The sequence below is a fragment of the Mirounga angustirostris genome, unplaced genomic scaffold, assembly GCF_029215605.1.
Source record: "Mirounga angustirostris isolate CCGP_5_RB_7025 unplaced genomic scaffold, mMirAng1.0.hap1 SCAF_17, whole genome shotgun sequence".
Lineage (NCBI taxonomy): Eukaryota > Metazoa > Chordata > Mammalia > Carnivora > Phocidae > Mirounga > Mirounga angustirostris.
The window spans coordinates 6,733,468-6,786,153 of record NW_026991725.1 but is presented as its reverse complement, the minus strand read 5'-3'; the positions used below and the strand labels follow the sequence as shown (position 1 = coordinate 6,786,153).

At 52.5% G+C, this 52,686-nt stretch overlaps 1 protein-coding gene across 3 annotated transcripts; it reads right to left on the bottom strand.

Annotated features, from left to right (window-relative positions):
* Positions 1-1,729: 1,729 nt before the first annotated feature.
* On the bottom strand, positions 1,730-50,887 carry RHBDL3 (rhomboid like 3). 3 transcript variants are annotated; one of them, XM_045889415.3, is made up of 9 exons: positions 50,628-50,887; positions 49,086-49,109; positions 34,152-34,310; positions 29,653-29,877; positions 25,386-25,534; positions 21,929-22,041; positions 16,445-16,545; positions 8,552-8,612; positions 1,730-5,473 (listed from the first exon to the last, which is right to left on the bottom strand). In XM_045889415.3, exons 1-9 carry the CDS (start codon positions 50,736-50,738, stop codon positions 5,202-5,204), a joined length of 1,215 nt encoding a protein of 404 aa, XP_045745371.1. In that variant the 5' UTR covers positions 50,739-50,887; the 3' UTR covers positions 1,730-5,201. The 3 variants fall into 3 exon arrangements, with proteins under 3 accessions (XP_045745371.1, XP_064438235.1, XP_064438236.1); XM_064582165.1 differs by lacking the exon at positions 49,086-49,109; XM_064582166.1 differs by lacking the exons at positions 34,152-34,310; positions 49,086-49,109 and having other exon boundaries at positions 1,731-5,473.
* Between the last annotated feature and the right edge of the window lie 1,799 nt (positions 50,888-52,686).

Below are 52,686 nucleotides of genomic sequence, written 5' to 3'. Positions count from 1 at the left end.
ATTCATTATTAACCGTGACAGAATGCCTGTCCTTTACCAGAGGTGCACTATACCGGATGCTAGGAAAGCCTGCTGGCATCTGGGAAGTAAGATGAGGACCACATTTTCCCAGCCATGTGTCTTCTCAGTCATGGAGATTCCCACCCCCCCTCCCCCCCCAAAGCCCGGCATCGATGAAGTCTTTCCATTTGGAGGGCTAAGAGAGCTGGAGAGCTCTGCAACTGCTAAACTTCCTGAATGTGTCACAGACTTCAAATCATTCTGAGCTTGCATAAATGCTAGATTCCGGAAGTTGGCGGTGATAGGGAGTGACAATGAATTCATAGCTGTGGATTTTCTTGTAAACTATTTGAGGATGGCTGATAAAGCAGAAATCCTATCAAGTGAGCACGGAATGAATATTCCAAGGTCCATTACTGTGACTAATGCAGTGAGACTGGATCTTGAAACGAACGCCCTGGCCCTTCCACGGGTTTCGTGCTCTTAAAGTCCCACACAAACAGCCGAGGAGTGACAGCATGAACTCGGGAACCACAGTGGGAATCCATCTATGCCATAAGGTACCCGGGAGTCACCACACTTCCCTAAGCCTGCCCCTCATATAAATATGAGCATATTGATACCCACTTCACACCGAGTAGCTGTGCACTAAATGAGGATAATCTGTGGAAAATGGCTCGTGCAGTGCCCAGCACATACTAAGTCATCAGTAAACTGTCTTCATAGTTACTTATCACCGGTAGATGTCTCACAAAGTTATTGGAAGAATGAGACTCTGGTAGGAGGGAGGAACCAGAAAAGTCAAGGGAGAAGTGATAGGAGGCCAAAGCTAAACAGCTTCTGGCTGTCCAGGGGGCTTGCCAGTAAGCGCCCCGGCTATGGAGCCTGGAACTGACTGGGGGGTACACTGGGGTTCAGACAGTGTCCTGATTTTCCCTCCAGGGGAGTTATTTATCCACACAGGAAACAGAAATGAGTTCTTTGACCTTGAGTCTGAGCTCTACTCTCAAGTTTGTTCTGGGATGCCTTCTGCAGCTTTTAGAAATGTTTTTCAATGACCTACAGGAAACTGATGTGACAGAACATTATGGGAAACAGCTCCCATGCTGAATTTAACAGGGTCGTTTAATCCCCCAACAAAATTTAACAGTTATGAATGGCAAATCTGTGTATACTGCCATCTGTTTAGAAAAGCTGGAGAAAACACTTCACTGAATTCTCAGACTGCATCCATTCAAAGCCCATTTGATTATTAAACTTACCCAGCACTACACTTTACCATTTATGCCCCTCTCACTCTCCCCTTCTGTATGTGAACCATGTCCTCTCACCCTGAGAAAATTCCTATCCCTTCCTCAAGATCCAGGTGTTGACTGCCCCTAGAAAGACCTAAAGAATAGACTATTGGGGTAAAGAAGGAAGCGCCTAGATATTTCAAAGATCACTCCAATAGTAGTAGTCAAAATATTAATCTCCCGTCAGAGTATAGGGTAAGAGGAGGAGAGGAAGACGGGGTGCCAGGCAGGACAGCGGGCACAGAAGTTCTTGACCTGAAACCACGGACCAGTTTCCTTATTCACACACCACCTCCCCCCTCCACATTGTCTCTCCATGCATTTTCAGAGCAAGAGAAAACACAGCTTCCATCAACCACTCAAAAGAGTTCAGTAATTCAAGAACGGTTAAGAACCACCGAGCTGGAAGCACCAGCACCAAGCACCGACCCCCGGAGCTGTGTTGTATGTGCCGCCTCCCACCTCCCCGACCCAGACAGAGACAAAACAGGCTCCGGTGCTAGCCCTTCAGGTCACTTCCTGAGTCACCGATGGCTTTAAAAAAAAAAAAAATCTTTAATGGAATCTGTGTTCAAATAATATGTTACAACAAAAATATACAGAATGTACACAATACAAAAATATTTAGAAACAAACATTGCAGCTTGTGTTTCCTTTTGTTTCCCACTTACTCAAGTCCTTTGGGGGGGTGCGGAAATTCAGGGATGGGCACCGTTTTTTTAAGGCAGAGGAGTATTGGTGCTTTTTGGCCAGCCCTGGGAGCAACATGAAGGATGCCAGGAAAGGGCTTCCACTGCACCCAGGAATCTGCATTCTTTGAAAACGAAATTGGACCCTGGAGGAAGATCTGGGTTAGGTGAGCAATGACTCCCCTAATCCTCTGAGTAAGAAAGGTCCTGGTGGAAATGGAGAGTCCTATTAGCTGGCAAAAACACCTCATTAGGGAGCTTTTCCTAATTAAAAAAATGAATGACTAATGGTGTCATTAAAGCCAAATTTCTCCTTTGAAGACTTGTTTTCCCTTCCCTAGTTTCTGTGATTCCACTTCCGTTTAACGAGCGAGCAAATCTATGGCTGCTTTTTGGGGAATCCCCAGCTTTCAGTTTCCGTGTCCCGTGGATGGAAGGCCAGCCACCCTCCACAGTCCCAAGAGGCACACTGGGCCAGTGGCTGTACGAGCTCAGGAAGGAGGGATGATAGGGACGGGTTGCCAGCAGGGTGCTGGGGATGAGGGTGCGAGGACTGGCTGAGGAGAAAGTCAGACACCAAAACGGAAACCTTTCTTACCAGACAATGATCTTTGGTCCTGGTTTGGAGACCTGGGTTGTATGGAGTGACTGTGGACCCCACTGGGTGGCCCTGCTTGGAGCTGATGGTTGGGCGAGGGTGGGGAGGGGGGTGTGAAGCTGACCAAAGAACTTTGGGGTTCCTTTTGGACCCTGCTGACAGGGAACAGCTGGGGCCTGTGGCCTGAGGCTAGATGAGGCTCCCTTGGTGGTCTGAGACAGGATGGCAAATGGGATTTTCGCCTCAGGCAGTCCTTCTTGGTAGCAAGCTCCCATCTGCGGCCCTGAGGGAACTGGGTGCTTCTCTGAGGTCTTTCTAGAGGCTTCTTCTCACCCCTGCGAGAGGTAGACCCCTCTCCAGGCCGCACCAGACGAAGGCAGGGGGGACTCTCCACTCCCTCCGCCCACTACCCAGAATATGGGGGGGCCTGGAGGGACGCCCTGCCTCCCCGAGGGCACCGGCTGCCTCCGTTCCTCCAGGGAGGGACAGCACCACTCAGGTTTAGGGGGCTGCAGCCCATGGCCAGGGCCCCCCTCTCCATCCTTACCCAAGTCCTCTCAGCCCCAGTTCCAACTTACTCTCCTCTCCTAGGAAGCTGACTCTCCCAGCTACACCCTTCCCTCAGTGGGGCAGAGACAGGCTGGCAGGACACAGACAAGATGCCTCAGGGTGACGCGGCCCAGCCCCCGATCTGGGCCTGTGCCAACTGGGCCTGGCAGTCCTCAGTACTGTACCAGCACGAGGGCAGCATGACCTCAGGAGCCACACGTGGGGACCCAGACAATCTATTGAGCACTGGGCAAAGAGGGGGAAGGGCTTGGCATAGGCTGGGGCTGCATGGAGACCCTGTCCATTCACATGTGATCACTGAGGACAGGAAGCCACAGCGGCCCAAGACCCCCAACTGCCTGGCCCGGCTGACTCCAGACTAAGCTCCTGCCCTCGCCCCTGCATGGACCCAGTCCCTCTGCCTCCCGGACTGGAGTTCTTTGTCCTTCTGGGTTGTCAGTGGTTGGGAATTCCAAGAGCAGTATACAGGGAATCATATATTTTGTCAAAAGCCATCCTCCCCTCCCCCTCTCCTCAGGGCCCGTATCAGCTCCTGCTCGGGAGTCATTCCCTTAGCCTCATTTTCCCACTTGTGCCTTGGGGTGGGGATGGACCTGACAATAGCCAAGTTCCCTCCAAGCTCTGAGCATCTGTGCCTCTGGGCTACCCTCACCTCTGACCCTCATCCAAATACCCAACAATTGTCCAGAAGCAGTTTTCCCCTAAATTGGGATTTCTTGTACCGCAGCCTCCTGTCCCCCCTACTCAGTGGACACATGGCTTCAATATTCCTGCCCCAGCCTCTCTGACACCCCCAAAGTTCCTTCCCTCTTATGGAAAACAGAACAGAACCATCTCAGATGTGAAGGTCATTCCAGAGGGGAACAAGAAGGGAGCTTGGCAAAGGCCAACCGTGGCATCCTGAGCATCCCTAGGAGGGCCCAAGGTCTCCCTCCACTGAGGACAAGTCTCCCACTGGTCAATGGTTTTCAGGGAGACGCCTGGAAAGGATGAGGAATGGGAAAGAAGGGGCTAGCTTTGCCGAAAGCCAGATCCTCAGGGGTCACACTCTCCCACTTCTCAGTGCCTTTTTTCCTCTCATGCAGACCCTTCCACACACCCCCACGCCCCTCATGGGCTTCCTCTGCAGCCTCTGACTTCCCTCACGTTCTTCCCATGGCATCTCTTACCATCCGATGGATGTCCTCACCCACCGAACCACACACACACACACACACACATCCCCATGACCAAAGGGGAGGCACAATGTAGGGTCAGGGCAATGGAAGGGAAGGAAAAGGCTCTAAAAACAAGGCAGGGCATGGGATGCTGGGGCACCAATATGAGTTGTCAGCATTCTGGGAGACAGGGAGGGAGAAACCCAAAGCTGGTACTGGGCCTTGCCAAGGGTAGTGCTTGGGATGAAGTTTTTTCCCTCCTACTTGGGTTTCTCTTACTGGATACCCCCAGGGCAAGAGTGAGGCCTAGAGTTACAGTATCTCCCTCCTCTGCCTGCCCCAGTGTCCACCACCAGGAGCACACCCTGGGCTCTCCTACACCAAAAGCCAACATGTCCACCGCCAGGCCCTCCTCCACTCCAGAGCTCCAAACCCAACAGCTGTAGAGCGAACATTTCCTGGCCTGTAACTGTATCTCTGGGCTGGACAAGGGCCTGCCTGGCTACCCCACCCTCGGATCTTCCTGACATCTCGGGGTGGGGATGAGGGAGGAGGCTACTGCTCAGTCTGTGACGAGGGAAGCGTCGCCTGAACACATAGAACAAGCCCAGCCCGAGGGGAGGGCTGCTTTTACCCCACCCCAGGCCTTCGCCCTGGCTTGATGTCCTCAGAACAGTCTAGAAAAACAATGGTAGCAGCATCCAACTCATCCAGCAGGCGCCTTTCAGAAAAAGAGGCCCCATTGTCCAAACCTGAACACCAACATCACCGTGGCCCAGCATCTCGTCCTCTCCTCCCTGGCCTCTCAGAGCTGGTGCTGAGAACAAGAAAGTCCATGTTCCTTCCTGCTGCTGCTAGGCCCTCCCACCCCTGACCTAGGTCCCCCAGAGCCTTAAGGAGGGGGTGGCAGCTTTAAGTCCAGCAGGGTGTAGGCGAAGATGTTCCAGAAAACAGCAAACAGCACAAAGACCGTGTACATGGCCACAAAGATCCACCACAGCGACTGGTCCTGCAGCCTCTGCTCGTAGTTCCTCAAGACCACCACGCCCAAGGTGATGCCCACAGCCACGCCGCCCAAGTGTGCCACAAAGCTGGGGTGAGGGCACGGGGGGTAGGCCGATGGGTGGAACCGGAGCCACACGGCCCGCCCGAACTCCATGCTCACTGCAAGGGGAGGAAGCACAGAGAAGTCACAGGAGGGCCGCTGGGCAGGGGCGGAGGGAGAGGCCTTGCACGCCATCCGGCCACCCAGCCACCCACTCACCCATCCACCCGTGAGTTCACTCACTGCCCACTAGGCCGAGCACTGTTTGTTCTCTGCCCTGCAGATAGAGAAGTGAAAGACAGACGAACAAACCCCTGTTCTCCCAGGGCTTACAGATCTGGCAATCGACCAGGATCAATTACATACATCAGATAATTCCAGTAAGAAAAATTCTAGGGGGTAAAAAAAAAAAAAAAAAAAAAAAAAGGTAATTTTAAATCAATGCTGGGTCTAAGGAGGGGGGATTCGTTAGTTTGGGGAATCAGGCAAGATCTCCCTAGAGACGTGAAATGTGCACAGAGACGTGACTATCAAGAGGAGACCCTAAGAAGAGCAGTCCAGGCAGAGGGGAGAGCTTGTGCAGAAACCCAAAGAGGCTTGTGGCCCCACGTTCATGAGTCTGGGAGGCTCAGTTTCCCCATCTGCAGAGTTCCAGGCTACACTGCTGGAACATTAGTAATAACTTTAGTATGTGCTAGCACGTTATAGTTTAGAAAGTGTTTTCGTGTGCTATTTCAAAACCCTTAGAAACCTTTCCCTCAGAACTTTTGTGATTGGAAGGAAGGGATGGAGGGAGAAAAGGACAAAGAAAGAATGGGGATACACGGCCCCAATACAGTGCTGGAGTCTCCCTCCTAACAGATGCTCAAATGCCCCCATCCCATCCTCCAGTTGACTCTTCTTGCCTGAACTTGTTGGGTCGGCCAATCCCATGGGATGCACTCTCTCCAAAGGATAGGTGCTGGGAAATGGCCATTTCACGGCCCACCACCAAAGAGCACTAAGGGCAGGCATTCTTATCCCCATTTTGCAGATGAGGAAACCAAGGCAAATTTGACGAGTGAAAGAAAGTCCTTTGCGGGGAATTCTGTACTTATTTAGTTAACCAGTGTGCTTCTCTCCACCGTCGCCACTGCGGGGGCACCCAGGACCTCCAGGGATGTTCATTCCCCAGGGATCGCCTAATCTTCTGGCCTGGGCCCTGCAAGTCCAAGGATGGCCAATAGATGGCAGGAGAGGAGCAGCCAGGGACCGACACTGAGTCCTCCCCAAGCCCTCCCCAGGCCCTGGGGCATCCTTCTGCCTTTGCTTAGCAGGCCCTGGGTGCCACAAAGGAGGTCTGAAAGACATTGGTTTCCCCCCCTCACCTCCCCCTCCGCTCCAAAACAGCATTCTAGTTTTTATGAGTTGGATTTTTTTAAACATCAAGACGCAGGGCGCCTGGGTGGCTCAGTTGGTTAAGCGACTGCCTTCGGCTCAGGTCATGATCCCAGGGTCCTGGGATCGAGTCCCGCATCGGGCTCCCGGCTCAGCAGGAAGCCTGCTTCTCCCTCTCCCACTCCCCCTGCTTGTGTTCCTGCTCTCGCTGTCTCTGTCTCTGTCAAATAAATAAATAAAATCTTTATTAAAAAAAAAAAAAAAGACGCAGGCTTCTCCTCCCTTCCCTGCACACAAACTCAGAGTCTGAGCAGACAGGGAAGCTATGCTCACCCCGCCCCCACTCACTGCACCCCACTGCCCCCCACTGCCCTGGCTCAAAGAGTCTGTGGGCTTTAGAGCAAGGGATGTGGAAGTGGACGGAAGTGCAGTCCGCATAGGCCCATCCTCCTGCCCCTGTCTGTCCTGGTTCATCTTCCTCTTCCCCAGGTCACAGGTGGATCCAGGCAGACAGCTCAGGTGCTCCCACCCAGCCTGGCTAAAGTGCGGGCATTAGCGACGGCACAGGTCGGCTCCACATTCTGCCTCTATCACCTCCAGCTGGGTGGCCGTGGGCAAGGAACATGAGCTCCAGTGTCTACCTACAAACCTAGCCTTATAGAAAATACCCTCTTCTACAACCGTGTCCTGAAGACTGAATGAGAGACCGTGTGTCCCCTCGTCTCTCTTTCTGCCTGCATCACATCTTACCTCTTTCCACCTCAGAATGAGCCTCTTGTGAGGCCTCTGGTCTCACGAATAGTCTCGTGAACTCAAATCCGCCAGTAACTCTCCTGTTTACAGCCCTTCAGCGGCCTCCCAGTGCATCCAGGATGAAGTCCAACCTTTCTCTTTGCCTTTAAAGCCCTCGTGACCCGACTCCTATTATCTCTGATCACTAACACACGCAGTCCCAAAGCTGTCAGTCTCGTCAACTGCCCTGATGGCCGTGGCCCTTCCCCCACACCTGTGTCTACCTTCGCGCTGCATCTCTGCCGGAAACGTCCTCTTGTACCCTGCCTCCGCGGTGAACGCTGAGCTGTCTTTGACACTCAAAATGACCTCTGCAGGCAGAACTGACTTCCCCCGACTAGGGCCCCACCACACGCTGTACACAGGGCTTCGTGGATTAGTTACAGTCTGTTCACCTGCTAAACTGCAAGTGTGTGTGTGTGTGTACATGCGTGTGTATACTTGAGTTATCCTGGGGAAAGAGTCTCTAGCTTCTAATAGGAGATCTCAAAGGATCGACTCCATGACCCAAAAGGTTATGAAGAAGCTATTTTTCTTGAGACAAACCATAAGAGACTCTTAACTCTCAGAAACAAACTGAGGGTTGCTGGAGGGGAGGGGGGTGGCGGGATGGGGTCACTGGGTGATGGACATTAAGGAGAGCACTTGGGTGTCAAATAAGACTGAGGAATCACTGACCTCTACCTCTGAAACCAATAATACGCTGTATGTTAAATAATTGAATTTAAATAAAATGTTTTAAAAAGAAGTTATTTTTCTTGATCTGGGTACTGGTCACTGAGCTGGACACTCATCCTGTATTTTTCTGGGTGCATACTATACGTCAATACAAAGTTTAAGAAAGGCTAAGTGGCAGCAGAGTGGGCCAGACTTCTCTCATAACATCCCTACTTTGTCACACTCTGATGACATGTTTCCCTTTTTTTTTTTGACCACAAAGGCCTCCAGGGCAGGGACTGCGCCATCTTTATGTCCTCCAGGCCTGGGGCAGGGCTCCATCCCACCCAGCCTGCCCTGCCCACACTTACTACAGATCAAGGCCACAGCCATCCGCAGCAGCTTGAATTGACACTTCATGCCTGACCAGTTCTAGGGGAAAAGGAGAAAGTGCCATTAGTTCCAGATCTGACCACTCTTCTACGGATGTATCTCACTTCAGAAAACCTAACACTGGGGCGCCTGGGTGGCTCAGTCTGACTCTTGGCTTCAGGGTTCAGGTCATGACCTCAATGGTCTTGAGATCAAGCCCCCTGTCCTGGCTCCCAGCTCAGCGGGGAGTCTGATTAAAGATTCTCTCCCTCTGCCCCTCCCTCGGCTCGTGCTTGTGCTCTCTCTTTCTCTCGCTCTCTCAAATAAATAAATAAATCTTAAAAAAAATAGTCTCCATTAAGTCTTAAATGAGGCAGTCGTGAGCAGATCACACCAGCATGAGATTTCAGACAATGGTGAATTTATTACTGTCATAAAAGCGCTTGAGCTGGAGTAAAGTAGGAAGAGAATCCAGATCTAGGGAGATGAGGGCCCTGTCCCCTCTACTTGGGCAGACAACCCCTGAGAACTGCAGTGATTGCTGGATCCCACGTTTGCAGAAGGGGATGCAGGGCAGCAAACCAAGCAAAGTCAAAGCAGAACCGTCAGGATAATAAAACAAATCAAAATCCAGCCTATGAGAAATGGATGGAGAGAAGACCTGGGGGTCAAGTTCACTGTTGTCAAGTATCAAATGAGTCACGGTAAGAACAGGGCACATTCAGTGTAATCTGTAATCGGAAGACTCCATAGATTAAAACTTCAGGGATTTTTTTAAGCTCCAGATGTTTCCATTTCTAATAAGTCAGAACATTCCATCTTGGGGGATCGTGAGTTTCCCATCACTGAGAGGTTCAAACAGGGGCTTGACATCACTTGGAGGGGATGCTCTACAGAATCAGGCATTGGAAAAGGGGGCCTCCAAACAATTCCCTCTTTCCCCTGAGAATCTCAGAACACTCTGAACCTCCAAAGCAGATAAACAGAGTACAATTATTCACCTTACAAAAGGATTTTTCACTTTACAAAAGACTTCGCCATGGGGTTCCTTTGAGGGGCTCTCCCACGGCGCATTCAAAGCACCATTCCATTTATACAGATACACGCACACACAGAAACGAGTCTGGAATCTTCCTGGAACACAGCAGCCCTAGGGAAGGAGGCAACTGCGTACAGCCAGGGGCTTCTGTTGCCTCCCACCCACCCACTCTGCCTTTGCCGCCTGGCCCAGGCCCAGCTGAGGGCACATCTCGTACTCCTTTGATGTTGGGGGAACACATGTGTTGAACGTTACCAGGGGCCCTGAGCCCTGGCACATACAATAATGTTTATGAAGCTTCGGTGGAGTGAGCAAGATGCAGGGCAACTGCCAAAAAGAGGGTGAAATCCTGCAGAAGGCAGTCGGCGTCCCGCACACCGCCTCCCTTTCCCCTAGTATTCGCCACTGACAGGCAAGCCCTTGTCACAAAAGGTGAGATGGGCAACACATAGCCCCTCTTCAGGTGAGGAAGTCTCATCTTTGCTTGCTGACATGTTCTGTGCTAAGAAGCAGATGGTGGGCAACGTTGTCACCTGCTGGTGGCTGCCCACAGAGAAGCCCCACCAGAAGACAGGGAACAAAACGGGTTGGTGGCCTCCATTGGATCTGGCAACCCAATGGAACCCAGCTCGGCTGGCTGATGGTCTTCCGGGAGGAAACCTTGGGATGGGCAGGTGCTTAGGAGTCACCTGACAGACCATCTCCTCCCAAAGGGCAACACCTACTGCCCCCCTGCTGACAAAATGGCCCTCCCACCACTGGGACACCCCTGGGGCAGCCCTGTGAAGGGGCTCTAACCACTGAAAAATCCTTCCTGCTACCGTCTAGCCAGGCTTTGCCTCCCTGTGATGTCCACCCACGGATCCTAAGTCTCCCCTCAAAGTGACACCCATGTTCACAGCAGCATGATTCACAATAACCAAAAGAGGTGGAAGCAAACCAGTGTCCATGCACGGGTGAATGGAGCTACAAGGGAATATCATGCACTTTAAAAGGAAGGAAATTCTGACATGTTGTAACGAACGAACCTTGAAGATATTATGCTAAGTGAAATAAGCCAGTCCCCAAAGGACAAATACTGTCTGTATGAGCCCACTTCTATGAGACACCTAGAGTGGTCGAATTCATAGAGAAAATAAGTAGAACGGTGTTTGCCAGGGGCTGGGGGAGGGAGGAATGGGGAGTTGTTTAGTAGATACAGAGCTTCAGTTTTGCAAGATAAAGAATTCTAGAGATAGATGGTAGTGACGATTGCCCAACCAGCGAGAATGTACTTGACACTACTAAGCTGGATACTTAAAAATGGTTAAGACAGGGGGCGCCTGGGTGGCTCCGTGGTTAAGCGTCTGCCTTCGGCTCAGGTCATGATCCCAGAGTCCTGGGATCGAGCCCCACATCGGGCTCCCTGCTCCGCAGGAAACCTGCTTCTCCTTCTCCCACTCCCCCTGCTTGTGTTCCCTCTCTCGCTGTGTCTCTCTCTGTCAAATAAATAAATAAAATTTTAAAAAAATGGTTAAGACGGTAAATTTTATGCTATGGTATATTTTACCACCATTAAAAACAAACGTGATACAGAACACTTCCAATATTCCTTTCCCTCATAAAACCCCTCCAAATGAACATCTTACCTAAAGTCAGTCTCTTTCACTGTGTTCTGAGTGATAATATCAGGTAAGGTCAGTCTAGAATATATTGGCCACTCTGTCCTTCAGCTGAGGTCCATGCATGTCCCCTTCAGGCCCTATCTGGGGTCTGTCTTCAAAAGTACCCTCCATATCTTTGGTCTGGCAAAGCCATTGGTGAGGTGACTCAGAACTCCTTTTTGGCTGGTGTCTTCATTTGTAAATCTGGGGTACCATTAGTGCCTATCTCAATTACCTACCTCACTGGGTTGTGAAAGTAAAATCAATTCATATGTGTAAAGCACTAAGAACACTGCCTGGCATGTGGTAAGCATCATGTAAGTGTCTGATATGATCATCGAGACCTGAGGCAAAGACAGTGGGTTTGCCCTGCACAGCACCTTTAAAACTTCTGAATGACCTTGGTCTAGCCGGGCAGCTCTGGCCTTCCCAGCCTCCCCAGCTTCCCCAGGCCGGCTCCCTTTAGAATCACTGCCTGGCCCCTGACGGCACTGGAACTGGCCAGGTTGATCCAGTTACATCTCCAACCCTACACTTTGGGGAAGAAGAAACTGAGAATCAGTCCAGGAGGGCTGGTTCAAGGTCAGAGTAAGTTAACAATGAGTCCAGGGCTCTGTCTGCCCCACTTCGGAGACAGGGTCACATTCTGTCTGTCCCTGCTGGCCGCTCCAGTTACCCCCAAAGCTTAGAGAACATGGGTCAATGACTTGTCTCACAGCACTGAGGGGTTCAACTACAATCACCCCTTCCCACCAGCTGCTTCGTTTTCCCGACCCATTATTCTCTCCAATAAAATGCGCTGCAGTGAAACAATAAGAGAAAAGAGAATCTCCCTATAGCCAGCACTGCTGCTATAAATGTGGAAACACCTGCGGACCCCGGGAACACACATCTTTTGCAGGCCTTTTCGTGTTTTTCTCTCCCAGAGCCTTGCAGGGTGAGAAAGAACCCACCCTCAGCAAACAAGGTGGTGACCAGTACCCTAGGCATCTCATTCACCAGTTAAGAGCACAGAGGTTGAAACCCAGGTGGGAGCTTGATGGTTTTACATATCCTGGTAGAAACAACTTCCTGAAAACCCAGCACAAGGAAAGGGAGAGCATGACACAGATAAATTAGGGAGCGATTACTTGTCCTACAAGAGGATTTTTATTAATAAAATGAGCCTTACAACATAGAGATCTCGGGTGTCTTTTAGACAATAGTCTTTCTTTGTGCTTTGACAATATGGTCCTGTTGCAAAAACTGAGATCTCAAACATTTTTTAGGGAAATATCCATTGTACGGAGTGAAGTGTAAGAAAACATCTTGTATATTTAATAATGGAATGCTGGCCTGTGGGCCCCAGCAAAAAGCAATTTATAAATTATTCTTCTTTATACTTCTAGCATTTATTTTTTTTAAGATTTTATTTATTTAAGAGACAGCATGAGCACGGGTGGGAGTGGGGGGTCGTGGGCAGAGGGAGAGGGAGAAACAGACTCTCCGCTGAGCAGGGAGCCCAATGTGGGGCTCGATCTCAGGACCCTGGGATCATGCACTGAGCCGAAGGCAGACGCTTAACTTACTGAGCCACCCAGGTGCCCCTACTTCTAGGATTTAAATTAACAAGTTTTTTTTTCAAGATTTTTTTTTAATTTATGTATTTGTCAGAGAGAGCGAGTGAGCGAGAGAGAGCGAGAGAGAGCGAGCGCACAAGCAGGGGGAGGAGCAGAGGGAGAAGCAGGCTCCCCGCTGAGCAAGGAGCAGGATTCGATGCAGGACTCGATCCCAAGACCCTGGGATCACGCCCTGAGCCAAAGCAGACGCTTAACCTACTGAGCCACCCAGGCGTCCCTAATCTAACAAGTCTTGATTGCAGGTCTATGCCATCCAGTTTTTTTGTTGAAATATTTTCTGAACTTAATCCCTCGATATAAACTGCAAGCTTTTTGGAACTCTAAGTGGTTTGGGTTTTTTTTTTTAAGATTTTATTTTTAAGTAACCTCTATACCCAACGTGGGGCTCAAACTCACAAACCCGAGATCAAAGGTGGCATGCTCCACAGACTGAGCCAGCCAAGTATCCCTGGAACTCAGAATATTTTTATGAAAAATAAGACATGCTTTCATTTAAGGCAGAATCTCTCACTTAAATAGTCCTGAGAATAGAAGTGTTCAACACTTTTCTATTTTGTATCTGAAGTAAAAAGGATGCATTTTCCTCATTGTTCTCTGCAGATAACAGGCAAAATGGATAAATATAAAAATTACATGTATTCGAGGATATACAAACACATTCACACATATACACACATACACAAGTGTGCACACACTGGATCCCCCAGCTGTGTGGTGATTCGCCACATGGAAAGCATTTTTCCATCCATCCTTTTCCTGTATTTCTCACAACTACCTTGTGGAGAAGGGGTTGCTGATGAGGGAGCGGAGGCTTAAGGTAGTGACACCAGGACTCAAATCCAGATTTCTGACTGTCTTGCTCTTTTCGCCTATCCGTTCTGACAAGGCACTTTATTGTGCACACGCGTGCGCACACACACACAGAGCAAATCTTCATTTGGCAATTTAAAATACTAGCATATCTATCAGACGGAACCACATGAAACTGCCAATGTTTGCTTCTGGCCCGCCAAAATGGCCATCTTATAGGGTTTGTCCTAACACATCTCTGAAGTGCTGGGCTCTGAGCTACTGCGGGTAAAGGCGGCCTCTTGTTGAAAGGAAACCAATCTTTCTAATGAGAACATGAGGTATTTTTTTCCCCATCAAACAAGCACCACACAACTTTCTAGGGAAAGGCTACCACAGATGTCAAGCTCCGGGGACTGCAAAGCTCCCAGGGGGCCAGGGAAAGCCATGTCCTTCTAGAAGGGCAATGGGCTCTCCGGTGGGACTGCTCATCTCCACCGCCACAGGCCATGGGCTACTTGCCAGAAAGAAGCGTAAATTGGAACAAAACGGCGTTCACCCCTCCCTCCTCAACCGCCACCCCACACCCTAGGGTTCTTGGGGTGCTCTGGCCTCACCGCGGGAACTTGGGGGGGCCTCGGGGCTGTTTCCCATGCGGCAGGGAAGGGCGTGGAAACCGGGCATCCTATGAACTCGCGTCTGTTTCTCTCTGTTGTGCTGTTCGTACATACACACACACACACACACACAACACACACACACATGCATATCTTAGGGGGAAGGAGGGTTTGTTAGCAGCTCGGCCCCTACAGAAAGGAACTGGGGCAGGGGGAGGGGGGGTGGCGGAGATGGAATTCAGGGAAAGAGCTGTGTCTGGGGAAGGCTGTAGCACTGATACAGAATGACCCATTTAAAAGGGCCACGCGAGGCAGCCCCGTGCTGCCAGGTTCCTCAGCAGACGGGCCGCGTGTGTGCGCACGTGCGTGTGTAAGTGCACGTGTGCGTGCACACCCACACGAGCTTTCCCACACCTGCTGGCTCTCTCTCAGGTGCTCACACGAAGTTGCCAAAATTCAGACAAGTAGCAAGTGCTGTCAGTGTCTGTCTGTCCATCTCTCCCCTCCCCCCTTCTTTTCTTTCCCTCTGTCCCTCTCCTGCGCTCTCTCTCTCTCGCTCTCGCTCTCAATGTACAAAGGGGACTTTGATGAAAAGAAAAGGGATGGTGTGTTGAGCCGGCAGGTGACAGTGGCAATAATAAAGAAGAAACGAGAGAATTTAGGAACTCCAGACTGTTGTAACTGAGCATTCACACATCCGCCACGTGGGTGAAGACAGTGACGGAGGAGGGAGGTGAGAACAGGAGGACCCTGGAGGGAAGCTACGCCTTTTCTAGACACTGTTCATTTCTTCCTTCCTTCATTCAAAATTTAGTCGGCGGGTTGGGGGGAGGGGGCACCTGGCTGGTTCAGTCGGTGGAACATGTGACTCTTGATCTCGGGGTCATGAGTTCGAGCCCCATGCTGGTTGTAGAGATTGTTTAAAATAAAAAAATTTAGTCGGCACCAGCTGCCATTCGTCCAGCCCTTGTACCAGGCACTGGGGATGAGTAAAAGACCTGGACCCCGCCTAGAGGCCCCCTCCTTCCAACGGCCTCTAAAACAAGGACTTTGGCCTCCTCTGAGACTACTAAACTGATTCCAATTTCTTGCCTTGCAGACTCTCTCTCTATTCTGAGTCCACCCGGGCCTCTTCTGGGAGGTGTAGGGAGTTAACATTTATACAGAGTGGTTATATCTTCACTTTATCTCCTTTATCACATATCATCCCATTTCACCGATGTACAAACTGAGTAATTTGCCCAAGATCCCTCTTCAGGAAGCAGGTAGCCAGGATTCAGATCTAGGCTGACTGGCTCCAGAGCCTGTGCTCTCAACAATTACCCTAGAATGCCTTTCAGGAAAAGGCAAAGAAGAACATGGGAAAGGAAGGGCAGTGTCCCACCACTGTAAGAGGCTGGTGTAAGGAAATGACACTTGAATCATTGTCAGGAGCTGTGGGTTCAAGTCCCGATTTTGCCACTAGGGATCAAGGATTGTAACATTTTTGAAGTTTTTTTTTTTTTTAAGTAGGCTCCACGCCCAGCATGGAGCCCAATGTGGGACTTGAATTCATAACCCCGAGATCAAGATCTGAGCTGAGATCAAGTGTTGGACGCTTAGGGGTGCCTGGGTGGCTCAGTCAGTTGAGCATCTGCCTTCGGCTCAGGTCACGATCTCAGGGTCCTGGGATCTGGCCTCTGGGATCAAGCCCTGCATCAGGCTCCCTGCTCAGCGGGGAGTCTGCTTCTCCCTCTCCCTCTTGTCCCCGCTTGTGCTCTCTCTCTCAAATAAATAAAATCTTATAGAAAAAAAAAAAAGAGTTGCAGGCATCCCCATCTCCTTTTTTTTTTTTTTAAACTAACCTCTAGGCCCAAAGTGGGGCTTGAACTCATGACCCCAAGATCAAGAGTCATCTGTTCTTCCAACTGAGCCAGCCAGGAGACCCTATTGTAACATTTTCTAAAGTCAAGTGGGAAAAGGATAGAATTAGGGAAATGGGTAACTTCATAGCCAAGAAGAAAAAAACAAGAATCATATATGGAAGGGTCCCATTTGAAATGAGCCTACAGAAAGTGAGGAGCATCTGTGAACCCTCCTATCAGCCAGGTCTGCCTGGCATTTCTGGGTCTGAGCTGGGGAGTAGACAAGGACTGAGGCGCAGAGGGGACGCCAAGATAGGCATGTTGGGACAGGAGGTGCTCACCATCACGATGTTGGCCAGATGGGCAGAGACGAGTGCATACACCCCTCCAGAGGAGCCCACGACCGGTGCAGTCATGTCAGCCACAGACACCGCCAAAGACCCTGGTACAGAGAGAGATGGGGAATTCAAGGATGTTGGAGTGAGCTCCCCACCCCTGTCCCAGGCTCTAGTATCCAGCAGCCTTGGGGGTAAGACCCTGGAGCAAAAGGATTCATCTCCTCTTGCCTTCATCCCACGTTGTCCTGGAGCCCCCTAGAGGCCTAATTTATGGCTGAAAGAACCCTTTGATTCAAACTTCTTTTATAGGAGACCCAGTGGAGGGGAGGGATCACCTGCCTGTCAGGGCAGCCTCTGCCTCACCTGGTGTCACCTGGGGGTTTAGGGCAATAAGAAATAGTAGCAGAGGGGCGCCTGGATAGCTCAGATGGCTAAGCAACTGCTTCCGGCTCAGGTCATGATCCCGGGGTCCTGGGATCGAGCCCCACATCAGGCTCCCTGCTCAGCGGAGAGCCGCTTCTCCCTCTGCCTGCCACTCCCCCTGCTTGTGCGCTCTCTCTCTCAAATAAATAAATAAAATCTTTAAAAAAAGAGAAAGAAAAAGTAGCAGAAGCAGAAGTAGTGCATGGGCACCACGCATCAGACACTGGCCACGTGCTTTATGTACATGGTCCCCTTTAATCCTTTGAGGACGGCGACAGTGGCCATACCACAGAGGTGAGGAGACTGAGCCCAGAGTCACTCAGTAGGAAGGGCTGGAACCAGGATGTGAGTCCAGCTTTGTGGCACAAGGCCCGTGCTCTTGGCCTCGACAGCAGCCACTCCCCAAACTGGTACAGAGGTCAACGTCCATCCTCTACCATCGCTCGCTCTGCTCAACGGCATCTAGAAACCTGCTTGGCATCACCTCCAACCTCCCTCCAGCCGAGTGAAAGAGTGAAATTACCAAAGGCCAACAGGATCTCCGGAGCAGGGTGGGGGGTGTTCTCTGGAGGAAAAATGTCCTTGAAAAGTCCCAGGGAAGAGAGAGAGATGATGTCATACCCTCTGGGGGAAAAGAAGGGTATAGACTCTTGGTCTGGGGGATGACAAACTTTTGTGCTGGAAGGGAAGCCGGGCAGAGAGGAGAAGGGAAACGTATTGTTCTGGTCTCATTTAAGTGTGATCAATGCTTTGGCTTCCAGGGAAGGACACAGGAGACTAAAAATAACTGGGAGGTAGAGCCCAGGGCTCTGAGGCTGAGAGGTGGCCGGCCTGGGTGAGTGTGCAGAAACCACCACTGGAAAATGCCCCCAGGCTCGAGAGCCAATTAGCCGCTGCCTGGGTGGAGACAGGAGGAACCAGCCCAAGGCCAAACTCTGCAGGTTCTACAGAGGTGGGGGGTCTGCTACTTAGGCGGAGGCTGGGCCAAGGCCAGGAGCCAGAGCACCTGACACCCCTGAGCATGGAGAACCCCCATAATATCATCCACCTTCTCTCCCCTACCAGCCCCCTTGGACTTCTCTCAAGGCTTCGTGGCTCACTGAGATCCTTCAAGTAAGAGATCCCCACAGCAAATTCTGGGTCTCAAGGGGGATGTGATCTCCCAGGAAAAAGCACTGTCATGAACGGGGAGCTCCCAAGTCCTTCTCCCTTCCCAGGGTAACTATAAGTCTTTCTTCTCCCCTTTCATGCCTTCCCTCTGGCTTTAATTAGGTATTGATCTATTGTCAGATAACTTTTTTTTTTTTTAACTGCCTAGCCAAGGGGTCAGCCATATATAACAGGAAAAAAAACAAAAAAACAACAACCCAGGATGGCAAACAGGCCGGCGGTGGGATCTGCATGACAAAGGATTCCCACGCTCTCCCGGAGGCCCGCACAGCAAGGAAAGCTGCATTGCAGGGCTGCGGAGGGCTGGCTGCCCGAGCAGCTCATTAAGAGCAGCTCATTAATTACCGCGTGGACAGAGGAAGCCCCAGCCTCCTCGGGCTGGCCTCTTTCCTCTCGCAGGTCCCACCAAACCTGCCCAGCTTCTGCTCCCCCGGCCTCCCCGGTGCGATGGGATCCACGCACGGTCCAGGGTCCAGCCTCCCCACACTGACCCTTCTCTCGCCCTACCCATGGGTAGAAGTCCCTGACCCCAGGGTCAGGGGTCAGGTTGGGATTGTGGCAGGAGTCTGGAATGGGGGCGTGACTGGCTAGTCGTATGACCTTGGGCACAGCCCCTGAATTCTTTGGGCTGCAGCTTTCACATCTGTGAAATCAAGAGATCTAAGGCTTTTCAACTTCTAAGCAGCAAAACCCTCTTTTCAAAGGAAACTTTACCCACACTCCTAACCCATGGAGCAGAGCACAGGGAGCCTATGGCTAAAGGGGGGTGGGGCCTGGGGAGTCAAATTTGCCAGCCACCAGAGGGGACCTCGAGAGTTCCTTCCAGATCACAGATTCAATCACCTGAATCTTGGCCTGAGATCCAAGATCTGAGGTTTGGATCCTGGTTCTAGAATCCTGGAGGTAACAATCTGGATTCACCGGTCCTCCATGTGTGGTGGAAAGACTTTCCTCAAGAGGCTGCAGTTTAGCCCTGGACTAGAGGGAGTGGGAAAGGTCAAATACAAGCATGGGCATGTGTGCCCATAAAGAGAGTAATAAAGGCCACCCCTGGGGGCAAGAAGCCTGGGCCAGGCAGGATTCCTGACAAGCTGTTTGGAAGCTAACCTAACGGATGACAGCTCCATAAGGCCAGTATGAATTCCCCAGAGGTCATGGGGACAGAGGATGGGGATAGAATGGCAAGCTGGAGGGACACACACATCTCTGCACAGCAGCAGGCCCAAGGACTAGCTCTAGTCGGGGCTGTGAACTTTCTCAAAAAAATTCTGGGTCCACACCAGCACACAGATAAATTGGAGACTTTATCATCATGCACAGCTTTGATAATTTTAGCCTGAAATATTTAAAGCAGGTGTTTTCCAACGTCTCCCTTGGCCATTAAAGAAAAAAAAAAATCCCAATAAAAATCAGCAGAACATCTACCTTTAAGCAATATAACTTTATTTATGTATGTATTCTTCCATTTGTTCTACAAATATTTGTTGCTTAACATATGCCAAACCCTGCATTAGGCTCTGGGGAGGCACACGTGGCTTATAATCTACATAATCTATAAGAAGAGCTTGCCGAAGCGCTTAAAATACTGGCTTTTACAGTATCTAAAATTTCAGCCATGGATTTGTTAGCTAGAAGCAAGAGATGCATTGGCCTCAAGCACTGGGCAGAGGAAGGATTTCCACTCACTTCTAGTACTTCTTAGTCCTTCTGAGAAAATTGAGCAAGTCATTTCACCTCTCAGAACCTCTTATAAAATGGAGGTGACAGTGCCCACCTCGTAAGACTTGGTGAATTCAGGACACAATGTGCGAGAATCCCCTATGGCACCTGGCAGACATTAGCCGCCATTGCTACAGATTGTGACGGCCCTGCCTTTGGAGCATTTTCACTGGGCAGGAACTAAAGGGCAGGGCCTGATGTCTATTAAGACCTCCCTGGGTTTCTGACAATAAATTATCTGCACAAAGGAAAAGGCCTGCCTTTTGGTTCTCATTGCATATGGCAGTGGTTTGAAGCAAGCCTTTGGGTCAGGCGGCCTGGGTCTGGGGCCAGCTCCACCACGTACAACTGAGTCTCCCTGGGCAAGTCGCTGAGGCACGCTAAGGCTCGGGTTCTGTACCTGTGACAAGTGGAAAGTGTTAGTACCTGCCTTAGGAAGGCAGGCCCTTCCTAACTACTGGGTATCCAGTCAGGACCCGGCTGTCTGTGAATGGGGCCCCTTCTCGGACTTGGGATGCACACGGAGTAGAGAGGGAGGAAGGGGTACAGGAAGATCCATCAACTCGATCCTGGAGAGCAATGACATGATATACAGTGACCAGAGTGCCCTCTCTAAATCAATGCCTCCGACAGAATAGTACGCGTCATTTGCTTTATGATACAGCCCCACACCCTGCTGGTTAGTTGGCAAGCACCCCCCTTCCATCGGTGCACCATCCCCCTCTGCACTGGTGTTGCTGGGAAGTGTCACCAGTGCAGCCTCCCTGCTGGGTGTCATCTGGTTTGGGTGAGGCCTGAGTCATCTTGAATCTGATTTCTGTCTTCTGGGTTATTGGCACTCCCTTCCAATTGACTACTAACTGCAAGTGTTATGAGTGTCTTTCCTGTTCCTTGCTATTAACCATCTGGGTCTCTGGGTATCTAGGTAGAGAAAATGTGGCTATAAATCTCCAGATGTCAAGACTGGGGGGGCACGTGGGTGGCTGAGTAAGTCTGGCACAGAGCTCCTCATTAGATCTTTTGTTCAAGGATGCGGACGGTACTGGATGCCGGGGGAAGCTCGTGGGGGTGCTGTCCAAGGTGGCCAAGTTTTCAACGCTCAGCACACAGAGTAGTGAAGAAGCTGTGGGCCAGTCTCCCACGCCGAGGGCTCCTGACCTAGCAGACCAGCCTCTCGTGGGCGGGTGGGTGGGACCCCTCCCTCCCGGACTCTTGAAGCACATCAGTTACTCCCAGGGTCCCTGTGTGCCTGTTGTTTACAAGGTCAGTGGTGCCCTGCCCTCCTGATGACAATTTTAATGCCACTCAGAAAGGATTAAGATCTTACTTAAACATACACACAAAGCTCCCTTGGGCACAGCTGTCAAGGTGAAGAGCTGAGGCGGCAAACCTTGTAAAAAAAAAACCAACCCAGCTATTAAGTTGGAAACATCATGAGGGAGATCCCTCTGTTCAGAAACCTGGTTGGTGCAGACTTTTCCTGCAGAAATGCAGCCTGCTCTCCTCAGCTCACCCCAGCCCGCCTCACCTCCACTGGGGAGGGAGAGGGGGAGTCCCGCTGGCTATAGGGTACCCTCCCCATCCTCAAGGTCATGGTCCTCCGCCATGTGAGTGGAGTCAGCGGGGCCCCAGTCTCCTTCAGCTGGCATGGGTGCTCACCACGTCTCAGGCCGGACTGTTTCCTGTCAGCAGTGGGTCAATCAGGAGGGCAGGTGCTGGCCTGGCTGGGGAGGGACCTGGGCCCACCCACACCTTGGATGTCCCTGCAGCAATCTCACTGTGCCCAGCACGGTTTACACGGCCCTCTTATTCCACTTGTCACCTCCCTCTGCCCTCCTAACACCCTACAGGCAAATCTGATTAGTTCCTTCCTAAAACTTAATGGGGCCAAGAGAGGTTAAGGAATTTTCCCAAGCCCACACAGCTTCAACATGGCAGCATAAAGACGGAAAGTCTCCTCCCCTTGCCATCACATGCCTCTCCCTGTGGATGGTAGGCCCCTTTCCAGCCCCTCTGGGGTGGTGGGGAGATTGGCCTGGAGGACAACCCTAATAGTTAGGGGCCTTGGGGATGGAGTCCGGTGTCCCTGGAAGCCTGGGACTTGCCCAATCCCGTGGGGTCTCCTCGCCGCCTTGGGGAAGTTTACCTCTGTGGATTCGTGGCCCACCTGCCTACCTGCCACAACACCAGCCACGTAGACAAGCCCAATACGGGTTGCTCCATGCACCATCTCCAAGGGCACTCCCACAAGGAGCTGCAGCACCACGTTGAGTCCCAGGTGTTCTATCCTGTATAGAAAGACCACACTCCATCATTCATTCATTCATTCATTCCTTCAGCAAACACTGTAGGCCAAGATGCAGGGATCCAGCAGTGAATTATACCTGCTTTGAGGAGCTCATGGTCTGGGTTGGGGGTGGGGGCAGGAATTACAATGCAGACAGACCATCTTGGAAAGAGCATACCTTGCCTGCCACCTGGGACAGGAACGGTGCAGGGCCTGGGCAGTGTTTGCCAGTGTCTGCACCTGCCATAGTGAAGAGGGCAGCTAACCATGGTAGAGATTCAGCAAATCCATCGGCTGACACATGAGAAGCCAAGGCTTGGAGAGGGGCACTGCCTGGCTTAAAGTCACACAGCTCAGGTTCCTGATGTGCAGAATCTGCTCCACTCACCAGGCTACAAGGGTGCTCTGGGGCTCACTATTGTATGTGTAAGAGAAAAATGTTTTCAGGGTGCCTGGGTGGGTCAGTCGGTTAAGCGTCTGCCTTCGGCTCAGATCATGATCCCAGTGTCCTGGGATCAAGCCCAGCGTCGGGCTCTCTGCTCCGCGGGGAGCCTGCTTCTCCCTCTCCGTTTGCCCCTCCCCTTGCTTTGTGCTCCCTCGCTCTCTCTCTCTCAAATAAAGTCTTAAAAAAAAAGGAAAGATGTTTTCAAAACAAAAGCAAGCATTAGAGATATCTCTTAGAACTGAATAATTCCTTTGTTTTTTAAGATTTTATTTATTTGACAGAAAAGAGAGAAAGGGAGCAAGCACAAGCAGGGGGAGCAGGAGAGAGAGAAGCAGGCTCCCCGCTGAGCAGGGAGCCCGACGCTGGGCTCAATCCCAGGACCCTGTGATCATGACCTGAGTTGAAGGCAGACACTTAACTGACTGAGCCACCCAGGTGCCCCTAGAACTTAATAATTCAAATTTATCCCTTAAGATCTCATAGGGGAAGCTTCTCCCTCCTGGTGTGAGAAGGAACACTCTCTACTCCCAAACTCCCAGGGATGGCTTTTCTTACTCTGTGAATACTTCCCTTTTTATACTATCATACACCTGTGACCAGCTCTTGTTGCTAAATGGTGTCTAGCTGAGTGCACCTGTTACTAGAAAAAACTGTAACATTACTATCACTACAACAAATATGTGCTTTCAAATTTACAAAACACTTTAACATCCATTATCTCATTTAAACTGAGCCTACAGCATCTGCACAGCTTCCTGGGGATGGTTAAGTTATAGGGTAACAGAGCACATCATGGGGGGGCCCTGGCTGGGTCACAGCCCTGGCCCTGGTCGGCAGGGCCCTGCCTGGAGGCCAACTGCTGTGCCGCTCGGGTCCACGTGGGCACCTGCCTGCCCAGGAAAGCACCTGCAAGATAGCTCAGACAGATGGGGCTCTGTCCTAAACTCCCACCATGCCTGGAGTTTTCTAGCCCACACCAACTGTGCCAGCCAAAGGGTTAGAAGCGTCAGACAAATGCCCTGGAAAGGAGTCGGGCGGTAGCATCAGACTCAGTCCTTGGTTTACAGATGAGAGCCCGAGACTAGAAGATGCCAGGAGAGGGACCCAGGACTCTACCTCCCAAGCCGAGCTCCTTCCTCTCTACCACACTGATTTCTGGATTCACCAGTCCACAGTGGGCCTCTCGGTCATAGGTCACTTTGCTGGGCTCGCCCCACATGCTGGCCAACTATCCCTACCTCCTGTCCAAGAGCCCCTCCCTCAAAATCACATACCAGGAAGCTCCTCCCAGGATTTCCCCAGGCAGGCACTGCCCCATCAGAAGCACCAGCCAGAGAAAGGCCGGAGGCCACCCCTATGGTCCTCGGCTAAGAGCCTCTGTGCCCTGTCCACTTTGGCCTCAGGCTTTTAGTTCCCAGAGGCAGGGAGTGGACAAGGAGGCTTTGGAGGCTTTGTGCATGCTTGTTCCTCACCCCAGAGGCTCAGGGAAGGCCAGAGGGCAGTCCCAGAAACAAGACAAGACATGCATAAGTTCCATCCCATGTGCAGTCAGAGGCTGGGCAGCCTGGGCAGGGAAGCCTCCCTCCCCATCCCCAGTTCCTTGGTTCACAAGAAGACCAATGCATGATGCACCCCCCTCGTTCTGCTCCTTGGCCCTATGAGAGCAAAGCCTGAGACATGGCAGGCAAAGCGCCAGCCTGCGCGAACCATCCCCTCTTCTGGCTCAGAGTGGAGACAGCCATTGGTAACCACTGACATGCCTGGTCACCCCAAAACTCCTCTTCAGTATGTGTAACCAATTAGGGATTGGCACCTGTGCTGCTTTGGAGACTCCTCAGCAGGAGGGGAGGCTCACAGTGTGGCTCCCTCTTGGCCATTGTGGGTCTTTCTGCTAAGGAGTGGAAATAATGGAACCACAGGGACCAGAGTGATCCTCTTCCCATTTCCAACCCCAGGGACAAGCACCCCGACTTTTCCCAGGCGAACAGTGAGCCCTTTCGCTTCTCTCTGCAGAGGCCATAGAAGACACAACAAAGGTCTGGGTGTCTGGCTACTCAGCTTTCCCAACTCAGTGCTTTTACTGTGTAAAAATAGTCTCCAGTCCAGAGGGGACTGGGACGCGGGTGGTCACCTGGCCAGACAGTAGGTCCTTATCATGGGGTAGGAGGCACCCATGAGAACTGACTGTATTCCAGCCCCAAAAGAGGCCACATATCTGTCAACAGAAACTACCAGTATTGCTAGAATTCCTCAAAAAGACTCTCACCACCTATGGAGACCACCTTGGAAAAAAGGCACTTTCAAAAGAAATTTGTCCTTTGTGGGCACCTGGGTAGCTCAGTTGGTTAAGCGACTGCCTTCGGCTCAGGTCATGATCCTGGTGTCCCTGGATCAAGTCCCGCATCGGGCTCCCTGCTTGGCAGGGAGTCTGCTTCGCCCTCTGACCCTCCTGCCTCTCATGTGGCTTCTCTCTCTCTCAAATAAATAAATAAAATCTTTAAAAAAAAAAAAAAGAAAGAAATTTGTCCTTTGTTTCACTTAAGGAGACACACACACACACACACACACAGAGTTTGTGGACAATGAACTTGGTTGCTAACCACACTTCCCTTTTTGCCTTGGCCACTAGGAAGCTCAGAGCAAACTTATAACCTATATTTATACTGCTCTCACTGTGGGCTTAAATTGAGCATTTTCATCCATCCATTTCCCCCTTACCACACACTGTCAATAAGTAACTCATATATTTTGGTATTAGATAAGTTTCAAGGAGCCACCTCAAATGCTGTGTCCAGGCAGATAAAAATAAACTAAAACAACACGTATTTCAATCTAGGCTCTCTGGACCTCCTATTTTCCCACAGGGACTCTGGCCAGAGCGAAAGAAGGCAGGTACTCACCCCGCATGCATGAAGATGTACGTCAGGTAGCGCCACGCCTGCGCTCGGAGCTGCGGGTGGTAAACCAGGGAGTTCTTCAGGTACCGCGGATGGGTTACCTGCAGCACGAATTGGTCCAGCGATACTCCATTGTAGAGGAAAAAGGCAACCTGGATGAAAACACAGGATGGCGAGGGCCTGTTATGGACGCAAGACTGCCTGCAAGCCCTCTGGCACTGACTAACCCTCGGGATACCTACTGGAAGTTGTCCCCTTTCCTCCTCAGAGAATGAGGGACACCTGTATGGCCAGCGTCCAGCCTCGCTTTCAACCACCTCTCCCCGCACTTCTCTTTGATTTTTTTTTTTTAAGATTGTATTTATTTATTTATTTGACAGAGAGCACAAGCAGGGAGGCAGGGGAAGCAGCAGGCAGAGGGAGAGGCAGAGGGAGAAGCAGGCTTCCTGCTGAGCCCGATTCAGGGCTCAATCCCAGGACCCTGGGGTCATGACCTGAGCGGAAGAAGATGCTTAACTGACTGAGCCATCCAGGCATCCCTCTGGTTATTTTGTATTAAATGGTCACAGCATGGTCACAGGGGTTCTGCCCACACCTCCTCGGTGCTAGGCAGGAAGGGCTCAGAGGGTTTTAAACTAATTGCAGTGGGGTGCCTGGGTGACTCAGTCGGATGAGCGTCAGACTCTTGGTTTTGGCTCAGGTCATGGTCTCGTGGTCATGGGATCGAGCCCCACGTCGGGCTCTGTGCTCAGCGGGGAGTCTGCTTCAGATTCTCTCTCCCTCTCCCTCCCCGCGCTTGCTGTCTCTCTCTGCTCTCCTTTGCTCTCAAATAAATAAATAAAATCTTTAAAAAAAAAACCAACGAATTGCAGTAATAACTTACATACTCATTTGGGAGAAGAAGCAATGCCACATAAGTAGATTTTTTTAAATTGTGGCAAAATACACATAAAATAAAATTTCCTATTTGTATCAGTTTTAAATGTACAGCTCAGTGACATTCAGTATATTTATGTTGTTGCACAAACTACAGAAGTCTTCTCATCTTGTAAAACTGAAACTCTGTCTCCATTCAACACCAACTCCCCACTCTCCTCTCCCCCAGCCCTGGCAACCACCATTCTACTTCCTGTCTCTATGAACTTAACTCCCCTGGGTGCCTCATCCAAGAGGATTCATACAGTGTCTATCTTTTTGTGGCTGGCTTATTTCACTTAGCATCGTGTCCTCAAGGTCCACTCGTATTATAGCATGTACCCAGATTTCCTTCCTTTTTAAGGCTGAATACTATTCCACTGAATATACAGAGCACAGTTTGTTACCCATCCATCCATTCATTCAACACTTGGGTTGCTTCCACATTTTAGCTATTGCAAATAATGCCATGGAGACAGGTATACCAATATCTCTTTGAGTCCCTGCTTTTGATTTTTTTCAGGTATATACCCAGAAGTGGGGTTGCTGGATCACACAGTAGTTCTGTTTAATTTTCTGAGGAACCTCCATACTGTTTCTAGTAGTGGCTGCACCAGTTTGCATTCCCACCCACAGTGCACCAGGGCTCCCATTTCTCTGCCTCCTCGCCAACACTCCACATGAGCTGATTTTTGCAGACGACTAAAGCATCCTTGTTTACCCCAAAAAGGTATTTTTTTTCTAGACTTTTTCTTTCTTTTTTTTTTTTTAAGATTTTTTATTTATTTTTTAACAGAGAGAAAGACACAAGCAGGGAGAGTGGGAGAGGGAGAAGCAGGCTTCCCGCTGAGCAGGGAGCCCGATGTGGGACTCGATCCTAGGACCCTGGGATCATGACCTGAGCCGAAGGCAGACGCTTAACGACTGAGCCACCCAGACGCCCTCTAGACTCTTTCTAAAATGCATCATTCAGGGGCGCTTGGGTGGTTCAGTCAGTTAAGCATCCAACTCTTCATTTCGGCTCTGGTCATGGTCTCGGGGTCATGAGATCGAGCCCCGCATTAGGACTCAACCTGGAGTCTGCTTGGGGTTCTCTCTCACCCTATTCTCTCTCTTTTAAACAGATAAATAAAATTAAAAAAAAATAAAAATAAAATTCATCATTCAGGGGCATCTGGCTGGCTCAGTTGGAAGAGAACGTGACTCTTGATGTCGAGGTTTTGAGTTCAAGCCCCATGTTGGGTGTAGAGATTACTTAAATAAACTTTTTAAAAAATAATAAAATAAAATAAGATAAATGCTCATTCATGTTCCTGTGTTCCTCCTCAGGGTGTATGCATAGCCTTAAAGCTGTCTCAGGTATTGATCTGGGCTGTTAGAGCAAAGTCTTCTCCAGCAACTGATGGGGTTTTCACTCCTACAGAAAACGGCCCTAAATTCCTGTGTTTCTTTAAGACTCAGGTCTGCTTCTAAATTTTTCGTTCTCTCCCATACTGCCCGGTTGGCAGCAAGTTATTAACCAGGTACCACAATCAGGTTCTTACTCCCTGTTGCTGGCTGGTCATGAGCCCCTTCTAGTAGCTTCTTACCATGTCCCTTCCATTCCCTGTTATGGAACCAGAAAACCAAGTTTCTAAAACTATATGCAAAACAAAAGCTTTGGGCTTTAGTACAAGTATTTGGAAAGAGTTATTTCCATATTTTCTTCCAGATTGGCGGTTTGAGTTTACATGGCTGAAGTTTCTGGAAACGTGAAACCAACCTGGACGCTCAATCTGGCCTCTCTGGATGACCTTGGATAAATTATTTGAAATCTCTGGTCCTTGGTTTCCTCATCTGGAAATGGGGATGACAATGCCTACCCTTCCAAGATGGTCATGAGGTTTGAAGAGGGTAAAGTACATGAAGAGCCAGCCGGGTGCCCGTCACGCATGCAGCAAATGAAGCTATAATTAGTGTGGGGTTCAGGCCCCCCAGCAGGACTCCCCTGGGCTCCAAGGGGAACCCCTCTGTCCATCTTTCACAATGCGGGTGGCCTGGCAGCAAATACAGCTCCCAAGGCAGCTCATTATTACTGGTTCTCAAATAGAACTTAATAAATAGACCAACACAGAAAGCATTTGGAAAACAATTCCAAGAATATCTCAGAAAAATCACATCTTCAACACGGACTTGGATGAAGACATAACAACAAATGGAGGAGCACGGGGGTACAGACCAGCTAGTCTGATTTAGGAAAAAAAGAAGGAGGATGTCACGGAGCTTAATGATCCTGTTACTGGATTCGGCATCAACTTTAAAAGAACATATGCTTGGGGGTGCCTGGGTGGCTCAGTCGTCAAGCGTCTGCCTTCGGCTCAGGTCATGATCCCAGGGTCCTGGGATCGAGTCCCACATCGGGCTCCCTGCTCAGTGGGAAGCCTGCTTCTCCCTCTCTCACTCCCCCTGCTTGTGTTCCCTCTCTCGCTGTGCCTCTCTCTGTCAAATAAATAAATAAAATCTTTTTAAAAAATAAATAAATAAAAATAAAAAATAAAAGAACATATGCTTGGGGAGGGGGAGGGTGTGGTAATTAGGCCCATGGCTCTGGAAGAGAAACCTTTGCAGACGGTTCAGGCTGGGAGCCCACAAGGTTCTAGGCTGAACAGCCAAAAGGATTCAGAGTTTCTCACACATGGGCACTGATTCAGAAATTCGTCCCTTTGGATTCTGTTGCATAAGCAGAAGATGGTTAGAATAACAATAGGTATGGATGATTCCCTAAGGGGAGAAGGTTCTTTCAAAATGTTAAGCCCACATTTACCTGTTCATAAACACCCCCTCCCATATGCATTTGTAATGCTTTTGCCTTCAGAAAGCACCCACCAGCCACTCTTGCTCTAGAATAGAGGAGTCCTACGGGAGGGGAGCAGGTCTGGTTATCCCTGCTTTACAGGTGGGTGATGGAGTCCCAGGGGAGCAAACTACTTGCCCAAGTTACTCACTCAGGGAGGAACTAAAATAACTAAAATCACTCGGTTTTTAATGAGTTAACTACCCCCAAATCAACAAGCTTATTACATTGCTTGTGTTGCTGTGGTTTTGGTAGGGGTGGAAATATGGGGATTTTGCTGTGGGGAGGATTGCTTGATAATAATCCTTGGGGTAGCCTTGCAGTCCAGGGGCTGGAATCACACTTGTAGGCACTGTCATGGGGCCGGACTGGCAAATGACAACTGATCCTCAACCACTGCCTTTTCTGGGAGAAGATGTTGTCCTTCCCCTCTGGATCTCAGCTAGTCTCCTGCTCCCCTGCCCCCACCCCCTCCCCAAGGCTGAGCAGCTCCCCCCCAGCCCCCCCTCCCCCAGTCCTTGCCTCCAGCAGTGTGACTGTGATCATGAACCAGGGCGGGGGGCAGCAGGTGTAACTGTCGTAGTACCACTTCCGGTCAATCTCCCGGGGCAGGGTCTCGTAGGCCACGTGGCGGATCAGCCGCTGGGAGAGGTTCAGCCCTTTCTCCTCCAGTAGGGCTTTGCTGCACAGCCTGCGGTTCCCCTGCAGGATGGCCTGGCGGAAGCTGTTGGACCGCTTGTTGCTCATCTGCGTGGGACACATGGTGTGGCAAAGGGTCAGAACGGGAGTCTCGGGGAGCCCTGACCCATTTCCCCAGCCAGCACATTCCTTGGACTAAACAGGCCTCATCGCCCCTTCCTCTTTCTTCTATAATAGTTAACAAGAAGCAATATTCACTGAGCTCTTCTGTGGCCGAGGTGGTTCTAAGCTCTTCACGTGTGTTGGGCTCACTGGATACTCTTAACTAGTCTACTTGTTAGGTAAGGACTAGGAATACCCCATTCTACCAAACCACAGAGGGTTTTAGGAACCCACCAAGTTCAAACACTCCAGTATAGGCTCCAGAACCTATCCTGATGTTCACCGTTCCTTCCTTCCATGCACCTATCCGTCAGCCGTCCATCACAATTTAGTGAGCAACTACTAAGTGTCAGCACATTGCCAGACACAGGGGAATGCAACGGTGCTCAGGGCAAATAACTAAGCAGCAATCATGGTTCCGAGCGAAGGCTGCTGAGGGGAGCAAGCAGGCAGGGGCCCAGCCTGGTCCCATGGTGGTCAGGGAGGGCCTTCCATTGATCCCCATTCTCATCCTCTCCATGCCTACAAAGCTTGGATCTGGTTCTTTTTTTTTTTTTTTTAAAGATTTTATTTATTTGACAGAGAGAGACACAGCGAGAGAGGGAACACAAGCAGGGGGAGTGGGAGAGGGAGAAGCAGGCTTCCCACGGAGCAGGGAGCCCGATGCAGGGCTCGATCCCAGGACCCTGGGATCATGACCTGAGCCGAAGGCAGACGCTTAACGGCTGAGCCACTCAGGCGCCCCTTGGATCTGGTTCTTGGTGGCTCAGGAGGAGTTCTGGAAACGTGGGCAGAGCTTGGGGCTCCATGTTCATTCACTGCAAGCTCAAGAAAGGATCATGTTATCAAACTGTTATCTTTTTTCTTTTTTACAAACTATTTTTTAAAATTTACTTTTAGAGAAAGAGAGCACACAGGCAGGAGGGACAAAGGGAGAGAGAGAGAGAGAGAATCCTAAGCAGGTTCCACGCTTAGAGCAGAGCCCAACATGAGGCTTGATCTCACAACCCTGAGATCATGGCCCGAGCTGAAATCAAGACTCAAACACTTAACTGACTGAGCCGCCCAGGTGCCCCTGTCAAAGTCTTTTTTTTTTTTTTTTTTTTTAAGATTCTATTTATTTGACAGAGAGAGACACAGCGAGAGAGGGAACACAAGCAGGGGGAGTGGGAGAGGGAGAAGCAGGCTTCCCCGCAGTGCAGGGAGCCCTATGTGGGGCTCGATCCCAGGACCCTGGGATCATGACCTGAGCCGAAGGCAGACGCTTAACCACTGAGCCGCCCAGGCGCCCCACCCCTGTCAAACTCTTTTGCAGCCACTCTTACCATCCTCTCTCCCAGTCCCCGAATATGCACAGCATACTCACAACACACCCTGGCCACACCCTGAAGACTGACGCCGGGGGTGGGCTTGCCACGAGGACAGGGGAAGCAATGTGCACACACATCATTCGCCTGCACCCTGATGTGCCTAGAACCAAGCCGGGTCTCAGGCCTCATGGGATTTACAAGGAGAGGCGAATGCTAGTTATTGGGTGCACAGCACTATCCTCACATTATAAAGATGGGGACTAGGGGCGCCTGGCCGGCTCAGTCGGTAGAGCACGTGACTCTTGATCTTGGGGTCATGAGTTCGAGCCCCACATTGGGCATACAGATTACTTAAGTAAATAAATAAACTTTTAAAAACAAATAAATAAAAAATAAAGATGGGGACTAAAGCTTGGAGAAGGTGAGTAATTTTCTCAAGGACCCAAAGAGGGGCACCTGTGTGGCTCAGTTGGTGGAGCGTCTGCCTTCGGCTCAGGTCATGATCCCAGGGTCCTGGGACCGAGCCCCACGTCCAGCTGCTGGCTCAGAGGGGAGGCTGCTTCTCCCTCTCCCTCTGCCTCTACCCCTGCTTGTCCTCTCTCTTTCTCTGTATTTCTGCGTCTCGAATGAATAAATAAGATCTTTAATTTAAAAAAAAAAAAAAAGGGACCCAAAGAGTCAGGATTCAAATCTAGATACATCTGACTCCAAAGCCCATGCCAGCCTGTAGGGTACTCTTGTGCCACTAGATAAGGGAGTCTTTTCTTGCAGGTGGATGCACCCATTCTAGGCCTTGGTGAACAAAGCCCAGGCCAGATTTCAGTCCCCATTCATCTTACTGACAGGCACCCTTGCACAGTGCACAAGCTGCATGCCTGTACATGACGACCCTGGCCACCCAGCTGTAATACAATGTGGTCTGTGCTCTAAGAGAGGCCTGGGCAATGCATTGTGGGGGCTCTGCATAAGGTTGGTTCATTCAGCCCGGGATGGGTTGGGAAAGGGCTCACAAAGGATGCAGGGGAGTTTACCTGGGGGAAGAATATTAGAGATGACAAAATCTTTCAAATACTCCATCTTACTTAATCCTTGCGACAACCCCGAAGAGGGTATCCTTTGGCTTCACTCTACAAATGAGAAAACCCAGGGACACTTGGGTGGCTCAGTCGTTAAGCGTCTGCCTTCGGCTCAGGTCATGATCCCAGGATCCTGGGATCGAGCCCCACATCGGGCTCCCTGCTCAGTGGGAAGCCTGCTTCTCCCTCTCCCACTCCCCCTGCTTGTGTTCCCTCTCTCGCTGTGTCTCTCTCTGTCAAATAAATAAATAAAATCTTAAAAACAACAACAACAACAACAAATGAGAAAACCCAGGCTCAGGAGATCTTTCTCCGTGAAAGGCAGAGGCAGAGGCAGAAGCAGGACCCAGGTCTGCCTGACTCCAGCCCCTGGGCACTCTGCCTTCCTGAGAGCTTCCTTCCCAGAGAGCCGCTCCTTAGTCCTGGTCTCCAGGGCAGCCCCACTCACAAGAATCCAGGCTCTGGCTGGCTGCTCCAGCTTAGAACATGAATCCAGACATCCCGACAGGAACAAGCCATCTACTGCTGGAGTTCACACGGGAGACCCCACAGACCTGCAGCTGGACAGAAGCATCCCCCAGCGAAGCCTGCACTCTGCCCTGAGCCTGAGCAGGGCGTGTAGCAAGCATGCTGGGCTGTGAAGAGCCAATGCAGGCTCAAACCCGTGGCCTGGTCTTTGGTGGCACTGCTGGGCTCCAAGTTACAGGCTCACCTCCATTGCCCCTCCTCCCATGAATCCTGACTGTCCCCACTCCCCCATTTAGCTCAGCTCTGTCCCCCACCCTCTAGGAGGTCTGCTCTCTGGGTCCACTCCAAACAGATTTCTTTACCCCGAAAAGCGCTACAGCTGTTCCCTGCAATCATGCTAGTCTCTGGGCAAAGGCAGGCTTCCATCAAGAGGCAATGAGAACATTTCCAAAGCCTGGACACCCAGATCAGAGAGCTCACTCGGCACTTGGCACCTGGGCCCCCCCATCACTGGTGCCTTTGAATTCTAGGAGCCTGGGGAATCTCATGCAAGTCACTTCACTCTTATCCCTCCATGGGTGATAAGAAAAGGGGTGACTATCTCCACTTCACCAGCAGGGAAACCGAGAGGAAACTTCTGGCCTTGTATTCATCTTGCTAGTTCATCCAGCTTCTACTCATGTGCCAGCCATCCATGGTGGGATGCTTCCTGCTGAACCCCACTCCCATCTCACCACAGTGGCCCCCATAACAGCACAGCAGTAGCCCCCAGTGAGGAGGAAGTCCCTGTTCCAAAACCCTGGTTCACAAGCCTACTGTCTTCAGCCCCTCCAACAAACCAGGACATCAGCCAGCAGGTCTGAGGAGCTCTGGCCTTCACCCATGTGCCCAATGCTCCCAACATCCACTCCCCAGCTCCCCTCCTTCCCACCTCCTACTCCCAGCCTCCCTCTCAGTGGAACTGGCCCCAACCCCCAGCTCCATGGGGTGGGCTTGAGTCAATCAACACATCCCACTGACCCAATCTAGGCCAAGGGGAGAGAGGAAATCCCAAGCTTTGTGTGGGAACTACCACAGAGGAGACCCTCTCTTGCCCAGCATGGTGAGGCCTGAGGGTGTAAGGGCTGGAAAAGCTGCAGCCACTTTGCTGTCACATGGGCGAGTCTGGAACTGCCAGGGGCTTCTTTGGGTATGTGCTGACACTACAGAAGGCAGAACCAAAAGACAAAGAGAAACCGAGTCCTTCTGAGGCCTGGACTCCTTCAACGCTGCAAGCCAACCGATCCCTTTAATCGCATAAAGAGGACTTCTTAGCCATAACCCCCGAACAGACCCCTCCCAGCGGTCAGGGCCCCAGAGTGCTCACCAGGCTGACAAAATCCTGGTAGCAGATCTGCCCGTCTGCATGGCTGTCGGCGAGAGCCAGGAGCACCTCCCTTTTGTGCGGGTCCAGCTTGGAGCCGTGGCTCTCCAGGAGGCTCCGGAACTTGCCTGTGCTGATGTAGCCTGTGTTCCCAGGGTCAAACTGAGGGGGAAGCACAGACAGCAGGGGGGTCAGTGGGGCCCTGCAGGTGCCTGTCTCCATCACCACTCACTGGATCCTGTCCCCAGCCCCTCTACCAAGAGGCCCAGGACTCGTCTGGGATGTGTCCAAGGCCCCCATGGGAGACATCCAAATAGGGCATGGACAACCACTTAAAGACCTAGAAGGCCCTGGAGCCCTTTGAGATCGCCCAATCCAACCAACTTGTGCGTGGATAGGGAAACTGAGGCTCAGAGAGGTTAAGCTCCCTCCTGTCTACCCCTAATCCTAACCCTGGACAAGAGGAAGAGCAGGAAGAAAAAGGCAACGAGGGGAGGAAGATGAGGAACTTCTGGGACTCGGGCCAGAGGGACTCCAGTGGGGGATGCTGAGTCCCCAGGGCTGCAGGGAGCAGGGGCCCAGCCTTGCAAATCCAGCCGCACCTGCCTGCCAGCGCCTCTCACACCCACACTCACATACACCCACAGCCATGCACACGGGCCTGGGTGGGGCTCCTCAGAGATACTGTGCAGCTTTGCACACCTGCGTCCCTCAGCCTGGGGGCCCCTTGCCCCCTCATCTCCCAGGGAGACTCCGACTTACCCCGCCCAGCGACTCTGTGCAGTCTCAGGACTCCCCAGGACACAGGCTGCTCGGGCTGCATCCCCCACCCCCGCACATCAGACAGACCTCTGGCCACCAGCCTGCTCGGCCCCCTCATCTCCTACCTGGGCCTCCTCACTGGGCTGGTGGCACAGGGGTACCCCAGGATTTAGCAGGAGCCTGGCATGACTGGCACTTGGTAAACATTTCCTGGGCAGATACATAGTGGGTGTTGGATGAACAGAAGGGTACTAATCTTCCAGGGAAAGTATCATCGGTTCAGGTAGAAAAGGATCTCATTCATCTCTCCCAGAAAAGTCCCTAGCCTTTCCGTGCCTCTCCTGCAGGCCCTCCTTCCTCACAGAGCCCCCCCAGCACACGCCCTGCTAGAGAATGACGAGAACCGTCTCTCGCCGATGTCGGCAGCTGTCCTGTCCACCAAGAGTCTCCCCACATGATGTTGCTGTGCCTCCAGACGTTGTAGGGGGCGGCTGAGATTTCAAAAGGCAAACACACTGTGGATGTCCTTGTGTGCAGGATAGGGGAGCCCAGACGACCAAGCCCACGTTTCCCCCCTTTTCTAGAGAAGGTCAATGGAGACTATTTTAGGAAGGCTGATTTGGTGTGCAGTACCTCTAAGACAACCCAAAAGAAATAGCCAAGAGTCACAAGTCTTGGGCTATTTAAATTCTTCCCAGAACTCAACGAGGGACGACATCCCTAAAGAGGCTTGTTTAAAAATCGGCATGTGTCCCCACCCTCCATTCCAAATACCAGGTTCCAGGGATGACACCCATTTGGTTCACACCACTGAGTATTTCAGGAAACGCAGGGACTCCCTACACCGTAAAGATCTTTAAGAATAAAAATTTGCTGTTTTCATGGGGCCAAACACTTTTCTAAGTGCTTTATGTCTGTAATTTCTCTGACCCCCGACAACAACTTCCAGAAGCAGGTCCTATTTAACTAGCCCCATATTACAGATGAGGAAATCGAGGCACAAGGAAAGGAGCACTGAGAGGTAGGGGACATGCCTGGCAAACAGCATGCTGCACCCCAGCGGCTTAGCACTGGTGGCCACTGACCTTCAGCCTCCAGGGGCTGCTCTGGGGCTCTGAAGCAAAAGTGAAGGATCAAAGAGGCGAGGGGAGGGAGAGGAGGGGGGCTCATGGGCCCACCCTACACAGATTTTGAAAGCAGGAGAGAGCTGCACACGGCCACAGTTCTGACCCCCCGATGCTTAGATAGGAAAGTGAGGCCTGGATGGGAAAGTGGCAATGACAGCCAGTGAGGGTCTCCTGGTACCTGGGACCCCCCCTTGCATCCCCACAGGCTGACACAGGCCTCCTGACTCACTGGCCTGGCCTCACATGGCCCCTTGTGCTGGGTGGGCTGAGGGTGGGGGTGAGGGGTGGAGATGGAGAAGCAGCCCCGAGTCCCGGGGAAATCCACTTTCCCCCCAGTGCCACCCACCCCCTATGAGCACTGCAGGGGGGCAGTGAATACCCGCAGCACGGAGTCTCTTCTGACCGGGTCTGGGGGAGGAAGCCCAGTGGCCTCTCATTCAAGAGCAGGGACACCAATCCCCTCCCAGGGGCTGCCTCAGAGGCTTGGGAGGGCAGTGGGGTGGGGGACTGGGATCAGGCAAGGGCCCCTCTCCCCTTGTTCTAGCTCCAGACAAAGAACCACCTGCTCCCCAGCTCTCCCTCCCCCCCTCCAGGGCTCCCTGCTGTTGTCCTAGTGACAGGGGCTGCCCTGTGGCTCCAGGAGCCCCCCACACCCCTGCCAGTCCTGCCCCCAGCACATTACAGGCTCCAGACTATGGAGAATGAGCTGGGAACAGGCCAAGTCTCCCTTCGCTGCCAAAACTCTACCTTTCGTGCCAGGGCCAGACAAGCCAGACAATGGGGGTCATCGCTACCCTAATAATGAGGCCTCAGGGATGACGGAGGGTGCCTAGCGGGGAGGGAGAGGCAGGGAAGGGGCTGGCTCCACACAGGACACCTTCTACACCCCCCCGGGGCCCCCACCACCTGGGAGGATGAGGGCCGGAGCAGAGGCAGACTGTGGGTATGGGGCACGGCAGGGTGGGGGCGGGGAGCAGAGGGAGACAAAGGGAGAAAGAATCAGAGAGAGAGGACATGAGCAGAAGGTGGACAGAGGTAGGTCCCTTGCCCCAGAAGAAAACTGAGAGCTTCAAAAGGAGGCTTCACGGAGCAAGGCAAAATCCCATTCTTGTTTCAGCCACTAACGAGTTTGTATAACTCAGAGTAAACATCTCAAGCCATAATTGCCTCATCTATCAAGCGTGCCTCGCGTCCCCTCAGGTTGCAGCGGGTTAGAGCAAACGCAGGGCAGCAGGGCCAGGGCGGAGACTCAGTGTCCAGCTCTTCTTGCCTCATTCAAAGCAAAGCAGGGAGCAACCCTGTAACAGGGGCTTGGCTGGCCCTTTGGGCACACTTCCTGCCTTTGGGACTCCTTCGAGGCCAGGTATAGGGCGTGGTTTGGAGCTTTTGGGAAAAGAAACCCTACAAATGCAATTTTCCTCACTAATAATGTGCTGAAGGCCCCAAAGCTCCCCCACCCCAAGCCCTGGATTCATCCAGTTTTAGCAGTGGGTCGCTCTCGGGATGAGGTCTGGGCAGGTTCCAGGCAGCCTGACGAGGGCTGGGGTGTGTGTGTGTGGTGGGGGGAGTTGGGGACAGTGGGCTGTGAAAGGGCCACAGGCAGGGGCCCAGCGGGGAGCCAGGAGTCAGGAGCATCCTCGCAGCTGCCTCCTGACTAGGGCCCAGCACTGTGGAGGGAGGGGGCAGGCCAAGCCCACATTCAGCCCGAGCGGAGGATGCTGGCCTCAGGGGGAGGAGAAGACGCAGAGTGAGGGCTGACCCTCCCTCGGCTCCCGCCCACCTGCCTCCGCCATGAAAAGAGCTGCCAGAGGCTCTCAAGGGACGTTTAATCCCAGCACCATCCAGCCCTCTGGCCCCTTAATCCTCCAGGTCGCCAGTTTTCCCCAGCCTGGGGCCCCACAAACGCCCTGTCCCGGACTGCATCTCCCGGCCTGGACCCCTTCCTGGTGCACTCTTTTTTTTTTTTTTTTTTTTCCAGTTATATATGGTTTATTTTTTTAATATTTAATAAAATTTTCATTTTCTTTTTTCTTTTTTAATTTTTTTATTCTTATGTTAATCCCCTTACATTACAACATTAGTTTTAGATGAAGTGTTCCATGATTCATTGTTTGTGCACAACACCCAGTGCTCCATGCAGAATGTGCCCTCCTAAATACCCACCACCACCTGGTGCACTCTTGACCTAGACTGGGGCAAGAAGCCGCCACATTCGGACTGCTGCCACCTAGGGCTGCTTCCCTTCTCTGGGGCAAGGAGCAGGGGGAGGGTTTCAGAAAGGGACCCTGCCCCCAGCTGCTTAACCACGCTACCTCGGTTTCTCTTCCAATCATATGGTAGGAACTGTCCCTTCTCAGGGTGACGTAAGGGTGTCCATCCCCATCCCTGCACACACAAGCACACCATACGCAAATGGGGGTTGGGGAAAGAAATCCACAACCAAGGGGCGCCTGGTGGCTCAGTCGGTTAAGCGTCTGCCTTTGGCTCGGGTCATGGTCCCAGGGTCCTGGGATCCAGCCCCGCATCGGGCTCCCTGCTCCACGGGAAGCCTGCTTCTCCCTCCCCCACTCCCCCTGCTTGTGTTTCCTCTCTCGCTGTCTCTCTCTCTCTGTCAAATAAATAAATAAAATCTTTTAAAAATATATTTTATTTATTTATTTGAGAGAGAGGGAACACAAGCAGGGGGAATGGGAGAGGGAGAAGCAGGCTCCCCGCCGAGCAGGGAACCCGACGCGGGGCTCGATCTCAGGACCCCAGGATCATGACCTGAGCCGAAGGCAGATGCTTAATGACTAAGCCACCCAGGTGCCCCAATAAATAAAATACTTTTTAAAAAGAAATCCACAACCCATACAGCCCATGGGGGCAGCCAATCTTCTCTCCTTGGTCAAAGGGCTGATGGGACATTTGGGATCAGGATGAGGCAACTCGCATCGGGGGTGTGCTATCAGAGGGATCCAGTGTCAGTGGCAAGAGGGGCAGCAGGCCAGGGAATCGGAATTCATGGTCCGGGAGAGCTGACAGGAATCTCTATGGTTCTCAAACTGCTCTGCAGAGTTTTAGGGGCTCTGACACCCCGAGAGGGTGGGAGGGGGTCACTGAGCAGACCCCATTCTGGAGTTGTTTCATGTACTGGCTTTCTGCATAGTACTCGGTTGAACAACATGATAGAAGCTACATATTTGCAGAATGGCTTCTAGGTCTCAGGTATTACCTGACTGAAACCTCAGCTCACCCCATGTCCTAGTTTGCCGGAGACCTACTGTCTGAGCATGATTATTACCAGCACCCCTTTCCCCCTCAAAAATGGTCCCGAGTTGGATGATAAATTAGGTGGTCTCCCATTTAACCCTCACAACAAAACTCTGAGGTAGATGCTATTATGAGCTCCATTTTACAGGGGGGGAAACAAGGCCTGGAGAGCTGAGTTGGCCACGTTGGAACAGCCAGCAGTTGGTGCAGATGGATTCACATCCAGGCAGAGGGGCCTGCGGCCTGCCCCCTCCTATCATAAGGACCATGTGGCTAAAAACGGTTTGAAAGACCCCAGTCCAATCCAGTCCTTTGTTCATGTAACAAATATTTACCAAGGATCGGCCATGTGCCAGGCATTGCACCTCATTTTCTGGACAGGGAAACAGGTGCAGAGAGCAAAAGAAACTAGCCCAAGATTACAGCTCGAGTTAGTGGTCAAGATGGGAACGGTTCTGGGTCCCTCCATGGGAACCTGCCCCAGTCTTGCCCTTCCTCGTCTTTCTTTGTCCTGTCTTGTGTATGAAATATGGTCCCTGGTTCAGAGTTTCCCCATGTGTAAAACACACATAAGGTTTCCAAGGTCCCATAAGTTTGGGAAACCCTCTGGAAGGGCCTGATGCATAAAACCATACTAAGGGCTCTGCAAGTTCTCACAGTGAAGAGACGTGTCTGATTTTGTTCAGCCCAGTATTTTCCAAACTTATTGGACCTTTGGGCATCATACTTTCCACAGCAACATGCCACAGAACACTCTTTGGGAAAAATGCATGAGTCCATAGAGTCATTTCTTCCTTTTGTGGAACCCGGCCCCTCTGCCCATGGTTCCAAACCAGCCTTTCACCTTCATTTCCTGAGTGGCAAAGGCCCTCAAGTCCATCGACAGTTTGTCTGGAGGCCTGCCACAGTTAGAAATCTGCCGGGCCCAGGCCGCAGCCCAAGGGGTAAGGGGGATGCTGCCCCGGAGAGGCTGAAGAATCAGGGACTGGCCTAAGGGAAAGGCTGGGCTGAGCTCATAGAGAACAGCCCTGCGGGAGCCGGGATCTGCCTGCTCAGCACCCAGGACAGCGGCGCCATGTTCCCCAGCCCGCCCCCTCCCGCCGACAGCCAGGGAGCCAGGCCAAGCTTCAGAGTTTACCCAGCAGCAGTGAAGCATAAGAAAAAGAAGAAAGGAACACACTTATTTTATATCTATTACGTATGTGTGAATTGGACAAACTGCATTTCCAGGACAATTGCACGTCTGATCCCTGTTCCCAACACACGAACTCCCTTCCTGTCCCAGGCCGACCCTCTCCCTCTCCTGGATGTAGAGGCCCAGGATCTCAGTGAAGGGTGAGTACCTTCAAGGACCCCGAAGGAAGCACGTGGAGTGCCATCCTGGTGGAGACCTCTCCAGTCCAGAAGGTCGGGACCTGGGATCTAAGGAAGGCTCCCATCCCTGGCCCCAGTGTCCTCTCTCTGTCCTCCAAGACAGAAGGAGCCCGGGGAAGTGACCACATGGCATGCATGCAGGGGGCAGGGCAAAGCACAGGCAGTTGCCCCTCTCCACTTTGGGGACAGTTAGCAAGCCTCATCTGCTGGGTCCTTGCATCATTACCCGGCTTCTGAACAGAGATGAATTAATGAGGCTACCCAGGGGCTTAGGGCTCAGCAGAGCTGTCCCCACCCAACAGCCAGAGCCCACCAGGGAACTCTGGCCCATTATGGATATTTACTGCCCCATAAATTAGGTCCAGGCCTGCAGCTGCTGAGGTCAGGAGGTGAGGTTATGGGAATAGCAGCTTTCTCTTCCAGTTCTCCTTCCTCGCAAATGAGGATGCTAATTCTCCCCATAGAGAAAACCACCTCACGCCAGTCCCCTGATTCTGAAATACTGATTTTTCACAAATATCTTATTACTTTTATTCTCACACCAACCCTAGAGTGAGTGATTAGTCCCGTTTAACAGATATGGAAACTGAGGTTCACAGACATAAACAGTTTGCCCAGGGGCCCTCCCAGTGAGTGGAGGGGAGCACCATCTGGCTTGCTCAAACTGGGGCTGGAGTGGATTTTCAAACCTCAAGCCTCCCTGAGCAGAAGAGAGACCAGTTCCTGAAAACCAGGTTCTGACCCTCCTGTCCTTGGGTCTCCCCACATGGAGGCACGAGGGACCCTTGTGCTCCCTTGGGATTTGGCCAGGCCAAGGCCTCTGACAGCTGGAGAAGCTTCTGTGATTCTAGGATTCCCAGCTGTATTATTTCTGTTCTTTCAGCTGCCATGGAAGGGGTCTGGGGGGAGGCAGCTCGTCCCTCTCAGGAGGTTTCTCCCTGAAGTCCCAAGACGCGCTCCTGAGCATCCTTGCTCCCCATAAGTCAAACAGCTGAACCCAGCTCTGAGGTTGGCAACCTGGTTAGGGAGCTAGAATGCCCTTCCCTCAGCAGAGAAGCGGGCATCCTGGCCTGAATCCAGGCTGAGTTGCTGGATAATGGGCATGTTTCCAGAAACCACCCAACTCTCTCAACACCTGGGCTGGAGGGGAGGAACGCCCAGACTACCCACCCCCATATAGGAAGCTGGGGTTAGGAGGGCAATGAGGGGTGGGGGCTGGCGCCTTCCTCCAGGCTTTGTCTCTTTCCAGCCTCACAGCCTCTTGGAAGACCTTGCTTCTCCTTTTCTCAGAGTCCCCCAAAGAAGGCCCTGAAGACTCTGAGAGGGCAGCTGGGGGCTGTGACTCAGAGGCAGGTCCTTTGGGTCCCCAGGAGCAGATGCACTGCCCGGGCTGACTCATCTAGGCACAACCATCACAGCCGCCTGGGGACCAAAGCTGAGTCATAGCCACGAAGGCAGGCATCCAGGCCCAGGGGGGCAGCCACTGGCAGGGAGGGGTGGGATTGGGTACAACCAGGGGGCAGGGGGCTGACACCTGCCCCATCCCTCCTTTCAGCCTAAACCCATTTCCTCCCGCTGCTTCTCCTGGAAGCCACCGAAGGGTCCCTTGTTCCCCAGAAATGAGAGGGCTGAGAGATCCAGGGAAGAGGGGAGTGGGAGCCGGGCAGGTAGGATAAACGGTCACCAAACACTTTCACCTCCTGGGGGCCCTCCGCCCCGTTTCAAAAACCACCTGAAGCCATGTGGACAAAGACATACAGCCCCTTCTGCAGAGGACCCTTATTTGCTTTGGGTCTCTGGGCAAGCCCTTCCCCTTTGGGCCTCAGTGTCCTCTTCTGTAAAGAGGGGATAGCACCACTCACCTCACAGGGATGCTGAAAGATCAAAATGAGATGAGGACCTATGTGCATGCAGTAGGCATTCAATAGTTGCTCCCTCAAAGAAATATTTCCCGACTCCAACCTGTAACTTGCTTCAGAAAAGCTGGCGGGACAGAGGTGGTGGCTACCCCTAGTTGTTCACAACTCAAGATATACATGGACTCATTTCCGTAACACAGAAGAGTGCCCTATTCTCACGGGAGGCCACCAGGAACTGCCCAATGGGACACCAGGCAGAGGAGGCTGGCTCCGGGCTCTGGTCGCCTGATGGCCGGACCCTTCACCCTCAGCCGTGCAGGCATGCAGCCAGTGAGCAGAGGGGACACTTGGGCGCCACCCCCATCCCAGGCAGCCTTTGTCCCAAAGCTTCCCTCCTTTCCCTGCGGAAAGTTCAGAAGACATGTGGAAGAAGCCAGCTCGATAGGGCAGAAGGAACCCCAGACTGGGGATCTGGACACTAAGATTCCCCACCTAGAACTATTACGTGTCAGAGGTTCTTCTGAGAACAGCATCCATTTCCTTAAGTTCCAGGGACAGGACATGACGGCCATGTTTATCAGGCGCTCACTTGGTGCTGTGGCAAGTTCTACCCGCATGCCACGTCCTGGGCCGCACGCCAACCCTGAGGGAAGGGAAGTGTTCTAGGCAGCTCCCAGGTGAGACAATGGAGGCTTGGAGAGGTCCCCTGGCCTGCCCACTGCCACACAGCTGGGAGCAAAACTGGGACCTGAGCCAGATACACATCTGTCCTCGCCGCTGCTCTAGTCACTCAGGACGCCAAGTAAGCAAACGGACGCCTGGGAACACAGGTCAGAGGGGAGCACAACTGGGCTCGAGTCCCAGCTCTGACATGACTGCACTAAATGATCTCAGAGGGCCGCTGACCTCTGCTTCCGCCTTGGCAAAAGGAACAGATTGGACAAGATGCTTCCACCAACCTTCTCCTAACCTATGGTCCTTGAGGTGGGAGCAGCCCCGGAGGGGCCAGCGTGAGCAAGGCAGCCCCACCCAGTCAGGGCCTGCGTGGGGAGGAGATGCTTGGACCCAAGACGACACACTCGGGGCTGCAGTCTGATGTGTCGTCTGCTTGAACGTATGTGTGCCCGTTATGTGGGCAGGCAGCATGCAGTTTCAGGTCCCTGGGCCCCACCGCTCAACTGTCACCAAATGTAGTTCTGTGAGAGGTCAGGGATAAAAGGGTTAATTCAGCATGGCTGCCAAGGTCACTGGGGCAGGAGCAGGATAGGAAAGCTCCCTTTGTGCTGGTGGAGGCACGTCCACAGCCTCAAGCGCCCTGGAGGCCACCTGATAAGGGGTTGGAGGTGCAGAGCCTGAGCAAACCCGTGGCTTTGTCCTTCTCTGGGAACCTCTTTCTGCCGGCTAATCGTGTGTTCCAGGGGGCCGCCATCAATGCCCTGCCTCCGGGGCAGGTGTTTTCGCTGTGGCCCCTTGCTAATCCATTCGGTGGCCCCATATGAACCTCTTTTCAGCTCCCAGAACTTAAGCCAGCTTGCGGGAGAACTGCAAATGAGGATGACTTCTGGGTCAGGCCAAGGGAAGACCCCAGGCTGGAGAGAAGGGGGCCGAGCAGGGGAGACACTTGGGGAAAGCCAGCAGGAAAATCCTCCAGGCTCAGAAGTGGCTCTCTTTCCAGGAGCCTGGATTGGGCAGGAGCTGGTTTAGAGAGGCCGCTGCTTTCCCTGTGGGGGCCTGGATCTCAGAAGCAGCCCCGTGCATCTTCCAGCAAATTCTGATTCCCAGTTAAGAGACAGCTGTTGAATGTCCACTGGATATCAGACACTGTAAAGAGTCTCCACTTCCATCTAATTCCTCCTATTGTTCCTGGAGTTCAAGATCACTGTCCTTATTTTACAAATGAGGAAATCGAGGCTCAGAGAGCTAATGCCACTTGGCCCCAGTGACAAAGGCATAAGGCTTGAAGCCAGGTCCATCTGACTCCAAATCCAGGCTTTTGCACCCAGCAGGTCGTCTCAGTTGCTCTGCGTGCTGGTTGTAGCACGTTCATAATTTCAGTGGTGGGACAGCCACAACTTGTCTGCTCTCCTTCTGGGAGATTAGCAAAGTTGGGGCTCTTATGGGGGCCTGAGAAATGCATGCTCCCAGTGGAAGGGGGGAAAAAACCCAAATTACTTCCAATCCTTCTTTTTCCTTCTCACTCACCTGAGCTCAAAAGCAACTGTGCTTTGTTGACTTAACAGAACTCTGCTCCAAACACTTTTGCTCATTAAACATTTGCATATCTTGAAGGTAGATCTTGAAAGTATTTTAAGGGTGAACCTGGAAATGACTTTCCCACCCTGGAAGCCCTTTAGGGGTTAAGTGCATTCAGGTCCAGTATCTGCCATGGACCCGCTCTTTGACCTTGGATCCCTGAGTTGGCACCTCCCTAGAGTTCGGGAAGGGACTGAGACTGCCAAAACATAACCTGAAAAAGAGGAGCCTATGGAACAACATAAAGCAAGAACTGAAGGGCACATTACCTGCGCAAAATTACAAACATCAGCACGATAGATGAGACAAAGAATAAACTGGCCCCACACATATAAAAATTTACCAAGTGATAAAATTTTCTAAACACATTAAAGGAAGTGTTTCTTGGGGCGCCTGGGTGGCTCAGTCGGTTAAGCGTCTGCCTTCGGCTCAGGTCATGATCTCAGGGTCCTGGGATCGAGCCCCGCATCGGGCTCCCTGCTCAGCGGGGAGTCTGCTTCTCCCTCTCCCTGCCCCTCTGCCCTTCCCCCCTGCTTGTGCTCATGCACTTTCTCTCCCTCTCAAATAAATAAAATCTTAAAAAAAATAAAATAAAGGAAGTGTTTCTTAATAAGTGCTGGCATAACTGGATAGAAACAAGGTCTGGATGGAGTAAAGGGCTGGATGATTTCTTTAGTCACAGAAACTGTAGTAGGAAATAGAAATGCATATTTATAAGATCTAAAGAGGGATGAAGACTGGGGTGCTTGGCAGGTTCAGTCGGAAGAGCATGCGACTCTTGGTCTCAGGGTTGTGAGTTTGAGCCCCATGTGGGGTGTAGAAATTGCTTAATAAATAAACTTAAAAAAAAAAATGAAGAGGGATGAAGACTGTCTCAGGTCTAAAGCAACAGAAGGAATCATGACGGAAAATCTCAACAGATTCAACTACAGAAAAATAAGACATTTTGTACAATACTACACTCTGACGACAGATTTGTATTTAGGTAACTTTAAAATCTAATATTTAGGAAAACCGTTTAGATCCCAGGCACATGAAAAGATAACTCCCTCAAGCAGAAGTGGAAATAAGAAACAAAACATATGATGGACCATCTAGGGGTTGAAGTGATGACCTCCTGGTTTCCCGCCTACTATAACTTCCAGGACCCACAGGGAAGAAGTCGGGGTGGGGTAAGGAGGGCTGGCATGCTACTCTCCTGCTTGAGCAAGCCAGCCAAATTCCCAGAATATGGGGGAGGGGAGACTCCAAGGGACTGGGGTCATCTGTTTTCTTCACTTCCAACTCCCACAAAAGGCATCCTGACCAATTATTTGAGGGGTGACCACACAGGACCAACAGGCCAAGGTCGTGGCTTCTAGTTCTTGGGGCTTAATTGGCTTCATGCTGGGTCAAAGCTACTCCATATGCTAAAGAACCAGACAGCACAGAGGGAACTGGTGCAATGCCAAATATCCCTAAAACTAGGGGGAGAAGTCCCAGCAGGTCCCAGTTCAAAACTGGGTGATCACTGGTGTTCCCTTGACCAAGAAAGGAAAGGAGGACCAACTTTGGCCAGCTTCTCATCCCATCAACCTCTGGAAGGTGAACACATCAGCTTGTAGAGACTCTGACAGGTGTCATGAACCCCCCACTGACCACAGTTTGGCCAGGGCTGTCCATTTCTGGATAAGGTGGTTGGGGGTGGGGCTGCCTCAACCTCCAGTGAAATGCTCTTTCCTAAGTGCACCAAGGTCCACAATCCTCAAGTCCTACCGTTAAGCAGGCCCACAGGAAAGGCAAAGGGGAAAACCCTTCCAAATTCTGAATAACCTCGCATCCTGAAGCTGCACACCCCTTTGTGAAGCTTCATAGCTATTCTCCAGTTAGCGCCACTGGGGAATGGTCCAGGGGCAGCTTCATGAAGTAGGGGCAAGGAACACAGAGGGACTGGATCTCTGCCAGAGGTCAAGTCCTGCTCAGGAGCAGCTCTCCTTAAACACAAATCACCCACAGGAAGGAAGGTAACAGAAATGGGCTTCTTTTTTTTTTTTTATAGATTTATTATTTTAGGGGCGCCTAGGTGGCTCAGTCAGTTAAGTGGCTGCCTTTGGCTGGGGTCAGCCCCGCATCAGGTTCCTTGCTCAGCGGGAAGCCTGCTTCTCTCTCTGCCTGCCGCTCCCCCTGCTTGTGCAAGCTCTCTCTCTCTCTCTCTGACAAATAAATTCTTAAAAAAAAAAAAAAAGATTTATTATTTTAGAGGGAGAGGGACAAGCAGACTCCTCCCTGAGCAGAGCCAGACGTGGGGCTCGATCCCATGACCCCAAGATCATGACAGCCAAAACCAAGAGTCAGATGCTTAACCGATTGCGCCCCCCACCCCAGGTGCCCCCAGAAATGGGCTCCTAACACCACGTGATGGACGGGGAATAGGCATAAGGCAGAACTTACTGTGAGAAAACAATGGTTTGCCCAGAGTACTTTGGGAGTTTCTTTCCTATAATTAATTTTGTCTGTCTAGCATTGTTTCCGGGTGGGCCTTCCCAGAAGCAGGGGGATGCTCCCTGTGACACGAGGGACCTCCCTCCTGTGGGAGAAAATGGATTTCACAGACCACCCTCGAGTATTAGTTGCTATACATTCTCTCTGCTCTCCTCTCTCTGTTCCAAATTCTTCCTACTGTTGTCCTCCATTCACCCAAATAGTTCCTTTTAAAATGTAAACATACACAGAAAATTAATCAAATGAGGAAGACAGACACAGAGGGAGAAAGAATGATACACTTTGTTCTAGGTTCTGATTCTAAATCTGGCAGGAGGTGTGAAGGGCTGACAGCTTGCTGGTCGTGGTGTCGGTGGCAGCAGGAGGCCCCTCCTGCCTCAGGGCGGCCGCTGTGCTCCCAGGAACTGGAGGGAGAGTGGGTGGTGAGTGGGAGCAGAGGGAGAGATGCGCCACCCCGCTGGGACGGGAGCCGGGAGCCAGTGGATGCTCCCCAAACCACAGCCAGGCCTCATTCTAATGTGGGGGATGCCCGCAAGCACCCCCCAACCCCTGCCTACCACGACTTTCCAGCTGTAATTCCGGGTCTCGGTCCCACTCGGGCACCTGCATTTGGTGGGTTCTTCGCATTGAACTGGTCTGTCACCAGAGCTGTCATTTTTGCCAACACCCCACCCCCCCACCCTGACTTTCCCTTTTTCCTTCCAGGTTCAGAATCCCAAAGTCATCTATGCATTTCGCTCATCTACGCGGGTCCAGTGACATCTTCCAATTCCCCCACTGCCACGTCCCTCTTCCTTTCCGTTCTTGCCATCCTCCATGTTCATTCACTGCAGCAGGTCCCTGCCTACTTTCTCTCATGCCTGCCATCCACCTTACCTCCTCCCCACTAGCAGATAGGACCTTTCCAAAGCATTGCTTGGATCCCTGCTGAAAAAAACTTTCAAAGGCTTTCCCTGCCTACAACAGGATAAGGTCTGGTCCAAGCTACTTTGTCAGCTTCATCTCCTCATCCAACCCAACAGGTTCCCTCTGGCCCAACCAGACTGGGCTCTTAAAGTTGCGCAAACTTCATGGCAATCATGCCCACTGCAGGACCAGAGCGCTCACTAGTCCCCCTGCGCTGGAACATCCCTTGCCTCCTCTCCTCTGCATCCGGGAATGGAGACAGAGAGGGAAATACACAAAAGCTCTCAACACCAGTACTAAGCAAAGAAGAAACTGTTTCCTTGCTGAAGATCAAATGTCCATCAAGAGATTCCAAAGTTGGCATTCCCAACTCCATTCCCCACACCTAGACACTAGGAGTTGCAAACAATCACATACTATTTCCCATAACTCTCATCCCTGCCGCAAAGTTAGAGTCAGCTTTCAAAAGAGCCCATACTGTGAGTCACTCTCCAAGGACAGCAGAGCGTTGACTTCAGTGGTGGCCATGGATCTTTGAAGGTGGAGGTAAAAAAGGAGAGGGGATATTAATCTAAGCCCTTCCCCCACCTCCTCAGTCCCGACTGCAATCATCGCCCCCCCCATCCCCGCATATAGGGAATGTCCCAGGCTTTTGATACCTATTGTGCAATTTCTACATGGTATTTAGAAGGCAGAGTTGGGAAGAGGAGGGAGCAAAGGATCTCTCAGGCGAGCCCACCGCCTACTCCTGAAACCTGGAGAGCAGTGGAGAGCACTGTCGATCAGTCTCGGAGATGCACTAAGCCACGCCCCCACCACACGGCACCGTCTCAGGAGTGCAGAGCTTGGGAAGCCCACGCAAGCAGGGAGACTGATTGTGGGGAGGGCTGGAAGGAAGTGGGGTCATTTAACCGCTCACATACCTGATCAAACAGGACTTTCCAGTGCTGGTAGAGAGGGAGGCCATGCAGAAGAGGAGGAAGAAAAGAAAGAGAAAGAAACACACTTATCACCAAGGACTCTCTAGCCCCTGATATTTCTGACATAGCTTCCCAGCTGCTGCCCAGACTCAGGAACCCGCCACAAGACACCAGGGGAAACCTGGGAGGAGCTCCCCAAATGAGTCTGCCCTAACCAAAGACAGGGAACTCGGGTTGGGGGAGGGGGGGTTGTCCCTCTCTTGGAGTCCGGCGGGAGGAAGGATACGCTGAACAAGGGTGATTCTCAGCAATTACTAAATAAAGGCATCCAACTCTATCCAAGGGCCTCTAACAACTTCTGCCTAAAGCTCATGTCCATGTCTATTCCCACACCTGGGAACCCACCCTGCTGCAACAGTCTCCACCTGCTGGGGGTCAGAGAACCCCCCTACTCAGGAAAACTCAGCCCTGAATAAACCCTAACCGTTGCTGCAGTTTGGGAGGAGGGGTCTCCGGAATGCACTGAAATCTAAACAGTCTCTCCAAGGCTGAATCTAAGTGCTGAGTACACGAGCCTGGTGAGTACAGGGCTTGGGAGCCAGAAGCAGGTGAGAGGTTTAACCAAGGGAGCCAAAGGGGAGGGAAGAGGTTAAGCTCTCCTGGGGCACATTCCCCGGTAGGTTAAGGATCCTGGCTTCTCCATTTCCCTACCCTGAGAGAGGGCTAGGGCAGGGCAGAATGTCTCTCCAGTTTTTCACCTCTATATGCAGGTTAACCTCAGGAGGGAGTAGCTTAAGAAATCCCAGTTCCCAGGACTCCCCAGTGCCCGCTCCACCGATGGCTCCCCAGACCAGAGGGAAGGAGACTCCAGCAGCAGATGGCAGGGAAGCCCTCTGGGGCAGCCCCTCCCCATCCTTGCCCGGGGGACCGTCGCTGGCATCGACTCGGTCTGGGACTCCTGGGCTCTCTTCTGGAAGCGACACCGCTCCCAGCACTCCGCCTCTCCCTCCTCCGGCCGGGTTCAGGGACCCGGGCCGGCTTGAATTTCAATCAGTGTGGCGACAGGGCAGGTGCCGGGAGGGAGCTAATCCGGAAGCGAAGAAGGGGGTCGCCAGAGCGGTCGGCGCGGCCGGGTTCCGGGGACTCTGCGGCGCCCGCTCCTTCCCCGGGCTCAGAGAGCCCGCAGGTCGCGAGCGGGAGGGGAGGGGTAGTCACGGCTGTGACGCGGCCGCCTCTGCGGGAAAACGCCGTGTCCCGGCCACTGCACCAGCCGCGGAGAGGGGGCTCCCGCGGCCGACCGGTCCCCATCGCAGCGGTGGCGCTGCGTCCCGCATGGAAGCCGCGGAGCCCGAGCGGGGGGTGGCGCGCGCGCGTTTGGGGGGAGACCGGTCCCTCCGCCCCCTCCCGCCCGCGGGGACCCGGCCAATCCGGGGCGCTCCCGCGTCACCTTGAAACCTCGAAGTTGCCCCGCGGGGGCGAGACGGGGGCAGCTCCCCCCTTAGTGCCCCCCAGAAAGTTTGCCCGGGCGGGGGAGGGGGCACTCACGTCTTCCGGCGCAGCCGGCGGCTGCTCCTCGGCCTCGGGTTCCAGCTCCTCGATGCGCTCCGCCTCGGCGCAGGCGGCCACTGCGGGGCCCGGGCTGGGGTGCTCGCCCATGCCGACGCGGGGTCCAGGGCCGGCGGGCGGCTGCGGGGCTCGTCCCGGGGCTCCGGGCTAACTTTGCGCCGCGCCGGCCGCGCAGCTCCGGCGGCTCTGTGCGCGCCGCGCCGCCTCCGCGCCAGCCCCGCCGCCCGCGCCCGCCCCCATGGCCCCGGCACCCGCGCCGCCGCCGCCCCGCCGCCCCGGGACGCCCGGCCCCTCGCCGCCAAACTTCTCCGCGCTCGCCGCCCCGCCGGCCTCCGCCTGCGCCCCGGCCTCCACGCCCGGCTCCGAGGCGAGGGTGCCGTTGGGCCGGCCCCGGCCCCCGTGGCTCTCCGCGCTCCCCTCCCGCTTCCCGCGGCCCCCGCTCTGCGCCGGAGTCTCCTCCTCCCCGCGGACTCCTCGGGGGCGGCGCGCGGGCGGGGGCGGGGCTGCTCCTGGGGACCACCGTCCCCCGCCCCCGGCCGCCACCACCAGAGCCAAATCGGTCAGAGCCGCGCGGCCCCGGGAGGGGAGGGCGCAGAGCTGCAGCGGGGTTGGCGGGGAAGGGGCTGCACCTCCCGGGGCGGGGGTGGGGGTGGGGAGGCGGGCTGCGGAGGGGAGCGCTGCGCTGTCCCTGGCCCCGTTACCGACAGCCTCCACGCCGGGCCCGGGTTGGTCTCGGGGCCGGGGTGGGGTGCAGTGCCCACTCCCCGAGACCCACCGGGTTAACGTTCACTTGGAGGCTGCCGATGCGTGAAGGAGGCAGGGGCGAGGCTTTCCCTAAGTTGGCAACGTCGGGGTTAACTGGGAGTGAATTGGGGGCGGGATGCTGGGAGGACAGGATCCTGAACACCCTTCTATCTCTCTTCCCTTCCCTTGGGTCTCAGATTCTGGGATGTCCAGATACGCCCAGTAATTCAGGGATGGGAGAAGTCAGATAGGGACGGTCGGGACCCCAAATCCTAAATTTTGCCCCCCCCCAAAAGAGCTATGTGACCGTGCCCTGGCTTCATCTGACCAGGTTGACAGAGGCAAGACCAGAGAGGTGCTCCAACTGGGAGAAGGGAGGTAAAGAAACTAAAGCAAGTAGTACTTAAGTTAGACCAGAGGAAGAGGGGATCTTATAAAAAATGGGTGTTGTTTCCCTGCGAGAAAGCCCTCCCAGGAGATTGTCTCCCAGAAGCAGAGGCTCTGCCTGCCAACTGGTCCAGTGGTCGGCTGGGACAAATGCTACCTCTCCCAAGAGGCCCAGGGACTCAGTCCTGGCCAGTCAGTACCCTTCTAGTCCTCCTCCCACCACCCAACACCCACCCACTCACTGGTCTTTGCTCCTCTCTCTCTCCCTCTCAGAAAGGGAGACTCTTAGGGTGCCTGGGTGGCTCAGTCAGCTAAGCGTCTGCCTTCGGCTCAGGTCATGATCCCGGGGTCCTGGGATAGAGCCTCACATCCAGCTCCCTGCTCCGCGGGGAGTCTGCTTCTCCCTCTCCCACTCCCCGTGCTTGTGTTCCCTCTCTCACTGTGTCTCTCTCTGTCAAATAAATAAATAAAATCCTTAAAAAAAAAAAAGAAAGAAAGAAAGGGAGATTTTTCCAACAGTGAAAGTTGGCAATTAATGTCTCATCATCATAAAGCAGACACACAACCCCAGCCCCAGAATCCAACCTGTGACCATCTCACCCAACAATGACTATTCCCCTTAAACACAGAGGAGGAAATTAACTCCGTTCTAATTAGGTGAGTTTGCTACAGACACCAATTTTCATCTCGGTTTCAGAAAGTGTGATCATTTCAACTATTTTTGTTTCTCAGCACCCTCCCCCATCCCTACTCTACTAACAAGTCAAGATCCTGCCAAGATTTCCTTGTAAATAAAACTGTCTGCATAGGGTGTGATTTTGAAAACAGCCTTCAGGGGGACAGAAGAGAGGCCTACTTCTTTGTGGAAAGACGCCCCGCCTGGAAGGACAAAAGGAAGCATGGGGCC

Coding starts and splice junctions, on each gene's coding strand:
- RHBDL3 (XM_045889415.3), bottom strand. CDS start 50,738: ATGGGCGAGCACCCCAGCCCGGGCCCCGCAGTGGCCGCCTGCGCCGAG. Junction 49,110..50,627: donor CGCCGGCTGCGCCGGAAGAC/GTGAGTGCCCCC, acceptor CCTCTCTACCAG/CACTGGAAAGTCCTGTTTGA. Junction 34,311..49,085: donor GGAAAGTCCTGTTTGATCAG/GTATGTGAGCGG, acceptor CTTCCCCCTCAG/TTTGACCCTGGGAACACAGG.